Raw genomic sequence first — 52,430 nt, 5'->3', positions numbered from 1 at the left:
TTCATTCCCTGAGCATCATCACAACATACTAAATGTGGTTTCCCCTCTAGAGTAAACTGCATAGTGGCTTAATCATGCATGTTGTCATCCATAAAATTCCATTACTACTTTCATATATATATGTTCTTTACCCCATGTCTGACCTCTGCCCACTCTCTTATTACACTATCTCTGCTGTCTACAGTTGTCTTCAATTCCTTTTCCCCCAACATTTTGTTGACGACACAATATCATAAGTAATCTAACTACTTTCAATAGCAAGTTCAGCTGGTGGTTTCAAGAAAGGCAGTTTTGAACTGGTAAGGGTATTTCCTTGAAACTTGAAGCCTAGAAACAGGTTAGTATTTTGTTCAAATAGTAGGTACATGAACCTATTGACAGCTCAAGACAGGATAAAAATCCTTAAAACCAGACAACAAAGCTTAGAAGAAAAGCAGCAATATCTCAGTCAAGTCACAGAGTGCTGTTTCATCAGTTCAGACTCATGTACTTAATCTTTCTTCTGTTACTGTTGAGGTATAATCTTCCAGATTGAACTCTGTGATATAATACTCAACTCCAGACTTTGTCCCTACAATTAAGTTGCCCATTTTCTTAGTTTTTGAACTCTTATTTCTGTGTGTCTGCATTTAATTTTACTGACATAGCTCTCCCTTAAGAACTTGTTGGGGATCTGATCTGGTCCTGGTAAATTCTTTCAGGTTTTGTTTTTGTTTTTGTTTTTGTTTTTTGAGAGAGAGGTTTTCACCATAGGGCGTGTGCGCTTGCCAGACTACAGAGAGAGACATAGAGACAGAAAGCGAGCAATCACTTCCCAGGGGGGATGGTCACACCGCAATCCCTTCTTCTCCATTCTCCTCTCGGGATCTTGGGCACGCATGCACACGTGCCCGGCGTGAGTTTTAATCCACCGGATCTGGGACACGAACCGCGGTCGACTACGGGGGAGTCCAGCGACATAGCCATTACGCTAACTGATGGTTCCCATCTTTCAGGTTTTGTTTATCTGGGAAAGTTCGTGTCTTTTCTTCCCAAATGAATGATAACCTTGGTGTTGTATAGTTTGTAAGTTTTACTACAAACTACATAGTTCCGTAACAATGCAATCACAATAGAAAACAGTTTCATCTCTCAAAAAAACTGTCCTCCTGGGGCCAGCAGGTGGCATTGTGATTGAGGTACTGGACTCGCACTTGGTTGGCTGACTTTTCACTTCCTGGACCTAGAGGCTTGTTTTCTCACTTTTCCTCACTCTCCCTCCCTGTCTTTGATGAGTGCACATGCCCTATAGTAAATTTTTAAATGATGATAAAATGGGGGGGAGGGCACCCTGCTCTTCTGCACTTTAAAATTCAGCCTTCTCTTCTTACCTGGAAAGCCTGTAACTACTTAACCACTTTTTTGTCCCTGCAGTTCTGACTTTATGCGGATGTCATATATTTGGAATCATGCAATTTGTGGGCTTTGAGTTTGGCTTTTTTAAATGCATTTGAACTTCATTCATACTGTTGTGTATATAAGTTGATTCGTTTTTATTGCTGGATAATTGTAAGAATAGTTTCCCACCTTTATTTTTCTGTATACCAACTAAATTTCATTACGGTTATTTCCAGTTTGGGGCACAACCAACCAGAATCCTAGGATAATTTAGAAACTCAGTTGGGTTCTATATATCTATTTCAGACTATGGTTTTAATCCCAGTTCCTAACACATAGTATTATTTCCTTTTCATCAGTTTATTTCCAGTGAGCATTAACAGTGGAATGACCAAAATTATGAAAGCCAAAGGAGTAACAACAAATACATGGTGGATTCTTTCCATTTAACAGTTTTTTAAAGTAACACATTTAACGGGTAAAAGCCCAGCTTGACAAAACTAATTTAGGAAGTGATTTATCACCCTTTCCAAAGGATTCCTGGAAGTTATTTTCTTTTTATCATTTGAAAGATAGTTTATTTACGATATCACTTTACATGAAGCTTCTTGGTTATCCAACTTTCTCATGAAATGTAGTCTTCTGCTTTGAAATTCATTTGATATTTTAGAGACAGTAAATTCTTCTGAAGAATTTCCTTTATGTTCATGGTTTTAAACAACTTGTCTTTTCTTTGCTCTTACCTCCTAAAATTGCTGTTTTGCTGTTTCTCTTTTCGGGATAGGTACAGAATTTTCACAGCTGCATTCAGGTAACTGAAGACTTTGTGTCTCCAGAACATCTTGTACAGTCCTTTCATTTAACACAGGAATTGAGACTTTTGAAGGAAGAAATAAATTATGATGATAAACTACAGGTAAGAATGTATGCTCTAAATAATTCTTCTGCAGGCTTTCTTAATTTCAGAAATGTAATACATACATAACAGCTTAGTCATTCTGAAGTTTGTCACATTTTGATAAAAACCAAAGATTAATATACCAACATCTGTTTAATTGTCTGAATTCAGTGGCCCTTATTTAACTTCCAGATTAATATGTTTTAATATTTGCTAGGGCACATGTGTTCTCCATAGAGAACCCCACCCTCCGTTGGGGTGTGTGTGTGTGTGTGTGTGTGTGTGTGTGTGGCCACACTGCAGTGCCTTCTCCAGTTTCCTCTTGGGATTTTGGGAACACACGCAAATGTGCCCTTCATGATTTTCAAGCAGCTGGATCTGGAACTGTAACCATACAGCTGGCTGTATGTGACCCAGCACTTTAATCTCTATGCCATGGCTTAGCACTTTTAAATTTTAGCCTTTTTTTTTTTTTTCTCTTATAAATTTGGCTGTTCTTGGTTTCCATTAAAGTTGTTTTTTTTCTTTTGTTTATTTTTAATTTGGAAATTTGTTTATTTCTCTCTGGCTGAAATAATTGGATTTGTCAACATTTTTTTCAGGTTAAAAATATCTTGTATCATGCAGTTAAAGAAATGGTGAAAACTTTGAAGATACATGAAGAAGAAGTAGAGAATGTGGAAGAAAATTAAGTGTGGTCCAGTTTGATGTTTTTAGGTTGTTGAACTGGGATCACTTTACCATCAAATGATGATCTGTACTTAAGCTTCATAAAACCATCAGTGCCAAGAAATTCTCTTTGTAGTAATTACTTGTTACTGACACTGCAGCAGTATAGCATATGTCACAGCTTTTGTGATTCAATGTTAATTATAAAACAAGCTAAATTTTAAAAGCAGCACTATATAGCTGTTTTTGTATCATAGTGTATATGATGTTTGTGAAAATGCCAGATTTAAAACGATGTATTTATTTTTGGTAAAAAAAAAAATACAAAATTCTATGCTATATTGTTGATCAGGTGTAAATGTGACCTTGTACAGTTTACTAAAATAACTGATATTTTTCACTACATTGAGACGGTTACTGTGAGAATAGGACACAAACACCAGCTATTGCCTGCATTTGGGAAATTGCTGAATCGCACAGCAGTCATGTCATAATCAGAAAATTACTGCCAAATGATTGTAAAATTTGTAAAGTAAAAGTATATAAAGTAGATACTAAATACAGACACTTCAATATTTTGTTGAAGCTATTGACTGTACAATTAAACATTTTCGAAAGGTGTAATTTATTTAAAATTGTCTCATTTTGGTAAAATTTATGTGAACTTTTAAAGCTAAATATTAAACTTAATATGCTATGTAAATATATACATATATACATTTAATGATGTATTTTTTTAAAACATTGGCTCGCTTTTGTTAAAGTGCAAGTGTTACATATGGCTTTGTACATTAAAGTTGAAAGGGGTTTTACATTTTCCATTAAAAGGACTTTATCAAAAATTTAGCTTGTTCAGAGTTCTCACTTAATATGCATACTACTGGGGTGGAGAGTAACCTAACATCAGGTAGCCCTGGTTTGGATGAGAGTTTTGCCACTTTGTATATGATCTTGGCAAGGTGTTTTGAGTTTGTTTTAGCTCAGCCCTTGCCCTTTTGAGTTACTGGACATATTTAGCTCTTCACTGACACCTGCAGAATGTTGAGGGGGACAGCCTTTCATTGTCATCTGAAAGCACAAGGTCTAAGAGAAAAAGATGTTAGCTCAAGTTGTGACACCTAGCAAGTAGCTTGTTTTTTATGCTGATTTTATGTCCACCTTTAAACTTCATGTATGCCATTATCTACCACAGGCAAGCTTTAGCCAGCAATGTGAGCTGTTATGTCTCACATAAATACACTATACCTGGCACAAAAATTAATGGGATGTGCATTGACTACTTGACTAGAAACAACAAATAAGGGCTGAAGAATATTTTCCATTATTTTTTTGAGTTTATTTATTCATTCATTTATATAATTTGACCAGAGAGAGAGGGAAGATGAGAAAGCAAGCCACTAGGTCTGGGACTCAAATCCTGGCTGGCCATGTGGGAGTGTTCAGCACCTTAACCACCATGCCACTTGCTGGTCCCCTATTTTGCTTGATTTTGTGACTTAGTGAGCTTTTGACTTTTTTCCAGGTGCACCTCAACTGATTAAGTTTTCTTTTTCCTAATACATGTTCCACCTGTTTTGATTTTGATGTGAAATTAGTGTAAAGCCAAGGTGTTACTTCTGGAGTTCCTAAAGTCTGCAGGCATTCAAAGTCTGGTGATTTTTCTCCCAAAAAGCATTTTCTTATCTTGGTGTTGATTGAGCCACCTTTTACCATACTACAGCAATTATCAGTTTAATTAGATCTGGGTGAGATAAGTAAGCTTCAGTACAAAAGGGCTCTCATACCTTTGTGTGTACATACTAGGTCAGCAGCTGGGTACATATTCAGCATGCTCTGTTTCTAGATGCCAGCCTATCAAAAGATTCTCTTCCAGACAGGATCATCATTGTCATCAGGAGAGGAAAAATAATGTGGCTTATTTAACATTCTACAACTACTGCACTGTGTGCTATGAATTAGGGTATACAGCAAGCTAGACAAAGTATGAAGCTATAGATCCCCTGGACCTGTCCCCAAGATTCAGACTTGGACCTTTTCTAATTATAGAAGTTACATTTCTAGTTAGACAATAATGAGCCTAGATGATTACACCATAAAACCTATGGAAAGTACAGTAACCAAGTAATCAAGTCAGTTGGCTTCTGGAGTAATCCTACTGTTACAGTAGAAGGTAAGTTGACCTTTTAAATAAATACAAGATGTGGGCTACAGGAAATAGAGCTGTATACAAAGTTGAATCCCCTCCTTGGCTGGGAAAGTTTTCACAGTCAATGTCAGCCACTCAGCTCTGGGTAACTGAGTCATCCAGCTGCCTGGAGGAGTCCCCTTATTTCTGGGTCTTCTCTGTGAAAATGATTTCAATGCTGGGGAGCCAGTGCAAGGTATGACAAGAGTGTGTTTTGATGAGAGTTGGACTTCGAGAGGAGGTCTGTTCTGAGCACAAATGAGTTCACCATTGCCTCCCTTCCCCTTACTCTTTGACTCTAAATTTGACAGATGAAAAGATTGAGATAGCTGGGTCAGTGAAAAATAATGAGGAAGAAGAATAAGATTTGATGAGAATGAAGACTGACTCCTTTCCCATGAAGAGCCAGTGTGGTCCTCTGCTGCACAATGAGGATGGCAACTGACAGTCCTGTCCAGCTATTGCAGAATATGGAGAAAAGATTAAGGTAGGTCATTGAGTTTGGTTTTCGTAAATGGGAGGAGTTTAATGATAAAATAGATGCAAAGATCAAGGCACCTAGCCACACATGGAAAAGCATCAACATTACAATATCGGTATCAGCACAGAAGTCTTTTACAGTTTATCTAAAAACATGAATACCTGTGATATGTTGGGATATTGTGATGATACAGCAAAAGAGATACTCCCTCAGACTTGTGCCATCTATGCTAAATACTAAGTAACAAAAATATACAAAGATTTGGGAAAAGATATTACAAAATTTACCTGGGGTTAGGGAAGGCTTCAGAAAAGAGGCAGTGTGGGGAACCAGCAGTTAGCGTAATGGCTATGTCACTGGACTCCCACGTAGTCGACCGCGGTTCGCGTCTCGGACCCCGTGGCTTAAATCTCACGCCGGGCGCGTGTGCGTGCGTGCCCAAGATCCCGAGAGGAGAATGGAGGAGAAGGGATTGCGGCGTGACCATCCCCCCTGGGGGGTGATTTCTCGCTTTCTGTCTCTATGTCTCTGTCTGGCGAGCGCACGCGCCCTATAGCGAAAAAACCTCTCCAAAAAAAAAAAAAAAGAGGCAGTGTGTACAAAACACTGCCGAGACACAAAAAATGGCAGAATAAATGTGGACATATTTAGATTACTTAGCCCTTTTGCATAAACCCACTAGCTGCAGAACACTTTTAAGAAGTGATTTGCAAAATCATTCACTCTTATATTCTTTTTCTGAAGGAGCTGCTGCTTGGAACTGCCTTTGTAAGAGGAGAATATGAAGTGGGCATACCCATATCACTGTCAGGCTGTAGTCCAATAGACAACTTCCAGGACATGTCAGGCAAGCTAGTGTAGTGTCACATCCCCCATATTATTTTAGTATCAAACATCTAGTGACACTGATGGTCTAAGGGGCTGTTTGTAATCAGTAAACTGAATTTATAGCCAGTTTTATATATTTACTTTATACCCTGATTCTTTGGAAATGGGTAATCCATGGGTGGCATTCATTGAAACTTAGCCAAATTTTTTTAATAACTTATTTTGCATAAACAAATTATGTTGAACAAGAAACAGTATTTTGCTAAGCAAAAGGACCAGTCTATCCAGGCTTTTAGGGTGGAAGACTGAGTCTCATTACAGTCAGTTATTAAAAGCCATTACACTGTGTAGTCTCTGAAGTCTCCAGGAAGATCATCCCCTCTTCCCAGGTACATGCATTCTTGCTAATGGTAACTTTCAACCTAACCCCCAGGGTGGTAGAGGGCTGTTGGCTCACTGAGGGTCAATCTGGAGGTTAAACATGGGCAGCAAGACCTGAAAAACTAGGTCAGCAGGAAGCAGGTGTCCAAGACTACAGTGCCTGCCTGCACTAACCTGGCAGAGTTCACAGGCACTTTTTTAAATTGGATTTCCAAATCTGTTCTAGACCAGGAAGTCAGACCCATTCTTCCCTGTCCTTGGTATAGCCCCTTCTTGAATATGTTAAGTAGTCTTGCTGGCTAATGAACCAAGAACCAGAATAGTTTCTTACTGCCCACCAGATGGCACTGTTGATCAACAGGCTGTTAAAGGACAAGACTGTAAATGGAACAATCAGACAACCTTTTGCTTTTTTAAACAGCAATGCCACCCATCTCCACAGAGATCTCCCTGACTAGGCTACACTGGGATGAAGCACAGTGATAAAGATCACTTTTGATCTCAACGTAGATAACTGACAAGTCTAGAAGGTTTCAATAAATAACAGCTGTCATTCTAGTGCACATCTTGACTTCAAATATTTGGTTGTCAGTAAAGTCATGACTCATTTTTGCATAGAAAAAAAACAGAAAAAAAAATGTCATGTCTTTAACGACAACCCAGTAGGTTATACACACCCTGCAGCAGACTGTTTCACACTAGTACTCATCTTCATTGTTTTGAAAACAACGAAACTTCAGCCACAACTGCCCAGAAGTGTAAAAGGTTACCATAAAAAAAAGACAGAAGCTTTTTACTACTGAATGTAAGAACAAACAACTTGGATAATCTCTGAGTAAGGAAAATACAACTGTTTCATTCTGCTCTCAATAGTTCTGACACAAGATACACATTTTCCCCACATATCAATTCCCTAATGGTGTTCTACAATTTAACTCAGTTCTGACATTCTCAACTTGGAGACAGTGTCAGATGCCACAGGTTAAGGATCCTACAAGACTACTTCACTACAGACCTGTATGTTTCACCAACTGTAAGTCACAGGTTAACCACAACATCCCTCCCTTCCTTGTTCTGAGTTATTTGCCAGAATGGCTTAGGAGAACACTTTACTTACATATACTTGTCTGTTTAAAAAGGATGCAACTTAGAAACAACTAGATGGGAGAAATGCTTAAGAGGAGGGTGCATCCTCCCTTTATGTTCAGCAATCCAGAAGCACTCCAAACCCTGAAGTTCAGGTATTTTTATGAAAGCTTCATCATGTAAGCATGATTTGATCAATTCAATCTCTAGCTCCTTTCCAGAAGGGTCATACGTAGGGCTGAAAGTTCCAAGCTTCTAATCATGCCTTCTCATCTTTTTTTTTTTTTTTTTTTTTTCAGTTTTTAAAAGGAAGATTTATTTGACAAGTTTCATTTAGCTCAGTACAACTAATAGGGAAGCACAGTATATGCCTTCATCTTTCCACTGACCAGCCCCTATTCAGATGCCACCAGTCACCTCACTAAGACTAAAGACACTCCTATCTTCTATGAAATTACAAGGATCTTGGGAGCTCTGTGCTTAAGTTGTAGAATTTATGTATTGGTCAAGTTCATGTCCTGTAATCATAAAGAGAAGCACCAACAACAGGGAATAGCAAAGCAAAGTTTATTGAAAGAAAAGAGAACCTCCTGAGTAGAGAGGGATCCTAAAAGTGGGTGCTAAAGAAAATTTGAGGTGAAGGGTTATCTAGCAGTTTGAGCAATGAGCAGGCTCTCTGATAAGGAAATGGGCTTCAGAAAATAAGCTACATGGTAATTTGGAGTTTCTGGTGTCAGCAGATCATATGGATGCGCCCTTTTTGTTAGAATGCAGTGAGCAAATGTGAACAGTTGTCCTTAGTCGTAGTTGTTTGCAGCCAACTCTTGGTTAAAACTTAGCCATTGTGACTCCATCTTGAGTAGAGCTTACTGTGTCTTAGGGCTTTAACTGGTCTTTGTTTAATATCCCTATATCCTGCCTTACCAAGAACCACGAAAGACCAAAATATTACCATAAATCAGTATTTCTTATTATAAATCACTGTTTCATAGTCTCAGGCTCTTAGGAAGGAGAGAAGGCGGCCAGAAGGTGGGGTGGTGGTTAAGGATGCTGGACTCCCACGTGACTGACTGTGACTCAAGTCCTGGGCTTTCTCACTTTTTCTTCCTCCCTCCATACTTCTTTGGTTAGATTAAAAATAAAGTTAAATAAAATAATTCTTTAAAGAAAAAAAGGAAGGCAAAAATAGTGAAGTGTAGTGGTATACTGTATACCTGAAACTAATTTCATGAGAGAACTTTATGTATATATTTGTTTAATTGAACCTTATTTTAATTTGACTAGAGAGGAACAGAGAGAAAGTCAGCCACCAGTTAAGAGACTCGAACCATCGTCAGCCATGTGGGAGTCCAGTGCCCTTAACCACCACACCACTTGCTGGCCCCAAGAGAGAGTATTCTTGATAGGGTCTTATCGTATTGTGATATGGTCCTCCCCCCCGAGCTTGGACCTCCCATGTTGCTCTGAGTTAAGAGGGACATTTCAAACACTTAGAATCTGACAGACAAGAAGTAGCTGAGAGACTTAAGTCTGAAACAGTTATAACGAAAATGGTGCCTGGAACTACCAGCTGCCTAACCTTCAAACTAATTATACTCTCACTGTATGCTATTAGCAATGCTAGATGGCACTCCCACCTGTACCATGACAGTTTGGAATAACAATAGCAAAGACTAGACTTAACCTAGTAAGATCAGAAAATGGGAGAAACAGTGAATCCAGGAAAACCACTGCCCTTTCCCCCAAAAGTCATGAATAAACTGCCACTTAATTAGCTGGGCATTAAGCCAAACCATATAAGCCAGACATCCATTGAAGTTCAAAGCTGGTCTGCCTTTAGGGGTAACCCTTCTATCTTCCCTTCCAGGTAACATTTCCTCTTGGAGGAAGGAATGAAACGGTTCACCCATTTCCTCATGTACCACCACACTTATGGAACAGTTGACTCTGTACACACTCAATACACTTGTTTTCACTCTCCCTCAGTGGCTTGCTCTTAAATTCTTTCTGACACAAAGCCAAGAACCCTCACATCTCAGGTAGAAACTCTAACTGGATGAGTCTCCTTGGCAACAGCTCAGTATCACTAAGTGGCATGACCTGACCAACTGTGGCTGGGCCTGGAAGTATTTTTAATTGTTAACAATTTTACTTATTTTTTAATTTGACCAGAGAGGTAAAGTGAGAAAGCAAGCTGCCAGGTCTGGTACTCAGATCACAGCCAGTCATTTGAGTCCAGCACCTTTTTAAATGAGGTGTGTGTGTGTGCATGTATATATACATATATACACACATACATACACATACTTTTTTTTTTTTTTTTGGTCAGAGGGCACTGCCATGCACTCACCAGAGAAAGAACACCTCCTAATGGGGGCCATGGTCATGCCACAATCCCTTTTACTCCATCTCTCTGGGTTTGGGGCACATATGCACATGTGCCATTTCTCAAGCCACTAGGACAAAGATTTGAATCACACAGCCATGTGGGACCTTGCTGCCGTAACAGGCCACAAGATGGCCCTCTATTTTAACATTTCAAATGGACTTACTCAGAGACAATTATTTCAATAAACTTGATATACCGTACTCAACTTCATGTGCAGAACACATTATCTAGATAAGCAAGCTGTTCTTTAATTCCTTTCAGTGCCTCATGCTAGAGAGAGGATACAAGAATGCCTAAACTCAGCCAGGAAGTGTAGGCAGTTTGCCTAGAGGCTAGGTCTTGAGAATGAATGAAACTGTGGCTCTTTGTTTTCAGTATGTGCTCTGTTGAAGACATTGTGCCAATTTGCTGGACAGGTCCCACATAGTCCTGGTCAAAAAGCATGCAAGTCCTAATAGCTGACACAGAAAACTAAGAATCAGACAAAACAAGAGTACTCAAGAATGGGGATTAAAGTTTTAAATACTGGACCAGCCAGTGTTGTGGTGAAGGCAGCTAGATTCCTACATGGCCAACTGTGGTTCAAGTCCCAGATCCAACAACTTGAAGAACATACCAGATGTGTGTGCCTGTGTGCCCCAAATCCCAAGAAAATGGAGAAGGGATTGCAGCATGGTCATTTCCCTCTCTGTCAAGATGTTCCCACCTGTACCATGACAGTTTGGAATAACAATGGCAATGATTGGACTTACCCTAGCAAATTCTTTTTAAGCTTCAAAGACAACAGAAAAGTTGAGTACAAATTAACCTACATTTGTTAGTGATAAAGGGCCCAAAAAACTACATATCAAATTACTAAAAATAATGGGACAGGAGTGGAAGGGAGAAGACGGGGCAGAAGAGGGTGGTGTAGGAAGTCATGTCAAATGTAGCCAAGAGCACTGTTGGAGAAATAGCTGGGCTAGTGAAGTAGCATATTTTGGACACAATTTTTTTTTTTTTAAGGTTTTTGCCACAAAGCATTGGAGAAACAAGATAGTAAGAATGAAAGAGAAATCACCCCCCACCCCCAGGGGTGATGGCCAGATTGCAATTCCTTCTTCATTCTCCTAGGATTTGGGGCATGCACACACACACTCAGTGTGAGTTTCAAGCCAGCAGGCTTGAAACACAAACAGTAGTTAGCCATATGAGAGTCCAACAACTTAACCAAAACTCTACCCACTGGCCTGCAAAGGACACAAATTTAAAATAAAAAATTATTCAATAAACTTGGTAAGAGTTTGCTATCTACTCTTGATAAGAGTTTCATGAGGGAGGTGGAGCAAACCAGATGTCCTCAAAGTCTGAGATATGCTAAAACTGAGATGGACAGGTACCACTTAACTTTTTTTTTTAAGAATTATTATTTTAGGGGACCAGCAGTTAGCGTAATGGCTATGTTGCTGGAGTCCCACGTAGTCGACCGCGGTTCGTGTTCAGAAACCGTGGCTTAAAACTCTTGCCAGGAGCAGGTGCGTGCGTGCCCAAGATCCCGAGAGGAGAATGGAGAAGGGATTGTGGCGTGGCCATCCCCCCTGGGGGGTGATTTCTTGCTTTCTGTGTCTCTGTCTGGCGGCCCAATAGCAAAAAAAAAAAAAATTATTTTAGAAAGATTTTTTGCTATAGGGTATGTGTGCTTGCCGGAAAGACAGAAAGCAAGAAATCATGTCCCCCATCCCCAGCTCCCCCAGAGGGAATGGTTATGCTGCAATCCCCTCTCGGATTTAGGACACACATGCACATGCATCTGTCACAAATTTCAAGCCGAATCCAGGACAGGAACCGCATTGGCTATTGGAGTCCAGTGACGTAACCATTACACCATCCACTGGTCTCAATAATTATTTTTTTAATTTGCTATAGGGTGCATGTACTCACCAAAGAGAGACAGTGGAAAAATCAAGCCACCAAGTCTGGGATGCAGTCAGCCATGTGGGAATCCAGTGCCTTAACCACCATGCCACTTACTGGCTCCAGTAACATTACCTTTTTTTTTTAAGAGATTTTTTGCTATAGGGCTGGAGAGACAAAGGCGAGAGAGACAGAAGGTAAGAAATCATCCCCCAGAAGGGTGGCTGCACTGCAATCCCTTATCCAGTCTCAGGATTTGGGGCACACACGCACAAGTGCCCAGTGTGAGTTTTAAGCCACTGGGTCCAAGACTCAGACCACAGTAGACTAAATGGGAATCCAGCGACCTCACCATTAAGTCATCTGCTGGTCCCCAATAACTTTTACGATAAATGTACACAGAATTCTTCACTTTCAAGGTTTTGTTTTTAGAGTTTTGCCATAGGACATGTGCCCTCATCAAAGATAGACAAAGTGAGAAATCTGGGAAGGGGGGACAGACTGGCTATTCCACAATCCCTTCTCCTTCATTCTTTATGGGATTTTTGGTGCACACACATATGTGCCTAGCATGATTTTCAAGCCACCAGGTCCCTCCCAGACTTGAACTATGTTCAGTCACATGGGAGTCCCGTAACTACTACACCACCTGCTGGCCCCACTTCCAAGATAATTTTTAAAACCTGGTTTATTTGGGATTTTGTGTGCAATAAAAATGAAACAAAAAAATTTGACTTCTACGTGGTCGCCTTAGCCCTTCACACTTTTGCCAGTTCATCACTGACCAACATGAGCCCAACTTTTATCTCCCCACTTCAGCCCACATGCCCACACCTCCCCTGAGCAAGCAGTATTTCTCCTGCATTTCCAGACTATGCTCTGAACACATCTATGACAGGTACCCAAATGTTTACCTCTGGTCCTTTTCCTTTCTCCCTCCTGCAACATTATTGGTGCTGCAGAGAACAAAGTATGAGGTACTATGTCCCCATCTACTGTACTCCTACAGTGTCAACTACTCCAAGGCTCACTGCCTCCTGCCCAGAGCATCCCTGAGCATTCTGAGAAGTTTCCAGTGTGTGAGGATGAGAAAAAGGCTGGAACATGAACATTTGAGGTATCTGTTCATATTTATATTCAGTTTATAACCAGGATCAGCCCACGGCTCGTGGTTAAGGCAGCCAGCATAGTTTACAACACAGATAAAGCCATTCAGTATCTTCCCTTTTAACTAGGGACCACGTTAAACAAGGGTATAAAACACAATTACTTTATTGACTTCTTACAATCAAATACTGCCAACTAGCATTACTTCCACTCACGCATCATTAAGAACAAAAGATGTTTCCTTGGCATTTTCCAACGATGCATTATACAATAAAGTTAGAACTTAAACGCACCCTGATTAATTATGTAAACTGTAATTTTTTTTTAAAAGCGTAACTAATAATTTGGTTCCTTTCTTCATAAAATGGAAATTTAAATATTTCTGATAGTCTTGAGGTTATCATTATGTTATGAGTAGTGCAAAGTGTGGCACATATAGTTTCATCTACAGAGGTGTGTGTTTTACACACCTTAAACAAAATGTGCTTAATAAGATGCATACAGTCAATGCATGATAGAAAGCATGTTCAAACAGAAGGCAGCCCCCAGGCCACCATATTGTTTAGGCTTTACTTTATCATTTATGGCATTAATTACACATAACATAACTTTTATACACTTTAACCCTGAAGAAAAATAACTGTTGCTTGAAAAACTTATTCCAGGTAGCCATTTGGTTTGTATCAGGAGAAAATGCGCCTCAGAGAGTTTAGTGTCTGCTTGGTCGTAATCATCAGCTCGAGTCAATGAACCAGATCCACGACACATTTCACAGTGACTGTTTCCCAGGTCCTGGCCACGCCTCTTCTCCCATGGTATGCCAGACAATGAAGCATTTCTGGGATTACCCCTGTATGTGGTTTTCCCTTTTTTTTTTTTTTTTTTTTTTTTGCCATTTTCGCTGGTATTGGAATGTCCTTGGCTTTCCCAGTGCTGGCTGCAAACTTCTGCCAAGTTGAAGAGGCTGCGGCAGTTTCCGACTGTGGTGGCAAGCTCCATAACTCTGACTTCTCCACAAAGTCAGTATCTACATCCAGCTCCTTTTCTACTGGACCTTTTACAAGTCTGGTCTTTTCAGCCTTTAGCTGTTTGTTTTCTCTCCTTAATCTTTCATTCTCAGCCATAAGGAATTCCACATGCCTCTTCAAATCTGCAATTTTGGTGGCCTGTTCCTCTATAATTGTTTTATCATCTTTTGGAGCTTTGCTTCCCATGCACGTCTCTACTGGCTCATTCTTTTGCTGAAGTAAAAATAACAGTGTGTCAGGGTCTCTGTCAAAGACACCCTGGATTCCAGGCGGGTGTCTCTCAGTGGAAGGGCCCTCAGCTGTACTTCTGAGCTAGCAAGGGGCTGTGGCCCTCGGCATCCTCAGCAGGGGGCTTGTGAGATGTCTGAACATGGGCAGCTGCATCCCTGTCCATGCTCTGCTGGGCTTTCCACCTCTCTTCTCGCTTTGCCCTTTTCCACCGCTCCTGGATGAGGAGAAACTGTTTCATGTGGCTGTCCCTTTGCAATTCCAGTGATAAATGAGCCTGTTACACAGAAGGTACAAGTTGCAGAATTTAGTATTTTAAGTTACTTAAGTAATGTTCAACATATACTATTCCAACATCCTCCTTTGGATAATTCAATAACTTAAAATTCATATACTATTTGAAATTTACGAACTTTAACTTTTTTCAAAATAACAAGGCCTTCCTAGATAAGCTAACACTTGTTTCCCCTTAATTTTGCTGGAGAGTGCATGCAATCACTAGAGAAAGACAGCGACATGGGGGGCGGGGGGATGGTGTATTCCACAAACCCTTTTCCTCCATTTCTCCTTTCAAGATTCTAGGCGCACAGGCTTGGTGTGTTTCCAAGACACCAAGACCAGAACTTGAACTATGCAGTCAGCTATGTAGGATCCAACTGCCTTAACCAGCATGTCACCAGCTGGCCTCCTAACATTTTTATTCATTAAAAAAAAAAAAAACAACCACCATTCATTTAGAAAACAGGGAGTCTTATTACCAATCAATACACTGAACTAAACTTTTTCTGACCGTAGGTAACTTACTCTTTCCTAGAATGTCATCTGTACTCAGCTTAAAATCAGAAATCTTCCTTTTTTAGACACATGAACCCTACAAACAACTCAAAAGCAAGTCATCTTATCAACAGGGTTTTGAGAAAGCTCAATGCATTATGTAGCTATTCCAAGCAGGTTTGATACCTTCAGAGGGAGTCTAAAGGGTAAGACATACTTTTAAATTTCCATGGTTCAGTGTGAAGAACTAGTGATGTTTCCCTGTCTTAATATTCTGCACAGAAATTCTCTCTTCAGTTAAGAGAAATGTTCACCGAGTATCTCCTACATAACTGCCATTTTTATAATCTGGAAATAATTTTCAAAACCTAGGTAGGCCTTCCCCAAGCACAGAAGACAATTTAGTCACTGGTGAAACAAACAGAAAGTACCAGAACAACCTAAAAGGTCATAAAAAGTGGGAAGCTGTTGAGATTTAAATTGCCTTTGACAACAAATGGCAGTCTGGCTAGTTTCAGGCCTGCTTACTGGACTGCTTACAGGACTTCAAAAAGGTTGCAAAATAATGGAATTACAGTTAAAAAAATTTAAATCCATACATATTTTTCTTATTAGGCATTTTTCCATGAAGACTCTACATATGAGCTAATGATCAGACAGGTTCTAAGGAGGTCATCTCTAAATGATCCATCTCTGGTGAACAAAGATCCGTTAGTAACTGCTAGAAAAAGGAGAGAAGTTTCTGCATGCCACATCTGACATAACCAGCAGTTCATTTAGTCTTAACTGTCTTTCTGAAATACTCTTAATTTACCTGTTTTTGACTATAGCCTTTTGAGAAATATACAATTCAAGTCTCCACAAGAAAATCTTTCTAGCTCTTGCTGTAATATTAAGAACATGTCTCAGGACCAGCAGATGGTGCAATGGTTATGTTGCTGGACTCCCACGTAGTCAACTGTGGTTCCAGTTCCAGACCCGGTGACTTAAAACTCACGCCAGTGTATGTGTGGCCAAGATCTCAAGAAGAGACTGGAGAAGGGATTGTGGCATAGCCATCTCCCCTGGTGTGGGTGATTTCTCACTTTCTGTTTCTCTCTCTCTCTCTCTCTCACACACACACACACACACACACACACACACACACACACTCTCTCTCTCTCTCTCTCCAGTGAGCACATATGCCCTATAGCAAAAATATCTCTCTTAAAAAAAAAAAATAAAAAGAACACATCTCACCTGCTCAGACTGTGTCAGCTTCATGGCTTCGGAAAGGTATGCTGATAAGAAAGAGATAAATGAGTGCTGTCATTTTGTAATGAACAAATCAAAAGAAAAGTTTTAATACTCATAATGATACTGTGGTCTTAGAACCAATTCTACTTTAACTGGAAATTTTTAAAAGGGACAGGATTCTTTTTTTTATACACATATATATTAGTTTTTATTCCCTCTGTGATCAGAGCTACACTTTTTTTCTTACAATGTTGGAGGAATTAGGGCATAAAACAAACTCTAATGTGTACTGAACATTTACTAGGTTTGAGGAATGTTGTCTCACTTAAACATATATATAGTTTTCTTTTTTAATAAATATTTTATTATTTTTAATACACTCTACCTCTATATATTTAATTACAGCATGCAAAATGAATTTTCCCAGCATGAATACGTTACATATTATACCTGCTAATGATTACATGTATAATTATTTTTTATTTCGAGTACTCTATCATTATCATCATTACTACTTTAAAACTTGCTACGTGCACTCATCAGAGAGAGAAAAAAAGAAAGAAAGCTGCCAGGTCTAGGACTAAAACTGTGACTGGCCATGTGGGAGTATAACACCTTAACCACCATGCCACCTTCTGGCCCTAGAAACAGGATTCTTACTTAAACTTCTCCAAAATGGATGTCAGTGGTACTCTAATGTAAACATTCTCTACCCCATCTTGAAGGTTTTAGGCTTTAAAACCCCTGTATATTTTACAATCAAGAAACCAAAGACCAGCAGATGGTATAGTGGTTATGTCACTGGACTCCGACATGGCTGACCAAGGTTTGCGTCCTGAACCCAGTAGCTTCAAACTCACACTAGGTGTGTGTGTGTCTGTGCCCAAGATCCCAGGAGGAAAATGAAGGAGAAGGGATTGTGGCGTGGCCCTGGTTCCTGGTAGACTAAAGGAAGGAGATCACAGTGTGGTTGAGCCCTGTGGAGGGTACTCCCTCTACCCTCCCTTGCATGTGCATGCATTTTATCGTGAATTTTAAAAATAACAAAGCAGATACCAAGTAAATGATGAGAAAAGGGAACTAAGAAAATCAGAAGAACCTATTGCTTCTTAACATAACAACATCTGTTACTATTCTATCAGGAATCTGTTAAGCTAGAACTAAAGCACAAAACTGTGTGGCAAAATATCACCTCTACATGACAATGGCAGATCTGCTCCAGAATCAATTTCATGCCATCCCAGCTTAAAGGGAAGGCCCAGGTTAATATGTTTTCAACCAAAATATTGATCAAATACATACATGTGTCTCCTAAGATTTACTTGTATTCTGAAATGTTCATTTTGAGTTCTAAGCATTGCAATGCCTACTGTTAACTTCTTTTGACTCTTTTCTTGGTCTGTGAAAGAAATGAAATTCACTTAGGGAACTCTTCTCCATGAGACAAAGAATTAGTTACAGCTGCTAACCAAGGATTTAAGGAAGAAAATGTCTTAGCAATACTGCATCCCTTGGTTTCTGTGGCTTCTTAAACTTGCCTTTTTCAGTAGAGTGAAAAAAATGTGGATACCTTCCCCTCACCACCTCCTGCCACATCAAAACAACTTTTTCCTTTCTGATTTCCCAGCTTATCTAGCAAATGAATTCTCATGTTCTTAGTTTCTATCTTAACTTAGCCACTGTCTACCTCAAAGGTATATCCTATCCTTCCCCAAAGGGAAGAAAAATCAAGCAATCTCATTTCAGTGCTTTCCAAACAAACACTGCAATATATAGAAGCTATGGAGCCCTTAGCTATGTATTCTTAGGGTAAGCTTTTAGTGTCATAATTTGACAGCTAGACACAAAGTTCTTCCCTTCCCTTGGTTTGCCCTTAAGTTCTCTCATTTCAGGCTTTCCTTTCTATTAGTCTTTCTCAGACATTGACCTTTCCCTGTCACATCTCACCATGATTCCAAATATTTGGGTTCCTTCCTTTCAGAACACATCCCTATCCATACCTCCTAACACACCTGTTGTAAGCCCTAGATGTAAGCCCAGTTAGAAAACAGGGAGTTCACTCCAACCACATCAGTTTTTAGCTCTACTCTAAAATACAACACAAGGCTATTTTTAACCAAGTCAAAACTTCAAATCCGCTCAGTGGGATTTACTAATCACATTAAGTTCTATCTCCATAATTAAAGCTAATGTGATCTAAGAGGCTTCCTTTATCTTTTCTACTCCCGAGATAACAGAATTCAGACTGGGGACAGAGATGGGACTATATAAGCCCAACATTAGCTTTAAGTCTTATAAGACAAGGATTAGTTAGGAATGATGCTTTTCCTTCTTTTATGTATTCAGCACAGTATACAACATAGGCTGTTTCACTCCATTTTAACATATGGTCAACAACCATATTGGGTTTTATAACTAAAGGTATCGTTTCACTGTGGCAGTGCTTGTCAATGTGTTTTCTTAGAGTTAAACACAGTACATTGTCTTCACAGTGACTACAAATTAACAATCTGGTTCATAACAAAATATGGTCTAAGAAAGATAAAGAGCATTAGCTAACAGATGTAATGTACAAAGCCTCCATAAAAATACAAAGATTTGGGCCAGCAGGTGATATGGAGGTTAATGTGCTGGATCACACATGGCTAACTCCTCAATTTGAGTCTTGGATCTGGGACATGCATGCTTGGCACACGTATGTGTAAGCCCCAAATCCTGAGAGGACACTGGAAGAGAAGGGATTGTGGTGTGGTCATTCTTCCCCGCAATGCCCAGGGTAATTTCTCATTGCCCTCCAGCCCTTCTCTCTATGGAGAGCCCATGCACTCTATAGCAAAAGTTTAAAAAACAAAAAATCTCAAAGATTATGGGGTACTCATTATACTACTCAGCCCTACAGGTGATACATGGGTATGTGTAAGTGACAAAAGTAACTCTTTAAAAAAAAGAAAATAAATTTTCTCTCAAAATTATTAACTGGTAGGGGGAAAAAAATTAGTGATGGGTACTTAGTCCAAATCAGCATTCAATAATGCTGTCTGCATTTCAACAGTAAAATACCATGGAAGGGGCAAACTACCAATAAAGAGTGTGGCTTTGAGCATCATACTAGCCCAAGAGAAAAGAAAAGCACCTTCTAACAGAAATACTTCAAGGCTTTCTCTAAAAAGATGGCCTACCTCCATTTTTGATGCATGAGTTAAAACACCTCCTTCTTAAAGCTTTTAAGTTTGATTCTCAGCCAAAAAAAAACTGATCTGTGCAAAACAGGTCTCCAAGATCTATTTCTGAGTTCAACATATGCTATACTCCTTGACGAACTAAGATGAAATTAAGACTTTGATAAGAAGCCAACACTTCTAAATTTCATACCTAAATAAAACTATCATCAGCATGTTACTACAGGCATGCATGTAGAGATGAAATATTCAGAGGGAAGCAAAAGAAGGTCCACAGGGAAAAAATTCTTTCAACATTTTAGGTAGCAAAGAGCTTTGGTAGGATTTGTATTATCAGTACCTCAGAAAAAAGAAACTCAGTAAAGGTGAATTGGTTGCAATTTAATTACTTTTAGACCCTAAAATGGTCAGCCAAAAATCCAAAATCCTTTTAAAAAATAACAAAGGTGATTGGAGCAAGCTCACATTCAGCTTCTGTTTTTAGTGATTTTCAGACACAGAAGCTCCACCCAGAAATCATCTATTGCTTTACCATTTATGCCATCTTCATGGTTTAGAAAGAAGACTGCTTAAGAGAAGCTGGGGAACCCAACGCACTCACTGGAAAAATCATTAAAGCAATGTCAACCCTGTACATGCAGGACAGCACACATCACTCCTATTAATTATTACTTCTATCAGTAATTGTGTTACATGAACCAGGGAAAAGAAATTGTTTTTTGATTTTACACTTGGTATTTCTTTTTTTTCTTTTTTTAATTTTTTTTGAGAGGGTTTCACTACAGGGCGTGGGCGCTCGCCAGACAGAGAGACATAGAGACAGAAAGCAAGAAATCACCCCCCGGGGGGGATGGTCACACGGCAATCCCTTCTCCTCCATTCTCCTCTCGGGATCTTGGGCATGCACGCACATGCCCCCGGCGTGAGTTTTAAGCCACCGGGTCCGGGACGTGAACCCCGGTCGACTACGTGGGAGTCCAGTGACATAGCCATTACGCTAACTGCTGGTTCCCACACTTGGTATTTCTTTAAAAAAAATACTCACCTGCAGCCTTTTTGTGACAAGAAATAGCCTCTTCGTATTTCCCTGCAGCTAATAATCGATCTGCTCTTCTGCTCTGTTGATGAGCCTAGAAGACAAACATTCCTAAATTCATCTGGATTATAAAATTCATGACTTAAAAAAATAATTTTTCTTTTTTGGGAGTTTTTTTGCTATAGAGCACATGCGCTTGCCAAAAAGACAGAGACAGAGAGACAGAAAACGAGAAATCACCCCCTGGGGAGATAGCCATGCTGCAATCCCTTCTCCTCCATTCTTCTCTTGGGATCTTGGGCATGCCCGCACACGCGCCCAGCGTGAGTTTAAGCCACCAGGTATGGGACTTGAACCGTGGGCGACTACGTGGGAGTCCAGCGACATAGCCATTACGCTAACTGCTGTTCCCAAAAACCACTAATCTTGTAAAAAGATAAATAATGCTGTTTATTTCCACATATCAAACCACCATTACATTAAAGCTGTATCTTTTTTATTTTTTATTTATTTTTTGCCATGGGGTATGTGCAATCATCAGAGAAAGGCAGTGAGAAGAAAGTGAGAAACTACCCGTAGCCATGACACAATTATTTCTCCTCCTGGGATCTTGGACATGCATGCGCACACACCTGTTCTGATTTATAAGCCACCAGATCCAGGACTTGAACCTCGGGTGGCCATGTGGGCACACCTTAACCACCATGTCACCTGCTGGCCCCTATAGCTATTATCTATAAGTGGAGAAATGAAACGAATGGAGGCTAGAGCAAAAGTATCAGGAAGGAGCTAACTAGCCACTTCTCTTCAATCTACCAATAAGCCCTCCCAAGGTTAATATCACTCATTTAACTCCTTCACTGACCCACAATCTTGCATTATTCAGAGAGTAACCAAGAGTTACAATCATATATTGTATATATTTTGTTGATTTTGTGTGTACTTTGATTTTTAGCAAGCTCTTTTCAAAAAAGAGTCATTTTGTAAACACTTTTCATTAGACTGTATAGTTTTAAAACTATAATCAGGAAATCACCACACAGTAAAAATCCAATCTTCTCTTATATCAACCCACCCTTCCCTTTCAACATCAGAGTTACTATTTATTTTTTATTTGCTTTATTGCCAAAGGGCATCTGCAATAGGAAGGCAGAGAGAAGAATGTGGTTACATCACAATCCTTCTTCCTCCACTTCTCCATTCCATCAGGTCTCTGGGAGCACAAGCCCAGCCTATTTTTCAAGCCACTGGGTAGGGGATTCAAACCACACTCAGTCTACAGGATCAGGTTTTCTGTGCATAGTGCTTAACTGCTATGCTATAGGGCTAGCCCAAATTACTGTTTAAAATTAAAGATTTATACATTGTACAGTTGAGGAATTAATGATACCAATATTTAAGAGCAGAGTAGAGATTTTTTTCAGGTACAACTCACTAATAGAACACAAAATCAGAAGTTCTAAAAGCAAATAACTTCAGACCCCTTTAAACGTAAACATAAATGGGCTAGTCACTGATCTCACATTTGTGGTGCACTATAAAAATTTCAGATGAGTTTTTTTTTTTGTTAAGGTTTCTGCCATAGGTTATGTGTGCTCACCAGAGAGAGACAGAGAGGGAAAGTCAGATATCACCCTCCAGATGGGATGGCCATACCACAATCCCTTCTCAGCCAATCTCCTCTCGGGATCTGGGTACACAAGCACACGCAACCTCTGTGATTTTCACGCAGCCCCGTCTTGAACCACACAGTGGGTCTGGTGGGAATCCAATGTCTTAACCACCACGCCACCTGCTGGCCCCTGTAATGAGTTTTAATGCACATTATTTCACCTGCTTTCACTACAGCTTTGTGACTGTCCCCCCCACCCCAATGAGGCCCAACAGACTGATGGATTTACATAATTTAATGTTATATAGTGAGCTAATAAAGAGAAAGAAAAGTAATCAAACATAGAAACAGTGGTGGAACAATTCATTACTGAATGGGTGGAGGAAGAGATGAGAAACAGTTGTTCAATTGGTATAGTTTCAATTTTGTGAGATGAGAATGTTCTAGAGCTTTTTTGTGCAAAAATGTGAATATACTTAACACTACGAAACTGTACATTAAAAAATGGTTATCAGGGTAAATTTCTAAAGTTTTTTTCTTTCACTTATAAATAAAAATCAGGACCAGCCTATGGCATGGTAATTAAGGCAACTGGATCCCATGTGGCCCCTGTGCAGTTTGAGTCCCAGGCAACCTGAAAAATATGCCAGGCATGTGTGCCGGCATGCCCAAAATCCCAAGAGAAGAATGGATTGCAGAGTGGGCATCACCCCTTGGGAGTGCTTCCTCACTTTCCCTCTCTCTCTCTGGAGAGCATACACACACCCTATAGCAAAATTTAGGGCCAGCAGGGGCACAGTGGTTAAGATCTTGGATTCTCATATGGTCAACTTCAGTTCAAGTCCCAGCCCCCAGCAGCTTGAAAATCATGCCAGGCACATGTGTTTGCATGTCCAAAACCCTGAGAGTATAATGGGGAAGGGATAGAGGCATGGCCATACACAGAAGGTGATTTCTCACTCCGCCCCCCCCTCCTTTTTCTCACTCTGGTAAGTGCATGTGCCTGATGGGGAAAACAAACAAAAAATGTTAAGTCTCAAGAAAGAAAGGAGGAAAAAAAAAAAAAAAAACAAACAAATCTGTTCTGTCAGACATAGAGTGATGTACCCTGAATTTTTTCAAGAAATGGGCTATTGATACCTCAAAAATACTTCAGAGAATCACTTTTGCAACTGAGTTATAGATATCTGGGCATGTCTGCAGATCATACTCAGTGCAAAACAGAGATCAAGACAAAAGGGTTGACAGAGGAAAAAAAGAATCTCCGAAATCCCAGTTACTATAAACCTTAATCAATGGCTTAGTGTAGATCTAGGCCTTCCAAGAACCAGGGCCTCGGGGCTCAAGTTCTGGCTCACCACTAAAGTAGCTTAAGTTAGTCCAGCCTTCGAGACCTATTTCCCACTCGTAAAGTAATGGATCTGGATCAGACTTATGCTTCTGAAGTTTTAATGGGAACATCAATCACCTGAGAATCTGGTTAAAATACAGATTTCTAGTCAGCAGGTTTGGAATAGGGCTTAATATTCATCCCAGGTAAAGCTGAAGTTGCTGGCTCTGAGAAGCAAGGAGATGCTATCTGAGGTTACTTCACTCCATGTGTCTCTGATGACTTCAATCACTTACAGTGCTATGAATATTTATGAAGCTCCCTAATTAAACTTCAAGCTATGTGATGACAGAATAAAGTGTTACTTGAACTGCTGAACACTTAAAAAATCTCTAATTCCTCTGCCACTTCAAGAGCGGTAGCTCATAGTCTCAGATATTACCAATCCCAACAAAAACACACGTCTACTCTAGATCATTTGGCATCACAGCAATAAAATTCTGTTTAAAAAAAGAGTATAGTTCCTATTAAGTTATTATTAGTAGAACTTATCCAGGAAGTGCAGATTGCATAGAGCTTACCTGCCTACATTCAAATCTCAGCTTGAATAGACACATGAACTTGGCTTTTAAAACTATCTGCCTCAGTTTTTCTCATCTTTGGAACAATAGTTGTTATGAAATCTGAACTAGTTAAAACATCAATACTTAGAATGGTGCCTGCATAGCACTCAATAAACTCATCATTATGCTAAATACTATAAAAGAAAAAAAAAGTGTAGTGGTATCTGCTGTCAAGAAGTTGAAGCCAGGTGATGGTGCAGAGTTTATGCAATAGGCCCTACTCAGGAAAGGTCCTGGGTTCAAGACCCATGATCCAGTCAGCTGAGACCATGAGTAGATTGTGGCACAAGAATCCTATTGGGGAGTGGCTTCTCAATCTCTCTCTCCCCCGAGATATAAATGTTAAAAAAACATTGACAGGGACCAGCAGATGGAATAATAGTTATGTCACCAGATTCTCCCATGGCCCATAGTACAAGTCCTGGACCCAGAGGCTCAAAGCTCACACTGGGTGCATTTGGGTGAGCGTGTGGGGGTGTGTGTGTGCCCAAAATCCCAAGAAGGAAAATGGAAGACGGGATTTGAGTGTGGCCATCACACCTGCCAGTTGATTTCTCACTTTCTGTTTTTCTCTCAGCCTTGCTGGTGAGCGCACACACACACCCTATAGCAAAAAAAGCTCTCCAAAAAAAAAAAAAAAAGTTGGTCAAATAATTAGGTACACTAAATAGTGTTTTTAAAAAATTGAACATATTAGGACCAGCAGATGGTATAATGGTTATATTGCTGGACTCTCAAGTAGTAGACTGCAGTTTGGGTCCTAGACCCCGTGGCTTCAAACTCACTCCAGGTAGAAGTACATGCATGTCTAAGATCCTGAGAAGAGAACGGAGGAGAAAGGATTGTGGCAGGGCCATCACTCCCTAGGGGTTGATTTCTCACCTTCTGTTTCTTTGTCTTTCTCTGTCTCTATGGCAAGGGCATGAGCCCTATTGCAAAAATCTCCCTTAAAAAAAAATGAACGCATTATAGGAAATCTACTTTAGTAGCAATTCTTACTCTTAATCTTTAAAGATTTTACATATCAAAACTGATATTCTTGGGGCCAGCAGGTGGCGTGGTGGCTAAAGACACTGGATTTCCATCCACATGGCCCACCACAATTCAAGTCCCAGACCTGGTGGATTGCTTTCTCATTTTCCCTCTTTCTTTCTCTGATCAAACTGGAAAATAATAATAAATAAAGTTAAAGAAAATAATTATTATAAAACAAAAAAACTGATATTCTTGGGTCCGCAGGTGGTATGGTGTTTAAGGCTCTGGATCCCATGTGGCCAGCTCTGTGGTTCAAGTCCCAGGCCCGGTGGCATGAAAAACACACTGGGTGTGGGCTAGCAGGTGGCTTGGTACTCAAGGCGGCTGGACTTCCACACGGCTGATGATGGTTCCAGCCTTGGACCAGGCAGCTTGAAGGTCATGCTGGGCATGTGTGTGTGTGCATGTCCTAAATCCCAAGAAGTGAATGAAGATTGGACTGTAGTGTGTCCATCCCCTAAGAGATGATTTCTCACTTTCCCTCTATATCTCTCTCCAGCAAGTGCAGAAAACTCATGGCAAAAATCTACAAAAAAAAAAAAAAAACAAAACAAACAAACCTGATATTCTTTAAATACTATTCTTAGTAGAATGACAATGATTAAAAATAATTAATTCCATTAATGTTTCTTTGGAAATTCAAAATGCCGGTTACAAAATTCAAAATAAAACAGTCCCACCTCTTTATGCGCACTGCTCTTCTTCCTAGGCAACCCCTAATTCCTGTGGTTTTTGTATACTGTTATACTATCTGTACCCTAGATACTTAAAAAATTCTTCTCTCATTTCTCATACTTCAGACCAAAGCATATGTTAAGAAAGTTTCAAGTGTTCTAAACTGATGTAGAGAGGGGGTCTAGAGAGAGAAATGAAACAGTCAGACCCTAAGGGGCAGAAAAGAGAGGGAGAGTCCTAACTATGTGTGAGTGCCAGGTCCCACATGTTCCTGGACCCACCTACAATGTACTTTGCCCTTACTATGCCTTTCTTTGGTGTCTGATTCCTTTATCCCATTTGACTTAAGGTTATTTGAAGTGGGTTTCCATCATCTGCAACCAACAGAAATCCTAACCACAGCTAGGCTACTAACTGGCTTACCGAACAAGTATTTTCTATTTCTTTTTTCCCCTCTGGTTTTTGCTAGCCAGAGAGAGAGAAGGAAAGTAAGAAATCATTCCCCAGGGTGGATGGCCACACCACAATTCCTTCTCCCTCATTCTCCCCTCAGGATTTTGGACAGGCACACACATGCACACACCCAGGATACTTTCCAAGCTACAATGTCTGGGACTTGAACTGCATAGATAGCCATGTATGGGTCCAGCCTTTAACCTCCACACCACCTGTTGGCCCATGCTAACTATTTGCTAACTATTTTTAAAATACAGGTTAAGGCCCAGCCTTTGTGGTGCAGTCAGTAACATACTGGGACTGTAGAGCTAATTGCAGTCTGAATCTCCAGTCCAGTCAGACTGAAAACATGCCAAACTCATGAGCTTGTGCTCAGGATTTTGGTGGCTGGAGGACTGGAGGAAGGTGATAATAGTGTGATTAAATCCAGCAGAGGGTATTTTTCTATCATGCGCAAGCAATTAAAAAAAAAAAAAAAAACAAGTGCAATATTAACTTCTTTCAAAGTAAAACAGTATTACCTACTTTAACTTTCAGTTACTTATTTCTGTGTTCTTGGGGAAAGCTGTATGTAAAATAAAAAGAACACCACACCAAATACAATACCAAAAAGAAGGCAGAGGAAAAAGTCAATTAGGAGCAAAAGAGAAACCTTACTCATTATTCCCTTCCAAATCAATTTATTTGAATCTTCAACAGATCAGTAGCAAGCCCTATCTCCAAATAGTAAGAACTGAATTGACTAACATGATGCAATTAAACTTAAGACAAACGCTAAGGTATTGGAGAATTCTAGGGAGACCTCTTTTTCACTTTAAGCCTAAGGATTAATTTCCAGATGCAGCTCTGCCTGCATCTTTTTTTCCCCTTGAGCTTCCAGTTTAGTTAGTTCAATTTAGCAGGTTATAACAGCATTATTTTTGTTCTAAATCTACAAGTAAATGTTTAATGTATCATATAGAGACAACGAAAGTTTTAGTCTTTCTGTTTTTTGATAAATTGATGAGGGTCTCTGCATTTTTTGCACAATTTCAAGAGGCACCTTCCATAAAGTAGTAGCTCTGCAGTAGCATGTGTATTTGCCATTCTGTAAAAATCCCTCATTGTAGATCATAGTCCAAACAGATAAGTAAACATGATTTAACAGAAAGACCATTTTTTTTTGTTGTTGTTGTTTTTGTTTTGTTTTTAAGAATCTTGCTTTCAGGAACCAGCAGTTAGCATAATGGCTATGTCGCTGGACTCCCATGTAGTCGACCACAGTTCAAGTCCCGGTCTCGGTGGCTTAAAACTCACACCGGGCGCGTGTGCGTGCGTGCCCGCCCAAGATCCCGAGAGGAAAATGGAGGAAAAGGGATTGCGGCGTGACCATCCCCCCTGGGGGGTGATTTCTCGTTTTCTGTCTCGATGTCTCTCTCTGTCTGTCTGGCGAGCGCACGCGCCCTGTAGCAAAAATCTCTTAAAAAAACCAAGAATCTTGCTTTCAAATCTCATATCAAAGGGACCAGCAGATGGTGTAATGCCTACATTGCTGGACTCCCACGCGGTTTGAGTTCCTGACCCGGCGGCTTAAAACTCACGCAGGGCATTCACATGTGCATGTGTGCCCAAAACCCGGAGAGGAGAATGGAGGAGAGGGGACTGCAGCGTGGCCATCCCCTCCAGTGGGATTATTTCTCCCTTTCTGCTGGCCGTTCTGATGACTGCATGCACCCTATAGCAAAAATCTCTCAAAACAAAACAGAACAAAAAATCCTGTATCATCACTTATGCTACATTTCAAAGTCAACCGTAAAATAATGGGGGCGGGGGACCATCTCATATAGACAAGATAAATAACATAGGTAATGCATCTGTTACCAACCTCAGCACTTAGAAACATTAGACATATTTCACTGCACCATCGCCTTTCCCCAGAATGCTTCAGTTAAGCCAAGCGTAGCTTGTGACATAGGATACATTTTCTTTGGAATTTTTCAAGCCTCTTTTTACCTTGAAGATTTTACTGCCAATATAAATAACATGGAATGATTAGAAAGACTCCAAGTATGTACAAAGCCATTCCTTCAGCCATGGTATCTAATTTTTTTCTTAGATGAGAAGTTTGTAAGCAAGAGCTTCATTTACCACTGTGATGTGAGAACCAACCACTCTAGAGGAAGTTACTCAACAAACATAGCCTTAGCATTCTTATGGGCCAAGCCTGTAAAAAAACTGTGGCCATGTAGTCACATAGATCCTGTCCTTTGCAGAGTAAGTAAGCAAAGCATGAGCACAGTCACATATAAATTAAGATCTGACATCACTTCCTAAATTGGCAGCAAACATGCCAAAGAACGAGAAATTATCTCACACACAAGTCTGGACTTGTGCTACCAGCACTCAAATTGCCAAAAATAAATGCAATGAAAGAAATGCCTAAATAAGCACTAAGTAATTTTGTTAAGTTACAATCCTTCCATATTAAAAAGTGAAAGAAAAATACTGATGAAACAACATATTTTGAGATCAAAGACTAGCTATTTTTTTCCTCACTGATAGTACAAGTTATATTTTTCCTTAGAAAAGATTCTAAAATGAGAGAACTAGAAGGCATGAAGAGTACTACACATTAAAATATTTTAAACTAGTCTCTTCCTATCTAAAAAATTCAGTGAGGAAATATGCCTATATAGGTCCTTCTGCAATAAAAGAATCAAAAGTAGAACAGAGGTTGGGGCCAGTAGGTGGCATAGTGGGTAGAAGCTGGATCCCACAGGACAGACCCTGCTGCTGGAGTCCTGAGCTAGGAGCCTGAAAAACACACCAGGCATGTGTGTATGTGTGCTTAAAAAAAAAAAAAAATTGAGAAGAGAATGAAGAGGGGATTGTGGTGTGGCCATCCTCCCAGGGGTGGGGAGTGTGATTTCTTAATTTCTCTCTCTCTCTCTCTCTCTCTGCCTCCTTCTTCCAGGAGCACCTGTGCCTGATTGGGGGGGAGGGAGGGAACAACAAAAAAAGACAAACTAAAAAAGAAAAGTAGAGCAGAGGTAGAGCAGAGGCACTAAAAGCTGACAGAATCTACAATTCAACAGACATAAAGACCACATTGAAATAAAAATGATGAGTACATTAATTGGAAAACATTGATAAAAGAAATCATATAAAAATAATCTGTAATCCACAAAAGTTTGAGTCCCTGACCTACACAATTCATTTTTTTCAAACTGAGAAATATTGAGTCATTGGAAAAGTCATGAAGCATTTTTGCATAGAAAAACACAGAAAACTATGTCATGACTTTCCTGAGGACCCAATAGTTCTTACGTAATTCCAAGGATGCTCTGAGGACTTTATAAATCCATGTACTATCATGTCCTTAATGATTTTGAACCAGACTATGATGCCATTAGATAAAGCTTGTATATACTAGTGGGATTTTCAAAGGCACACTTTGTATATACTGTGGGATTTTTAAATCACAGCACTGAGGGCTGGCTCAGTGGCCTGGTAGTTAAGGCAGCTGGATTCCACATGGCTGACTGTAGTTCTAGTCCCAGATCCAGCAGGAGGGAGAAAGGGATGAGATGGGATTGTGATGTGACCATTCACTGGGGGGGTGGGGTGTGTTTACTCTCCTCCCTCTGGCAAGTGCCCTAGCAACAGACAAATAAAATAAAATAAAATCATAGCACTGATAACTCTCAAGTTCATTCAACTAGATACTAGGTGTCTCCTGACATAACAAGAATATGACAGTTTTCAAAAAAAAAAAATCCAATTTTCTAATACTCTGAGTGATAGAGGCCTGTCACTGGTACTTAGCAGCACAGTTATAATCATTAAAATAAATGTAAATCTCTGTTCCATTGCTATCTTAAAAAAAAAAAAAAAAAAAAAAAAAAAAAACCAGCCAGGCTGGAAATAAGATCTTTCAAATCTTAAATGGCTTAAAAATTCAAGATGCCAAATTTCTTGTAATCATCCACATAAATTTTATGGCTAGATTATGGAATTATGCTAGCCTGATTAATACAATTTTTTTTTAAATACGATTCTTTTAAAAATTCTCCTTCTATAAAAATACTGTTGCCACAATTTAACTAGTTTTTCCTATGCAGATGATTCTGCTGTTCCATCTACTGTCGCCCAGTTTGTCTTCTCATAACTACCACACACTTGTGGGACAGGTGGCTAGGTACGTTGCAGTCTGCAGCCAAATAAAGTGAAGCTTACTGAAACTGAACCAATAGTCATTTTGGAAGGACACACGGACTTTGAAGCACTTTATAAGCAGTTGGTTATTTCCAACAATATTTCTGTCAAGTTTTAGTACTGAGCAATCTATTATATTTCAGTACAACCTTAAAAACAAAAAAGTGAAAGATATTTCCCTGGTTTTTAAAAACTCAAACATAGCCAAATTCTTCTTAAATATTAACAACTGACAGATAGGGGTAGGGCCCAAATTAACAAAACAGTGAGGCCTTCTCAGAGTGGCTAGCCTGGCACTAGTGATTAAGAATCACAGCTTTAAGGTCTTAGAATCTTAGGCTTTCAAAGTTCAACTAGTTACTTGTATAACTGAAGTTTACAAGTAAGATTCTAAGTTAAGGGTTTCTGGTCTAGTTATAATAGATAACTCTTACATTGTACTATGTACTAGGTAAAGTACTAAGCGCTTCACAGCTATTTACTCTTTAATCCTCACAACAAACCTAAAAGAGGACAAGTACTTTGCCCAAGGTCACACAACTATTAAGTGACAAAGCCAGAATTCAAATTCAAGCAATCTGGTTCCAGAACATAGACTGTTAAACCACCAGCTCTACTGTTTCTCTATAGAGTGGTTTGAACCAGTTCAGGGCTCTTCCAGACACTAGGGTTCAGAGTTCTAATGTGAGGAACTAATCCTCTATAAATACGATTTCTTGTTCCAATCCCACCATCACAAATGAACTGCGAACCAGTGACTTAAAAGTTCTTCCTGTCTTCAACTTTTAACTAATCTGACTTGTATCCAAAATGGGTATCCTCACAGAGAAAGCAAAAGACACAATGGCTAGTCTGTAAAGACTTGTGTTTCTTCTGGATGATAGGTTTTGTTTCCTGTTCTTCTAATAGTAACCCCCAAAATGCCTAAAAACACAGTTGAGGACTTTTACTAAGGACAAACATCTACTATACTTTCGTGATACCTCAAGTGAAGAAACCAAACTAAACGGCTCTCTTCCCAGGGTCTCTTAATATATTCGGGGAAAAGAGATGTTATCAGGTTATGCATCTGAACGGATGCCAAAAATGAGTGAGGAGACAAATGGGGGTAAGAGGAGATAATATTCCATCTTGGAATGCTTCTTGGACCCGGGCCCCCAATGTCAAAAGTTAAAACCAGAATTACACAACGTTTCTGTCCTGACCAGCTTCAGATGTTTCTCCAGGCTGCAGGCAGGTGACGACGTGGCGCCTGAAGGCACTGCCCCCGGCCAGAAGAGAGGTGGCGGCCCCGGCTGGTAGCAGCCCCTTGCCCGGGACCCTGAGGCAGGGGGCGACCGGAGGGGCAGGAGCTTCCCAGAGACCCCCGAGGAGGGAAAAGTCTGGGGCGGTTTGACCAGAGCCACTGTGGAGCCAGGGCCTGCCAGGCTCTTCAACCACCTCCGCCAAACCGGCCTCCCAGCCTCAAGGGAGCAGCCTGCCTGACCAGGACGAACCCGGACTCCCGAGGCTACGGCACTTAGGTCGGACGCGAGCCTCTCTGGGCCACTCACCAGATTGAGGGGTCCTTCCATTACTTCCATAGACCTCCGGGTAAGCGGCGGCCTGAGGAAGGGGAACAGCGGCGCCAGGGAACATGGAGGGGAAGAGGAGGTGAGCGCGACGCAGCAGCAGAGACTGCGACCCGTCTCCGCGCCCGGGGAGCGAGCGGTGGGCGCAAAGGGAGTAACAACCACACCACTTCCTCCTCCGGCGCCGCGCCACGGACCCGCCCCCTGCGCCGCCGCCGCGACCACGCACGGCGCCATGACATCACGCGCACGGTTGGCTGGCGCGAGGTGGGAGAACAGGGAGTGGGTGGGGCTCAGGGAAGGCGGGGCCTTGGCTGTGCAGTACGCTTGCGTGCGGTCGAGCTTTCCTCTCGCGAGAAGCGTTTCTAAAGCTTCTTGGCTGCTCTGAACGTCACGTGAGGAGGCACCTCCCTGTGTTGGTAATTTAAAATGGCCCTTTCTATTTCTGGCGTCAGTCTCCCATTTCCCCCCACCCACTCTGCTTATTTATACGCCTTCTTGCACTCCCATTGCCAATTTTATCTGGTTTTTGTTTTGTTTCTCACGAAGATTTGAGCAATAGGCTAGGCCCTGGACTAGACTCCACCACAGCACTCTCACATTGAGCAACGTGAATGAGGGCTTGGCCTTCAAGTTGCTTACAAACGAGTTAAAACAATATATGGGGGAACCAGCAGTTAGCGTAATGGCTATGTTGCTGGACTCCCACGTAGTCGACTGCAGTTTGCGTCCTAGACCCGGTGGCTTAAAACTCACGCCGGGCGCGTGTGCGTGCATGCCCAAGATCCCCAGAGGAGAATGGAGGAGAAGGGATTGCCGCGTGACCATCCCCCCTGGGGGGTGATTTCTCGCTTTCTGTCTCTATGTCTCTCTCTGTCTGTCTGGCAAGCGCACACGCCCTACAGTGAAAATCTCTCAAAAAAAAAACAATATATGGATCACAGAAAAGCAAATGTAATACTTCACTAATTTAGCAGTTAATTATTTGCTGAACCACTATGGTAGGCTCTTTATGGTCGTAGAGTTGATTGACAGTCGTGATTTATGCATTTGCCCTCCTGACCTGGTGGGTGCCTTTGCATGGGTGCCCAGAATCCTGAGAGGAGAATTGAGAAGAGATTGCCTAGAAGTGGTTCCCTCTTCGGGGTAGGAGAAAAGGTGGTGCTTTCTGTTTTTCTGTTTCCCTGTCTCTGTAGAACACCGTGCCTTATAGAGAATTTTAAAAATAAATAAATAAATAAATAAATAAATAAACAAACCCAATTGCTTTATGTAGTACTATGAGGCCATCTATGACACAAATGGATAGCGTTCCCATTTATTTTTATTTATTTATTTTGGAGAGGTTTTTGCTACAGGGTGTGTGTGCTCACCAGAGAGACAGAGAGTGACCGAGAGACAGAAAGCAAGAAATCGCCCCCCAGGGGGGGATGGCCACGCCGCAATCCCTTCTCCTCCATTCTCCTCTCAGGATCCTGGGCACGCACGCACACGCACCCGGCATGAATTTCAAGCCACGGGGTCCTGGACGCCAATCACAGTGGACTACATGGGAGTCCAGCGACATAGCCATTATGCTAACTGCTGGTCCTGAGTTCCCATTTATTGACAGAGTTGTAAACAATAACAGTGTGGTGGTTAGGGTATATATGTGGTAAATCAGGAGAGGAAATGAGGGAATGATAAACTCAAAGGCAAGCTGTTGTTTCTGAGGTAGGAAAGAGACAAGATGTGGAGGTGTATCAGGAGGTTGAAGCAGTGCACAGAACTGTTTTGTAGCTAAGCAGGGTGATAGATCAATGAGTGATTACTGTTGTAAGATTTCCTGTTTTCCCAACATTGAGATCAGATGATCATATGGTCACTCTTGGCCAGGTGACAGCTGTGATCAAGTTGTTATTGCCTTAGAAATACTTTAACCAGCTTTCTTTCACTTGTTTTCCTTTTTATGTGTGCACATGAGTAATATAGGACAAGTACATGCTTAAGTCTGAAGAACCACCCATTTCACTGTATATGAAATAAAATTTTAAGTGGCTTAACTTCAGAGAAAAGCAGTTTGTCAGCATAGCTAGCATGTAAGTGATGGCCACTTGTCTTTCCTGTACTTAGTAGGTATAAGAATTCCTGTTGTCATTCCTTGATATAAAAGGATCTGTTAAGTACCTCTCTTGTTTCCAACTTTATCATAATTAGAAGGGTAGATTGCTTTAACTTTAAACAGAGACTAATTACAGCTTTGTTTTGTTTTGAGGTATTTTTGCTATTGGGTATGTACTTGCTGGAGAGACAGAAATCGAGACACCCCCCACACACACACATACACACACACAAGGGGGCGGGGGTGACCATGCCACAATCTCTTCTCTATTCTCTTCTCAGGATTTTGGGCACGCATACACGTGCCCAAAGTGAATTCCAAGCTGCCAGGTCAGGACTCAAACTTCTGTCTGCCATGTGGGAGTCTAGCACCTTACCACTGTGCCACCTGCTGACCCCAGTTTTGGTTGTTTTTAAGGCAGAGCATGGTGTTGAGCAGAAGGTAAACACCATCTTGCTTCAGATTGTTTAGAGTGTTTTGAAGATATAACTTAACCCCTTTTCCTGAAACTTTCAAATTATCCTTACTTCCCGATACTAATGGTTTAACTTTGTGTAACACTTTGTAGATTTCTAAACACTTACATGTATATTTGCTTATTCAGTTCTAGTAGACTTAAATCCATGACTTCTCCAGCATCATAAAATTGATAAATAGCTGAGCGAGGTCTTGAATCTAGATCTGTCTTGACTATAAGCCCAGCTCTTTTCCCACTAGTCTTTTTCTACCACTAAATGTCTACTGGAATAATTTCCAATGTTTGAATAGTAAAAATAGGTTGGTAGGATGACCCACTGCACTTACACAAGTTATTTTGGGTTTTCCTAAATTCACAGTCCTGAGTACTGAGATTCAGCTAAAAAGAGAGTTGCTATTGTTAGTGGCTCTGTTCTCCTCCAGGGTATTTGCCAAGAACTATTCACAAACAAGACTGGGCAGGCACAGGCTATGTGAGAGAGGGGGAGGGTAGCCTTGAGGTCGACAAGCTCAAACTCCTTGGACTCTAGAGCCAAGTCGTCCGATTGCTTCAACATGAGCCAGGATGAATAAAGCCAAGTTAGGCAGGAGTCTGGCATTTTATTCAACAAAGTTCAACAGAGGCAAGACCAAGGACAGTAGAATTTCAGGGCAGGCTTTCTTATTCAGTAAACTGACACTGGGAAAAGTCAGTCAAATAAAGACAGTGATTCAGTGAACTTTACACAAGGTTAGTTTCTCAAGCAAGGAAAGAAAAGAGAGCTCTATAGAATCCTAATCATCCTACTGGTGCACTATCAATAAGAAATAACTTATCTGTTGTCTGCACTGAGTCAGGCACAAGGAAAACGCCTTTCGCTTACATTTTCTTTTTTAACACTGAGACATCTTAATTAAATCCTCTTCAGTCATTACCATTCCCCACCCCCAATTATACAGACTTCAAGCTTCCAGCTCCTACCTCGTGCCCTGACACTTTGATGCAAAATGTTAGTCAATCTGGACCCTATTTCAAATAGAGTGATCACATATTGAGATGAGGTCAAGCAAATCACAAGATATTAGAAAATGATAGAGTATGACAACCTTTAAATAAAAATAGAGGAGAGGATACTTAGAAACTGAGTGGTAAGGAAGAAATTATTGAAGTCATTAGACAGTAGTCAGTAACTGTTCTTAAGTTTTCTATGAGAGAAGCTACCAGCCTCCTTCTAAAAAGTATTTTCCACAGGTGCCAAGATTTTTAAATGCCTCTGTGAATCTATTCGCTCTCTTCTGCTTTCCATGCTCTGTGTCACCCTCCCACCTAAGTGATACTAGCACATGAAAAGCCATGTGAGGGCTTCAAGAGAACAGTTGTAGTAACTGTTCTCAGGCAAAAAAAAAAAGTTACCACTAATTTAATTTTCTTTCAACTTCACTATACTGTTTACTTTGAGGTAGTCTCTTAAATATTTTTCCTACCTTCCAGGGAACTGAAATTTCTTGGAGCGAAAATTTCTTTGTAATACCAAAACTATGTAGGTATTGTGGCACCCCCTCCTAAAACAAAAACAAAGAACTAAAAAGAAAGAAAAGGAGATAGAAAAGACAGGAAGTAAAAAAAATAGGAAGGTGGGAAGGTAAGTAGGAAAAAGAAAGAAAAAGAAAATACAACAGATACCTTATACTTCTACCTTGACATGTTTACATCATATGCTGTTGACATTTGGTCTAAAAGCAACTGGAAGAATGATACAACCTCAGATGTTAGGACATCAGGATTGTGGCCAGAGAATTTTCACAGCATATGTGGAGCCTGGCTAGACTTCAGCTTTGGCTAGACACTTAGGTTATTCCATGCTGAATTCATCCTCACCAGTTCTAAAATCTGCAGGACTCCTATTCTTTCACAGCATGATTGCCATGTTTATCTCACCCTTCTAGTTCAGGGATTTGAGGAAGGGAGCAAAGTAATAGGAGAAATAGGCCAATAGGAAATGTTTAATCAGAATATTGGAATAATTTGCAGAATTCTCTTGAGTTCTTCATTCATCACAGAGCAAACATCTTACTTAATTAAATGATAGTGATTGGATTTTACAGAAAGGTTATTTGTAATTTTATAAATAATTACAGCCTGTTTTTGGATAGGTAGTTTATTTATACCTCGTGCCATTTGATTAACAACTTAACACCATTTCCTTTTTTTTTTTTAACCTCATTGCATAGACTTAAATAAATATAATCTTGGGACATGACCAACTATCATCAATTGTCCTTACAAATTTATCTTTAATTAATTTACGATGTAATGAATATCAATAAACCTACCACTTCTCTAAAATAAAGCTAATATTTTCAAAACACATTCTTGGACATGTATTTTGGGGAAATATGTGCATACATTTCTGCTGAGCACATGTCTAGGACTGGAATTGCTGCATCATGTGTTCTGTTTATGTTCAGCTTTAGTAGATATTGCCAGATAGTTTTCTAAACTGCTTATACCCATTTATATTACCACCAGCAGTGAATGACAATTGTACTAACTTTAAGTTTGTTTTTTTGTTTTTTGTTTGTTTGTTTGTTTTTGGAGAGGTTTTCGCTATAGGGCGCGTGCCCTCGCCAGACAGAGAGAAACATAGAGACAGAAAGCGAGAAATCACCCCCCAGGGGGAATGGTCATGCCACAATCCCTTCTCCTCCATTCTCCTCTTGGGATCTAGGGCACGCATGCACACATGCCTGGCGTGAGTCTTAAGCCACCAGGTCCGGGACGCGAAACGCGGTCGACTACGTGGGAGTCCAGCGACATAGCCATTACGCTAACTGCTGGTTCCCCCTAACTTTAAGTTATTAATACTTTGTTACTTTTGTCTTTTTAGCCATTCTGTTGAGTATATAAATTGTCCTACTTTTTTCAGGTAGAGAAGAGAGAGAAGAACTCTCAAAGGAGTCTCATCACACCATCACCCCCTTTCCCAGAACTCCAGCTCCTCGGGACTATGGGTACCTTCTTGTTTGTGCCCAGTGTGTTTTCAGGCTAACATGAGGATCTGACCCTGTGGTCAGCAGTATGGCTTCTAGCCTTGCAGAGCACTTGTGTTACTTCTGCACCACAGTGGCTGGGTCTGTATTACTCTTTAACCCCTTTAGGATTGACTTCTTCTCTCATTACTTGTACTATTAAGGGATATGTCCCTGAAGATATCACTACTATCCTCTTAGTCTCCAGTTCTAATGACTTTTCAATTCTTGTCTCTCATTTTTCAGTGATATTTGACACTGTTTCCACCTTGAAACTCTATTCCCTGACTTCCATGACATTGCATTATCCAAAAAGCTATGCCATTATCCACAATTCCAAATTCCATTACACCTTGAATGCTGAAGTTTTTTTAATGTAATTTATTTGGTGGCAGAATCTATTCTGAACTGTCATAAGGCTACTCATAGTACTTCTTTATCCACTTACTATTCATATTCACATGATTCATTGTAGATTTATGAATGTGCTTGATTATAAGATTTTTTCCCTTAGGACCAGCAGATGCTGTAATGGTTACGTTGCTGGACTCCCATGTAGTCAGCCTAAAATTCAGGCCGGGCATGTGTGGGTGTGTACCCAAGATTCCCTGAGGATAATGGAGAAGGGATTGAAGCATGGCCATCCCCTCTAGGGGGTGATTTTTCACTTTCTGTTTCTTTATCTCTCCAGTGAGCACACAAGCCCAATAGCAAAAATCTCTCTCTAAAAAAATATAAGATACTGGGAACCAGCAGTTAGCGTAATGGCTATGTCGCTGGACTCTCACGCAGTCGACCGCGGTTTGCGTCCTGGACCCGGTGACTTAAAACTCACTCCGGGTGCATATGCATGCATGCTCAAGATCCCGAGAGGAGAATGGAGAAGGGATTGCAGCGTAACCATCCTCCCCAGGGAGTGATTTCTCACTTTCTGTCTCTATGTCTCTCTCTCTCTCCCCCTCTCTGGTGAGCGCACACGCCCTATAGCGAAAATCTCTCCAAAAAAAAAAAAAAAAGATACTATCCCAGTCCCTGTTCTATATTGTAGGCATTATATTAGCTTTCTAAAAACTAGTAAGTATTGAGACCAGCAGTTGGTGTAATGGCTATATCTCTGGACTCTCATGTAGTCGACCGCAGTTCGAGTCCTGGATCTGGTGACTTATACTCACACTGGGCACATGTGCATGCATGCCCAAGACCCTGAGAGGAGACTGGAAGAGAAGGGATTGTGGTGTGGCCATCCTCCCTGGGGTGTGATTTCTCACTTTCTGTCTATCTGTTTCTGTCTTTCTGGCAAACACACACACCCTATAGCAAAACCCTCTCAAAAAAAAAAAAGTAAGTATTGAATTTTGAAATATATCTGACTTTTAGGTTTTTGGAACAAAATTCTGTGCACTGTAGTTAAAAAAAAACAAACAAACAAAAAAACAAAAAAACAAACATGGCCCTTGAAGTAAAGTGAACCTGGGTATAGATCCTGCTTCACTTAACTCTTAAAATTTCAGTTGTTGTTATTGCTTTTTATCTCGAAAACAAGGATCAAAATAGACAGCTGATAGGGCTGTGAACATCTTTACTTGTGTGACTCACACATCTATAACTCAATATAATGAAAACTGAGCTTAGCATCCCCACCTCCCAAGTTCGAGCCCCACACCATCTGCTTCTTTGTTCCCTATCTCAGGGCATGGCACCAACTTTCCACCCATTGCTCAGCTCAGAAACTTTAGTCCTTATTTCCCAGACTCTTAGAAAATCCTGTTGAGTCTATGTTCTAAAGATTTCTCAGTGCAATATATTTCTATATATACTTTTCTCTATCCCTACTATTATCTTACCTATTTAACTACAACAGCTTTAAAATTTATCTTTCTAACTCCAGGGCATCTATTTTTCAGTTCACTCTTCACACCCAGCCAAAGTGATCAGGCAAATTTTTACACCACTCTCCTGCTTCCAGTTTCTTATTGCCCTGAGATAAAGCCCCGATTTTAACATGATTCCAAGGCTTTCCAAGTTTGTCTGCTTAGCTTCTTAGACTCATCTGGAAACTGCTTTCCATTTCCTGATGTGCTATAAATCATCTCATTTCTCATCTTTAACCAGGCTTTACCACATTCTGAAACACTTTTCTCCCCACTCTTTCTCTGGCAAATTCTATGTAAACTTTGGATCTTACCTTGGATAATACTTCTTTGTGGAAATTAATCCATTATGAATTGGATTATGTTCTCCCAAAATTCATATGTTGAAGTCCTCTCAATGTGACTGTATTTGGATATAGGGCTTTAAAAAAAAAAAAAAAGAATTACTTTTTTTAACTTTATTCATTTACTTATTTTATTTTGACCAGAGAGGGACAGAGCCAGAGAGAGAGATGGAGAGAAAGAGAGAGAAAGTGAGAAGGTAAGTCACCAGGTCCAGGATTCTGCTGGCCCCTGGATATAGGGCTTTAATACACATTATTTCACCTGCTTTTATTACAACTTTGTGAATGTATTTCTCCGTCTTACATGAGGCCCAACAGACTGATGGAGTTACATAATTTAAGATTGTGTAGTGAGTTAATGAGAAAGAGAGAGGATTACCTACAGTCTTCTAACCTGTATTTTTGCTCACTAACTCGCACATGACTTAGCAAAGCTTCTTAAATAAAAGCAAAAAGCATTGTACATTCTTGTTTATAACTACTTTGGTCACAATAGCCAAAATGTGTAAGCAATCCAAATGTTAATCAATAGATGAATGATAAATAAAAAGAACTATACACACAATGTTATATTACTCAGTGTTAAGAAAGAAGGAAACATGGGGATCAGCAAGTGATATGGTGGTTAAGGCACTGGTCATTCCCACATGGCTGACCATGGTTTGAGTCCTGGACCTGGTGGCATGCTTTATCACTGCCGTACCTGCCCCCCCACCCCTGTGTGTGTGTGTCTGGTCAAATTAAAATACTTCCAAGGAGTTCATTAAGGTTAAATAAGGTCATAAGGTGGGCCCCTGGTCCATTAGAACTGCAGTCATTATAAGAAGAGCGTGCCGGGAACCAGCAGTTAGCGTAATGGCTATGTTGCTGGACTCCCATGTAGTCGACCGTGGTTCACGTCCCGGACCCGGTGGCTTAAAACTCATGCCGGGCGCGTGTGCGTGTGTGCCCAAGATCCCGAGAGGAGAATAGAGAAGGGATTGCGGTGTGACCATCCCCCCTGGGGGGTGATTTCTCGCTTTCTGTCTCTATGTCTCTCTCTGTCTGGTGAGCGCATGCGCCCTATAGCGAAAATCTCTCCAAAAAAAAAAAAAAAGAGAGAGTGCCAGCAGGTGGCATAAGTGGTAAGGTGCTAGACTTTCACATGGTTGACTGTGGTTCAAGTCTTAAACCAAGTGGCTTGAAACTCACACCGGTTTTTTGTGTATTCATGCCCCCCAATCCTGAAGGAATACTGGAGGAGAAGGGATTGTAATGTGGCCTCCCCCACTCCCCAGGATGGTTTCTCTCTTTCTCTCTCTCTCTCTCTGTGTGTATGTGTGTCTCCAGCGAGCACATGCACCCTCTAGCAAAAAGTTTCTAAATATCTTTTAATAGAGAAGATTTCAGGAGTGTGATTACACGGAGTCATGTAAGGACACAGAGAAAAGACAGCTGTCTGCAAGCCAAATAGAGAGACCTCAGAAGAAACTAACCCTGCTGGCATCTTGATCTAGACTTTTTGCCTGAAGAATTGTAAGAAAACAGGCGCTAGCGTATGGCACGGTGGTTATGTGACTGGACTCCCACATGGCCAACTGCTCTTCATGTCCTGGACCCAGTAGCTTCAAACTCATGCCAGGTGTGTGCATGCCCAAAATCCCGGGAGGAGAATGAAGAAGGGATTGTGAAATGGCCTTCCCCCCTGGGGGGATGATTTCTCACTTTCTCTCTCTCTCTCTCTAGCTAGCATATGTGTCTTAAAGCAAGAACCTCTTAAAAAAAAAAAAAAAGATCATAAAATAAGTTTTTGTTGTTTAAGCCACCAAGTCTGTGGTATTTTCTTACGGCTGCACTAGTAGACTAACGCAATCTTGATGCAGGATATTGAGGTGATCAGGCCCAACACCAGTGCTAGATTTAGGACCATGAGATGACCAGGTTGTTGTCTTGTGCTCATGAAGAATTAGAGAAACAGACACAGGGAGGGCAGCAAAGCAGTTTATTAAAGTTAGAAAAGGAAAACTCACAAATAGGCAGGGAAGGATCCCGGTATGGGTGGCTGAAGAGGAGCTAAAGTGAGAGGTTTTTATCCAGAAGTCAGAGCAACGACCTAGCTCTCTGATAAGGAAGTGGGCTCTAGAAAGTAGTTACAGTAGTGTGGGTAATTTATTATTGCACTAAGTGGCTGATTGCCACTTCTTTGTGACATCCGCAGACCATATTGATCTGTTACCTTTTTTTAGAATGTAGTTAGCAAATAGAAACAGTTGCCCTTAACTATAGTTGTTTTGAGCCTTAAAGCAGTCAACTCTTTGTTTAAACTTAGCCACTGTGACTCCATTTTCGGTAAAGCTTACTGTGTTTCCATCTTCCATATACCTTAACTGTATGTCCCAAGCCTATCTCCTACCTCAGTCTTTTCCCTGTCTTCTCAAAATATGTTGTACTTCTTCCATTAGAACCTTTACCGTGTGATATTATCATCTGTATTGACCTCTGAAATTTAATAATAGGACAAAATAGGACCAGGAGATAGCTTAAGAGAATAGAGCTACCAGGTATGCTGAAGGTGACCCATCTTGGAAAGTGAGTTCCTTCATTTTCCTGAAATACAGGAAAAGACTGTACTTCAATATGTAGGACCAGGAGATAGGTTAAGAAACTAGAGCCATCAAGTATGCTGAAGATGACCTATCTTGGAATGTGAGTTCCTTCATTTTCCAAAAATACAAGAAAGGACTGTAGTCCAATTTTTCCTTATCATCCTGTAGACTAAACCCATCAAACAACAAAACAATTATCTTCAGCCCTTATCTGAGGTTTAAGATTAAGGTGTATCCTTCTCTGAGAAAGTACCAAATGATGGATAAAGCTGATGTAACAGGAAGGCCTGGAGGCCCCCAGGTGCCCTAGGAGCCTCAAGGCTCTGGGATGGGAGGCCACAGAGGCTTGGGCAGTTGCCCCCAGGGCTGGGGGTCACTGTTGTGGTTGGGCTGGAGCCATGGCTGTGAAGCTCTCAGAGGCAAGGACAAGGAGTGGATGCCAGTCACTAAGCTGGGATGTCTGATCAAAGATATGAAGATCAAGTCCCTGGAGGAGATATAGCTCTCTTCCCTGCCCATCAAAGAGTCTGAGATTATTGACTTTTTTCCGGGGGGTGTCTTTCTAGGATGAAGTTTGAAGATTATGCCTGTGTAAAAGCAGACTTGTGTTGGCCAGCAGACCAGATTCAAGGTGTTTGTTACCATTGGGGACTACAATGGCCATGCTGGTTTGGGGCGAAGTGCTCCGAGGTAGCTACTGCCATCCAAGGGACCATTATCCTGACCAAGCTCTCCATCATCTCTATGCAGAGAAGCTGTTTCAAAAAACAACTGCTGAGAAATCAAGAGCCACTCAGAATAAGAAAACTCAGGATTTTAACACCAGCGGTCCCAGCAGAGCTCATACTCCCAAATTTGGGCACTGCCTTGCAGAAGTTACAGGAGTAATATAATCTGGTTCACAGATGTTGCAGACAAAGGAAACTGGAAAAATCACTAAACAGCCACAAAACAGTTGCAATCTAGCTCATAACATTTCCCTGCAGGCAGTTTACAGAGGTGGAACAGAAACGCTTCCTATTCCCAAGCAGCTTTTAGCAAATAGGATCCATATCAAGCCAACTGGGGCAACAAGATCAGCAAGCCCCACACTGTCCCTGGCAAGGTGACCGACTGCTGTGACTCTGTACTGGTGTGTCTCATTCCTGCCCCCAGAGGCACTGGCATCACCTCAGTCTCTGTACCCAAGAAGCTGCTAATGGCTAGCATTGCCAACTGCTACACCTCACCCAGGGCTGCATGGCCACCCTGGGGAACTTCACCCAGGCCACCCTTGATGCCATCTCCAAGTCCCACAGCTGTCTGACTCCTGACATCTGGAAAGAGACTGTCTACTACATCTCCCTCTGAGTAATTCACTTACCATCTCATCAAGACCTACACGAGTCTCTGTGCAAAGGACCCAGGCTCCAACTGTGGCCACAACACTCCTTTTACAGAGCCAAAATAAAGATTATTAAACTCTTGTTAGAGACAGTGACTGGACTCCCACATGGCCAACTGCTCTTCATGTCCTGGACCCAGTAGCTTCAAACTCATGCCAGGTGTGTGCATGCCCAAAATCCCGGGAGGAGAATGAAGAAGGGATTGTGAAATGGCCTTCCCCCCTGGGGGGATGATTTCTCACTTTCTCTCTCTCTCTCTCTAGCTAGCATATGTGTCTTAAAGCAAGAACCTCTTAAAAAAAAAAAAAAAGATCATAAAATAAGTTTTTGTTGTTTAAGCCACCAAGTCTGTGGTATTTTCTTACGGCTGCACTAGTAGACTAACGCAATCTTGATGCAGGATATTGAGGTGATCAGGCCCAACACCAGTGCTAGATTTAGGACCATGAGATGACCAGGTTGTTGTCTTGTGCTCATGAAGAATTAGAGAAACAGACACAGGGAGGGCAGCAAAGCAGTTTATTAAAGTTAGAAAAGGAAAACTCACAAATAGGCAGGGAAGGATCCCGGTATGGGTGGCTGAAGAGGAGCTAAAGTGAGAGGTTTTTATCCAGAAGTCAGAGCAACGACCTAGCTCTCTGATAAGGAAGTGGGCTCTAGAAAGTAGTTACAGTAGTGTGGGTAATTTATTATTGCACTAAGTGGCTGATTGCCACTTCTTTGTGACATCCGCAGACCATATTGATCTGTTACCTTTTTTTAGAATGTAGTTAGCAAATAGAAACAGTTGCCCTTAACTATAGTTGTTTTGAGCCTTAAAGCAGTCAACTCTTTGTTTAAACTTAGCCACTGTGACTCCATTTTCGGTAAAGCTTACTGTGTTTCCATCTTCCATATACCTTAACTGTATGTCCCAAGCCTATCTCCTACCTCAGTCTTTTCCCTGTCTTCTCAAAATATGTTGTACTTCTTCCATTAGAACCTTTACCGTGTGATATTATCATCTGTATTGACCTCTGAAATTTAATAATAGGACAAAATAGGACCAGGAGATAGCTTAAGAGAATAGAGCTACCAGGTATGCTGAAGGTGACCCATCTTGGAAAGTGAGTTCCTTCATTTTCCTGAAATACAGGAAAAGACTGTACTTCAATATGTAGGACCAGGAGATAGGTTAAGAAACTAGAGCCATCAAGTATGCTGAAGATGACCTATCTTGGAATGTGAGTTCCTTCATTTTCCAAAAATACAAGAAAGGACTGTAGTCCAATTTTTCCTTATCATCCTGTAGACTAAACCCATCAAACAACAAAACAATTATCTTCAGCCCTTATCTGAGGTTTAAGATTAAGGTGTATCCTTCTCTGAGAAAGTACCAAATGATGGATAAAGCTGATGTAACAGGAAGGCCTGGAGGCCCCCAGGTGCCCTAGGAGCCTCAAGGCTCTGGGATGGGAGGCCACAGAGGCTTGGGCAGTTGCCCCCAGGGCTGGGGGTCACTGTTGTGGTTGGGCTGGAGCCATGGCTGTGAAGCTCTCAGAGGCAAGGACAAGGAGTGGATGCCAGTCACTAAGCTGGGATGTCTGATCAAAGATATGAAGATCAAGTCCCTGGAGGAGATATAGCTCTCTTCCCTGCCCATCAAAGAGTCTGAGATTATTGACTTTTTTCCGGGGGGTGTCTTTCTAGGATGAAGTTTGAAGATTATGCCTGTGTAAAAGCAGACTTGTGTTGGCCAGCAGACCAGATTCAAGGTGTTTGTTACCATTGGGGACTACAATGGCCATGCTGGTTTGGGGCGAAGTGCTCCGAGGTAGCTACTGCCATCCAAGGGACCATTATCCTGACCAAGCTCTCCATCATCTCTATGCAGAGAAGCTGTTTCAAAAAACAACTGCTGAGAAATCAAGAGCCACTCAGAATAAGAAAACTCAGGATTTTAACACCAGCGGTCCCAGCAGAGCTCATACTCCCAAATTTGGGCACTGCCTTGCAGAAGTTACAGGAGTAATATAATCTGGTTCACAGATGTTGCAGACAAAGGAAACTGGAAAAATCACTAAACAGCCACAAAACAGTTGCAATCTAGCTCATAACATTTCCCTGCAGGCAGTTTACAGAGGTGGAACAGAAACGCTTCCTATTCCCAAGCAGCTTTTAGCAAATAGGATCCATATCAAGCCAACTGGGGCAACAAGATCAGCAAGCCCCACACTGTCCCTGGCAAGGTGACCGACTGCTGTGACTCTGTACTGGTGTGTCTCATTCCTGCCCCCAGAGGCACTGGCATCACCTCAGTCTCTGTACCCAAGAAGCTGCTAATGGCTAGCATTGCCAACTGCTACACCTCACCCAGGGCTGCATGGCCACCCTGGGGAACTTCACCCAGGCCACCCTTGATGCCATCTCCAAGTCCCACAGCTGTCTGACTCCTGACATCTGGAAAGAGACTGTCTACTACATCTCCCTCTGAGTAATTCACTTACCATCTCATCAAGACCTACACGAGTCTCTGTGCAAAGGACCCAGGCTCCAACTGTGGCCACAACAGGGTTTTTCTCACACCTGTCATTCAGGGTAACTTGACTGTATGTTTCTGGACAATTCCCTTTATTTTTGTCTGAATTAATTAGTCTGTGCTTGTTTTACTTTGCTTCAGCCTTGTTTTCCACCTTGGCCACCCCATGTCCCTTTTAGACTGTCCAAGGTCAAGGCTTTCTCTTTCTTGGTCAGCAATTATCCCTAGCAACTTGCATAGCATATTGTAAGTGACTGCTAAAACAAACTTTGTTTCTATTTGCATGCAATACAGAACACTTCTGTGACCAACTGACTGAGCAGTTCTCCAGAAGACACCAACTATGCATTGTAGAACTCAATTCAGTTATGACACAGTCTGTCCAGAGATAGTGTCTGAGACTCCGAGTTAAGAGTTAGTTCTATAGGACTGTCTCCGCTTCAGACACCAATCACAAGTCTCAGATTTTGACCTGTGTTTCTGACCAATTGGTTGGGTTTCCCACAAACCTCTTCCCACCCCAGTATTTGATAATTGCTATGGTGATTCACAGAATTTAGAGAACACTTTACTTATGTTTACCAGTTTATTATAAAGGATCAGTTAAGCAACCAGATGAAGAAAAGCAAAGGGCAAAATACAAGGATGGGCACAGAGACACTGTCCAAATACCTTCAGGTGTTCGGAAACTGGAAGCTCTGTCAAATTTTTTTCAAGAGTTTTCATAGAGCTTAATCTCCAGCCTTCTCCCCTTTCCTCTTTCCTGGAAGCTGGGGAATGGGACTGAAAGTTTCAAAATCTAATCCTCTAATTACTTGTTTTTTCTGGTGACTGGCCCTATCCTGAGGCTATTTTGGGGCCCTATCCTAAGTCACTTCATTAGCACAAACTCTGATGTTATTAAAAAGGACCCATTGTTGGGACCAGCAGATGCCCTAATGGTTATGTCTTTGGACTCCTGTGTAGCTGACCACCGTTCAAGTCCCAGACCCAGCGGTTTAAAATTCACACTGGGTGCATCTGCATGCATTCCCAAAATCCTGAGAGGAGAATGGACTGCATTGTGTCCAACTCCCAGTAGATGATTTCTCCCTTCCTGTTTCTCTTTCTCTCTGTCCCTCCTGCTAGCACATGAGCCCTATAGCAAAAGTCTCTCTCTCTCTCTAAAAAAAAAAAAAGCCAAAAAACTCACTCAGACGCATGTGTGTGCATGCCCAAGACCCAAGAAGATAATGGGAGAGAAGGGATTGCTGTGTGCCTATAACCTGGGGGAAGATTTCTCACTTTCTGTCTGTCTTCCCAGCTAACACATGCTCTCTATAGCAAAAATCTCTCTTTTAAAAAAGGACCCATTGTTAATAACACTTCTGTTACTCAGGAAATGCCAAGAGTTTTAAGAGCTCGGACTACAATGGCCATGCTGGTTTGGGGCGAAGTGCTCCGAGGTAGCTACTGCCATCCAAGGGACCATTATCCTGACCAAGCTCTCCATCATCTCTATGCAGAGAAGCTGTTTCAAAAAACAACTGCTGAGAAATCAAGAGCCACTCAGAATAAGAAAACTCAGGATTTTAACACCAGCGGTCCCAGCAGAGCTCATACTCCCAAATTTGGGCACTGCCTTGCAGAAGTTACAGGAGTAATATAATCTGGTTCACAGATGTTGCAGACAAAGGAAACTGGAAAAATCACTAAACAGCCACAAAACAGTTGCAATCTAGCTCATAACATTTCCCTGCAGGCAGTTTACAGAGGTGGAACAGAAACGCTTCCTATTCCCAAGCAGCTTTTAGCAAATAGGATCCATATCAAGCCAACTGGGGCAACAAGATCAGCAAGCCCCACACTGTCCCTGGCAAGGTGACCGACTGCTGTGACTCTGTACTGGTGTGTCTCATTCCTGCCCCCAGAGGCACTGGCATCACCTCAGTCTCTGTACCCAAGAAGCTGCTAATGGCTAGCATTGCCAACTGCTACACCTCACCCAGGGCTGCATGGCCACCCTGGGGAACTTCACCCAGGCCACCCTTGATGCCATCTCCAAGTCCCACAGCTGTCTGACTCCTGACATCTGGAAAGAGACTGTCTACTACATCTCCCTCTGAGTAATTCACTTACCATCTCATCAAGACCTACACGAGTCTCTGTGCAAAGGACCCAGGCTCCAACTGTGGCCACAACAGGGTTTTTCTCACACCTGTCATTCAGGGTAACTTGACTGTATGTTTCTGGACAATTCCCTTTATTTTTGTCTGAATTAATTAGTCTGTGCTTGTTTTACTTTGCTTCAGCCTTGTTTTCCACCTTGGCCACCCCATGTCCCTTTTAGACTGTCCAAGGTCAAGGCTTTCTCTTTCTTGGTCAGCAATTATCCCTAGCAACTTGCATAGCATATTGTAAGTGACTGCTAAAACAAACTTTGTTTCTATTTGCATGCAATACAGAACACTTCTGTGACCAACTGACTGAGCAGTTCTCCAGAAGACACCAACTATGCATTGTAGAACTCAATTCAGTTATGACACAGTCTGTCCAGAGATAGTGTCTGAGACTCCGAGTTAAGAGTTAGTTCTATAGGACTGTCTCCGCTTCAGACACCAATCACAAGTCTCAGATTTTGACCTGTGTTTCTGACCAATTGGTTGGGTTTCCCACAAACCTCTTCCCACCCCAGTATTTGATAATTGCTATGGTGATTCACAGAATTTAGAGAACACTTTACTTATGTTTACCAGTTTATTATAAAGGATCAGTTAAGCAACCAGATGAAGAAAAGCAAAGGGCAAAATACAAGGATGGGCACAGAGACACTGTCCAAATACCTTCAGGTGTTCGGAAACTGGAAGCTCTGTCAAATTTTTTTCAAGAGTTTTCATAGAGCTTAATCTCCAGCCTTCTCCCCTTTCCTCTTTCCTGGAAGCTGGGGAATGGGACTGAAAGTTTCAAAATCTAATCCTCTAATTACTTGTTTTTTCTGGTGACTGGCCCTATCCTGAGGCTATTTTGGGGCCCTATCCTAAGTCACTTCATTAGCACAAACTCTGATGTTATTAAAAAGGACCCATTGTTGGGACCAGCAGATGCCCTAATGGTTATGTCTTTGGACTCCTGTGTAGCTGACCACCGTTCAAGTCCCAGACCCAGCGGTTTAAAATTCACACTGGGTGCATCTGCATGCATTCCCAAAATCCTGAGAGGAGAATGGACTGCATTGTGTCCAACTCCCAGTAGATGATTTCTCCCTTCCTGTTTCTCTTTCTCTCTGTCCCTCCTGCTAGCACATGAGCCCTATAGCAAAAGTCTCTCTCTCTCTCTAAAAAAAAAAAAAGCCAAAAAACTCACTCAGACGCATGTGTGTGCATGCCCAAGACCCAAGAAGATAATGGGAGAGAAGGGATTGCTGTGTGCCTATAACCTGGGGGAAGATTTCTCACTTTCTGTCTGTCTTCCCAGCTAACACATGCTCTCTATAGCAAAAATCTCTCTTTTAAAAAAGGACCCATTGTTAATAACACTTCTGTTACTCAGGAAATGCCAAGAGTTTTAAGAGCTCTGTAACAAGAAACTGGCACAAAGATCACATATATTTCTCTTTTTGAAAAAAAAATTTTTTAAGAATTATTTGTTTAATTTTATTTACCATTATTATTTTCTAATTTGCTACAGGGTGCACGTACTTATGAGAGAGAGAATGAGAAATCAAGCCACTAGATCTGGGACTCAGACTGTAGTCAGCCATGTGGGAGTCCAGTGCCTTAACTACCATGCCGCCTGCTGGCCCCAAGACCTAATATGTATGTATGTGTGTATACACACACACACACACACACACATACATAAAATTTATTTAATTCTATTGTTGTTATTTTTTAATTTGGCCAGACAGAGACAGAGAGAGAGAGAGAGTGAAAGGGAAAGCAAGAAACCAAGTCGCCAGGTCTGGGACTCCAACTGTGATTGGCCATATGGGAATCCAGTGACTTTATCCACCATTCCACCGGCCAGCCCTGACCAAGTATATTTGTTATGCCATACACACCATAAGCACTCAATAAATATTGTTGAGTAAATTAATTATTAAAATAGCAACATGTGAATGTCCTTGTATACTTCTCAATATATATTAACATAGGGTTGAAATTTTTTTCTTTTCTTTTGTTTGTGAATGTTCTTTTTTTTTTTTTTCTATCACAGTCTTCCTATTCTATCTCATAAATATAATCACAGTTTGGGCATATTAATAACCTAACAAGGAGGGAAACTGAGGCAAAATATGTGAAGTTAAAAGGACTTTATTTGAACTCATGCCCAGTTTGGGATTATATCAGGGTACAACTCAGGTTAACATAATTCAGATAGCCCAAAACATGCTCACTGATGTTTTTCATGCCTCAAACAGATTTTAAAGACAAAAACCACTAATAGGAGAGGAGGAGAATGAGGCAACATCATCATTTTGAGAATTATCCTTGGCTACCAGAATCAAGTGACATCAGTCTAAACTTGGACAAGAAGTCTCTGGGCAAGTGTCCTTTTAGAAATCAGGTTGTAGTGGTCATTTTTTGCAAGATATAGTCTGACAGAATTCTCTAAAAGATATGTTATCAAGAATTCTAGCATGAGGGAACCAGCAGTTAATGTAATGGCTATGTTGCTGGACTCCCACGTAGTCAACCGCGGTTCGCGTCCTGGACCCGGTGGCTTAAAACTCACGCTGGGCACGTGTGTGTACGTGCCCAAGATCCCAAGAGGAGAATCGAGGAGAAGGGATTGCGGTGTGACCATCCCCGCTGGGGGGTGATTTCTCGCTTTCTGTCTCTATGTCTCTCTCTGTTTGGCGAGCGCACGCACCCTATAGCGAAAATCTCTCCAAGAAAAAAAAAGAATTCTAGCATGAGAAAATACTTTTCCTTGGCCTTTCTAGCTTATTTTAGGTTAGGATGACATAAATGACTCCATTTTGATTTTGCAAAACTTTTACAGCATGTCCAAGCATGTCTGAAGATCTTACAGGATTGACCCACCAACCTTTTCTGTTTATGAGGGGCTGAGAATCCAGACATGATATACTTGATTGGTAAGTAATATACACAAAATTCTCCCAAAAGGAATTTAGAGACAAAGAAAGACTTTATTCCAGTAAACAGTTTGCAAATTGGAAAGACATAGCCTTTCATAATACTTTGGATATAAACTGAAAGTATGCTCCAAGGGAACAAAGAGAGGGGTTGTCCTGTATAGAAGAATGTCCCCATCCAGGTTCTCACTCTGGTCCACCATGCAAATGAGAGGTGCACGTTTTTGTTTGTTTGTTTTTCACTCCTGATTGGCTGATACAGGTTGTAGTCTATTAGTGAGATAACACAGCAGAAACAAAAGTTCAAAAGTTAATTTGTGTTTTCTTTTTGGAACACAGAGTATGCAAGTGACATCAGAAAGCCAATAACTGCAAGGCTCTATTTTGATTTTTAGGCTCAGTTAGCCTCTTAAGATACATGTTGAAAGACTCTGCTTATTCAGGATTGGTAGTAACAAACTTTGGTGGTCATTGGAGAGAAATGACCTAAACTGTGATATTGTATACCTTAGTAGGAGAACCTATTGATCTGGTGCCTTCCACTACAGGTCTGGGACTCAAACTGCAGTCAGCCATCTGGGAGTCCAGTGCCTTAACCACCATGCCACCTGCTGGCCCCAAGACCAAAAGGAAATATATTCATTTGCTAGACTGGCCAAAGAATGAAACTGGCATGGAGCTAACACAAAATGTAAGGAAGGGCACAAGTACACAGCTTCAGAGAAAACCTTGGACCCCTCACCCTATCCCCACCCCAAGCCACAAGAGTGCTGCACCATCCCGCCTGCTGAA

The 52,430-nt window shown here is 41.1% G+C and overlaps 2 protein-coding genes and 1 long non-coding RNA gene across 7 annotated transcripts in view; 2 read left to right on the top strand and 1 right to left on the bottom strand.

The window, feature by feature from the left end:
* Nucleotides 1-3,287, top strand: part of JMJD1C (jumonji domain containing 1C) — a 275,334-nt gene extending 272,047 nt beyond the window's left edge. For all 5 annotated transcript variants that reach the window (XM_027774078.1, XM_027774079.1, XM_027774076.1 and 2 more), the window contains 2 exons: nucleotides 2,162-2,293; nucleotides 2,878-3,287. In XM_027774078.1, coding sequence (XP_027629879.1) covers nucleotides 2,162-2,293; nucleotides 2,878-2,967 — 222 coding nt within the window. In that variant the 3' untranslated portion in view covers nucleotides 2,968-3,287. The remainder of the gene's footprint in view (nucleotides 1-2,161; nucleotides 2,294-2,877) is intronic.
* Nucleotides 3,288-13,179: 9,892 nt separating this feature from the next.
* NRBF2 (nuclear receptor binding factor 2) lies at nucleotides 13,180-32,537 on the bottom strand. The gene is given in 6 exon segments (XM_027774070.1): nucleotides 13,180-13,284; nucleotides 14,188-14,619; nucleotides 14,621-14,827; nucleotides 16,564-16,604; nucleotides 20,785-20,869; nucleotides 32,254-32,537. Coding segments are annotated over 6 exon segments (1,125 nt in total). The 5' UTR covers nucleotides 32,509-32,537.
* A 70-nt stretch (nucleotides 32,538-32,607) lies between these two features.
* LOC106735454 (uncharacterized) lies at nucleotides 32,608-44,060 on the top strand. Its single transcript, XR_001370778.2, has 4 exons — nucleotides 32,608-32,690; nucleotides 37,756-37,840; nucleotides 41,570-41,694; nucleotides 43,225-44,060. It is a non-coding gene; the product is annotated as an uncharacterized LOC106735454 (long non-coding RNA).
* Nucleotides 44,061-52,430: the final 8,370 nt, after the last annotated feature.

The sequence above is a fragment of the Tupaia chinensis genome, unplaced genomic scaffold (assembly GCF_000334495.1).
Source record: "Tupaia chinensis unplaced genomic scaffold, TupChi_1.0 Scaffold000399_1, whole genome shotgun sequence".
NCBI classification, from domain to species: domain Eukaryota; kingdom Metazoa; phylum Chordata; class Mammalia; order Scandentia; family Tupaiidae; genus Tupaia; species Tupaia belangeri.
Note: the sequence above shows the minus strand (reverse complement) of the source record. Positions and strands in the feature narration are given on the sequence as shown.